General features: G+C 41.7%; 3 protein-coding genes across 4 annotated transcripts; 1 reads left to right on the forward strand and 2 right to left on the reverse strand.

The window, feature by feature from the left end:
• Positions 1-20,795: 20,795 nt before the first annotated feature.
• kcnk6 (potassium channel, subfamily K, member 6) lies at positions 20,796-39,479 on the forward strand. The gene is made up of 3 exons (XM_080731350.1): positions 20,796-21,204; positions 30,471-30,863; positions 37,754-39,479. Exons 1-3 carry the CDS (start codon positions 20,889-20,891, stop codon positions 38,008-38,010), a joined length of 966 nt encoding a protein of 321 aa, XP_080587476.1. The 5' UTR covers positions 20,796-20,888; the 3' UTR covers positions 38,011-39,479.
• A 662-nt stretch (positions 39,480-40,141) lies between these two features.
• On the reverse strand, positions 40,142-45,141 carry sertad3 (SERTA domain containing 3). Of its 2 annotated transcripts, none has more exons than XM_080731220.1 (2): positions 45,010-45,141; positions 40,142-43,106 (listed from the first exon to the last, which is right to left on the reverse strand). In XM_080731220.1, exon 2 carries the CDS (start codon positions 43,097-43,099, stop codon positions 41,921-41,923), a length of 1,179 nt encoding a protein of 392 aa, XP_080587346.1. In that variant the 5' UTR covers positions 43,100-43,106; positions 45,010-45,141; the 3' UTR covers positions 40,142-41,920. The 2 variants fall into 2 exon arrangements, with proteins under 2 accessions (XP_080587346.1, XP_080587347.1); XM_080731221.1 differs by lacking the exon at positions 45,010-45,141 and adding an exon at positions 44,162-44,203.
• A 499-nt stretch (positions 45,142-45,640) lies between these two features.
• blvrb (biliverdin reductase B) lies at positions 45,641-50,159 on the reverse strand. The gene is made up of 5 exons (XM_080731498.1): positions 49,950-50,159; positions 48,227-48,388; positions 47,424-47,513; positions 46,876-47,007; positions 45,641-46,166 (listed from the first exon to the last, which is right to left on the reverse strand). Exons 1-5 carry the CDS (start codon positions 50,032-50,034, stop codon positions 46,012-46,014), a joined length of 624 nt encoding a protein of 207 aa, XP_080587624.1. The 5' UTR covers positions 50,035-50,159; the 3' UTR covers positions 45,641-46,011.
• Positions 50,160-72,089: the final 21,930 nt, after the last annotated feature.

Genomic DNA, 72,089 nt, shown 5'->3' on the forward strand with positions numbered 1-72,089 from the left:
AGGGTTGTCAGGGTAGTGTGTACCTCTTTTTTCAGTGAGACGCACATTCATTTATTTATCTGATTGGAATTATCTGATGGCCTTCTAAGAAAATAGATACATGATTGAGTTGTTTCGTGTGACCCTGACAGTTAAATTTACTTTGATTTGATTTATTGATGTAATACACAAGTAATATTACATACATTGTCACACCATTATCAACAGGACATAGACCAGGGGTCTTCATCAGGGGGTCTGGGACCACTAGGGGGTCCTCAGAGTTACTACAGGGGGGCCACCATTGAAATCCTTGTGTGATAGGATAATTATTTTCAATTAAAAACTTTGAACCCTCAAATCCCTATTCTGAGGAGAACTTTAGCCCAAAATGGCAGATCTACAAGCTAGCTTGTAGAACGTCTATTTTCAGCAAAGAGGTTTGGTGTAGAGTTCAAAAAGAGCATACCAAGTACAGAGTGAAAGGTCAAGTTTACTACGTATCGATGATTGAAGTGACTAAATGTCTGAAAAAACATTAACCTGAATCCAACATAGACGGTGCTGTCAAACTAGTCGATGAAAATCTGCATAACTCTTAAGACGTATGTAGTGGGGGTCCCTGCTTCATCTCTCTCTCGGTTAAGGGGTCCTTGGCCTGAAAACGTTGAAGACCCCTGCTATTGACACAAAAAAGCCAGTGGCTAATTTCCATTGCGGCCCTTTCAGTCCACTTGAAATATGAAACAAACAAACACAACCTAGTTTCAATTATACATCCCAGAATCCTTGAATGATTTAAAATGCTGGCAAGGACCCACCAAATCATACTTTTCTATTATAAGGCTCTGATTGCCTCCTTTGTTTTCCTTCTCTCTAGGTTGTTTTTTTGTCTGCGTTCACTCCAACAAACCATTGTGAGAAGAGCATAGCTTACAGAGGCTGTGAGGCTGCGATGAAGCTGCGGGGAGCGGAGTGTTGACAACGCTGTCAGCCGGAATCAGTCGGCGAGAAACCCAAACCACTCATTATCTTCTTCATCATCAACTCTGACAGCTCCGACGGTTTACCGGGGCCGTCTCCCTTTGCCGGGGGCCAGTGGAAGTTAAGCAGTAATTAGGAGTCTCAAACTCAAGTCTGACTCAGTGTCAGACAAAAAAGGAATGCATTTCTCTCCTCATTTAATGATGTTTTTGTCCTCCCCATCGGAATGAGCTCTCAATCCTTTGTTTAATAAGGGATTATTGATGGTAGGGAAGCTCTCTCCATCACGACGGCACAGTCATTTCTTTTCCAATTTGTATTGAAATGAGCTGTTACATATCAATGAGAGATACTCGATAGAGGGGTGGGGGAGGCACTTTCTCATGAATGAGACTTCATTTCAGTGGCATGACCAGTATTTGAAAAGGCAAAAAAAAAAAGCAAGGATTGACCATACAAACCAACAAGCGCTATGCTCCAACAAAATAACAACAACAACTACCCCTGTCTGAACGTGTCCGCCTCCACCAAGGAGATGCTCCAGAAATGCCCCAAAGGCCCTCTGTTTTTCCCCAGCCGATTGGACCTTGGCTTTGGGGACCTGCCTCTAGTCAGGGGCCTCAGAGCTTGGGCCCTCTTCTCTAAGAACCGACGAAAGGCGGGTGGACTGGTGGGAGGAATACAGGCTCCTGCAGTTCCACCCGCAGCAAGCCACGGTAATTCACCCTCCTGCCCCGGGCCCGCGGATGTGTACGAGGAGTGGGGACGGATGGGATATGGGCTTCCCTTGGGTGTAAATGTCAGGCAGGCTGGTATTGGGGCTCTGGTAACGGTCGCTACCCTGAAAACCTCAGAGGGTGGCGGGAAGACGCAGACCCAATGCCTCCTCCTCCGGACTGAGAAAGGCAGCTGCCTGTATTCACAGACAAAGCCAGGGGCTTGTTCTTTGGGCATGTCAACTAGCATGGCCCACACAGGCCCCTCGACGCTGGTGGGAGGTTGGCTGAGAGGGAAGGTGGGGGGAGGAGGGAGCAGAGAGCCTCCAGCGGGGAGGAGGGACAGTGGGCCGACTCCTCCAGTTTGCATAAACCGCGTTAGAGTGCGTTCCGGCCGGAGATGGAGGAAGTCCTGCGGCACAGCAGTGGCAGGCGGCGGACAGGAGAGAACAGGCCTCAAAAGAGAGAAGCGGGCCAGGGAGGAAGAGGAGGAGGGTGCTGGAGGAGTAATTCCACAAGAAAAGCAGGAAGAGAGAGACAAAGGAGGCTTTCCTGGTGACAGCGTGAGCAGTGAACACACTCCCTGTTCCCCGCAGGACGGCAGGGGTCCTAAGCCAGACAGCCAAGGAGCAAACAGGAGCCCCAGACATTGCGACGATACTTTGGATAAGACCTGCGTTCCATGCCCAAGGAGAGGAACGGGAGGAGAGCCGGGGGGCCGGGATGGAGATGAAAGAGCAACGGGAGATGTGCGCACACTGGACCGACTTGGCGATGAAGTGGAGGAGATGAAAAAGGCACAGGAAGAGGAAGACATGATGGAGAAGAGGGAAGGTCTTACGAGGTTAAAGTCTCATGACTCCTCTGTGTCACCCTCCAGCCTGGAGTTGAGCCCCTCTGACCCAGAATCCCAGCGGAATGAAGTAGCCGGGGAGACCAGGGAGACATGGGCAGATCTGCAGACACAAACCTCCCAATGCGAGGATTTCTATTTAGAGCGAGGGGACGAGGTTGCCTCCCAGATAGGAGAGAGCGATATTGCCAAAGGGGATGTGAGAAGAATGCATATAGAAAACTGTGACAGCATTAATGACGACCCTGATATAAGCAGCGATCTCGCCCCGAGACACAACGGAGACGGTAATGACACAGTAATGATGACTCCTAAACACCTTCAGGAGACGGTGAACACCGGGATGGGATCTATTGACCCGGAGCGAGGCAATGAGGCTGAACATGACTCAGCAAAGTCAGAATGTCTAGAGGACGCGGGGAAGAGTACGATGTCCCGCTGCTCTGAGGAAGACACTTTACCTCTCTCGTCCCACTGTCCTTCCCACCGCCCTGTACCTCACTCCCCTTTCAAAACCACAGAGCCATCCAGCCCTGTGGAGGGCAGCACCTCCACTGTAGAGCTGGAGTCCGGTACAGGTTGGGTAGCCCAGGAGAACAACACAACAGACAACAAACAGTGCAGTAACAGTAGGGAGCCCATAGGGGAAAGCAACTCTGGGGTTTTGGATGCAGCAGAGTTGGATCCAAAACCTGTTGCAGAATTGGATAACACGTCTCTTCTGCAAGCACTGAACTCTGGCAATGACACATGTTATGTGATAAAAGTGGCCTGCCCTGTGACTGATGGTTTCAATGAACCAGGGTCTGAATTGAATGAAGACCCCCTGTCGATATGGGAAAAGGACAGAGGCCCCAGTACGAATTCTTCGGAGAACCCTTGTGGAAACAGTAAGGACAGGCAGGTGCAGGAAGAGACCAACAGGACTCCTCCACATCAAATAAAGGTACATGGACAAGGAGAAGCCTCTGTGTTTGAGACAGCTGTGGGGATCTCGAGAGCCACTGAAGAGCAGGACAAAAAGGCAATAGAACAGGGAGAACGTAGTGGAACAGAGGGAAATAATGTGACAGATAATGAAAAGGGAGATGAGGCGACAAGAGAATACAGAGGAGAGGAGAAAGGCAAGTTACAGTCGGGAGAGAATTTAGCGCGGAGGCAGAAAACAGTTGAGAGCAACAAAGAGGAGATTTGGAGGAAAGAGAGCAATGAAGGACTACAAGATGTTATTAAAGCATATGTTAAACATGAGCGTGACACAGGTGAGCAGCTGAATGAGTTTACCAGTGAGTGTGTTAGACAGGAGTCGGCAGATGTGTGGAGAACAGAACGGTTTCCAGAGGACACTGGGAAAGCGGTGGAGTGGGAACAGGCAAAGAATAGAGGGGCTATTGCCTGTTCTCTGGTGAACTCAGTGCCCTGTAGTTCTACCAGCAACACTGCCGCAAACATCTCTTGTGCTGTTGTCAATGGAGAGACCTCCGGAACACTTTCGCGAAGCCCCTCGTCCACCGCCGCTACTGCTAACTCGGCTCGCCTTGATCCCTCTACCTCACACGCACCCTCCCCGGCTAATCCTGCCCCCCCTCTGCCCCCCATGGGAGCCATGGCAACAGGCCTGCCCTGTCTGGAGGTAGGGGTGGCCACAGTGACAGAGAGAAAGTTGGAAGGAGGGAGCGAGAGGGGGAATGAAGGGGACAGCGCTGCGCTAGCGAGCGGAGAGAGGGAACGGGGTCGGGACGGAGACCGGGGCAAGGCGTGGAGCAACACAGTGGCCACCGAGCCGGCTGAGCAGGACAGGGGGAGGCAGGAGCACACTGAGGAGGAGGAGGAGGAAGATGAATTTGGAGTGTTCATGCAGGCAGAGGGAGACCCGGCATGGTGCAAGGGATTTGCCATGTCTGCCCCAGTGCCTTGTGGGAAAAGGGGTAGTGTAGGTAAGTGTTGATGGTTGGTTGCTACACCGTGTCTCTGTGTGTGTGACTCTCCCCTCTGCGTCTGTTTGTCTGGCCAAGCGCTCTCTTTGTGTCTGTCTGCCTCTCCCTTTCTCTTTGTTACCATGTCTCTATCTGTTGCACTCTCCATCTCTTTTGTCTTTGTCTAGTTTTCATCTCTCTCTCTCTCTCTCTCCGGACTCTGCAGGTCTCCTCTGCTGTGTCTCTCTCTTTGTCCGTCTCTCTGCCTTTCTCCCCCTACTTTCATAAAGCATTAGTAGGGTTGTCTTGTTGTCAGATCAGTGGTTATGGCTGACTGAGCTGACATTAAAAGCATAGTGAAGTAGAAGGGTGTTTTCAGACCTCCAGTAGTCTGCCTTCCTGTCTCGGTGCCACAAAACACAGGATTAGAACCTATTAGAACACATGGTTAGGGTCAGGGGGTGACCCGATAGCCAAGTGTTTAGGGCGCATACCACATGGGCGTAAAATGCCATGATCAATGAGTCCCTGGTTCAATTCCTGGCCGTTCAGTCGTGCTATGTTCGTCATCCCCATACTCCCTCCGCATTTCCTTTCTCCACCATCGCTTGTCTGCCCCCCAAAATAACAACAACAACAAAAAACTCAACAACGCATGGTTAGGATCAAGCATAGAAAGAGACAGTGAGAGAGCACGAAGAGACTCGCAACAAAAATGTTAAAGGTTTTAGTTGCCCAGACTCTGTATCTCGTAATGGGTAACCATAAAACATGAAAACTGTTTCTATCTATATAGATATTATATTATTAGAATATTATTACATTTCCCCACACAATACTATACTATTCACAAATTCATATACTAATAATGAAGAAATTGTGTGTAGCTGTAAGTGTATCTGTTCTCTACAATAGCCAGTGTTACTCAAGTCTTGTTGTTATTGCAGCATACAACCTCTGGTAATCACCTAAGCCTCATTTCCACTACAGCTCCTAACATGGCAGCGCTACAAGGCCTGGGCTGGCTATTTCTTACCTAATTATGTCACTGCTTTAATCCCTGTAACATAACACGACAATTTCCTATGATTATACTTACACCTTGTTTTCAAAAGCACTTCTGATTTGCATTATGATTTAACACTAAGAGGAACTTACTGTACAATAAGTGACCATTACTCAGTCAGGACACTTAAATCATGGCTGTTGATGGATTGTTTCAGGGATCGAACCTGTGATATTCTGGTTACGTCCTGCGTAACCATGTAGTGCTGGGCCCTGATGTGGTTATCACCTAGCCCACTGTAAAAAAGAAATCACACCCAATGTGAAGTGAGCGGTGGTCGTGCTTGCATAACGTCTTCAGACTAGGATTCGAGTCTAGGATGTACAGGCTATGCTACACACACACGTTTTGCTATGGCAAAACGCTGAGGAAAAAGGCTACAGACACACGTACAGCCACTCTATGGAGCTCTATGCTACCCACACTTGTTTTACTATGGCAAAACGCTGAGGAAAAAGGCACACGCACAGCCACTCTATGGAACGGTTTACCACTGCTCAAAAATATGAAAAAGACAAGAAAGAAAAAGAAACATTCCAAAGTCTCTTCTGACCTGGATTCCTAGATTCATAACAAAGCATTCTCCTTCTCTCTCACTTTTTCATGTTATGTTTTTCATCTCCTTCTCATTCTACCCCTTCTCTCTCTCTCTCTCTCTCTCTCTCTCTCTCTCTCTCTCTCTGGAGTAGATATTAATCATTCATTGAGCTGGGCTAAGGGGAGATGAAGCGAGGGAGGTACCAGTGCAGAGAACTTGGGACTGTAAGCTCCTATTAGCCTCAGGTTATGGGGCAGCGCTTTAAAGGGACATTCCCACCAACAAACACAGGGCTATACTTAAATCTCTCAGTAGACCAGGCAGTTTTATGTCTGGAAAATGGATGACGAAACCTCCCAGCAACATGACAAGATCATGTTTGCTTTGATCACTTAAAACCAACAATACTACTTCTTCAACTGCTGCTGCTACTACTACTATACTACTACTGCTAATAATAATACTACTACATTACTTAGGGGTTTTAACCTTACCTATCAGCATTGCCCTGGCTAGAAACCCATTCAGAGGAGATACAGAGGGTGAGGGGGTAGCCTACATACCAGCATTTAGAGACATTTACTTTACTTTCTTACAACTAAAACATCTGACACACATATTTGAATTTGTGAATTGAATTATTTATTTAACACCAAGTAATGTCACAAGACTGTAGACTTTGAATGAATCTCTGAAATATTCGTCTCAAAATAGAAATTATTCTATGTGCTGGTCTACATATTATACTGATGTTCATGCTAATACATAAAACAAATATTCTGGAAGAATCAATTCAGTGGCTGAACCCTAATTTGAACAGGGATGAGACCATTTACATTTTAAATATTCAGCTGGTGCTATTATACAGGACTTTTTCATTTTACTTACAGTAGAATAACACAAAGCTTCCTGTAAACATTGCAATTATTCATAGCATCATAAAATATCTGCTCTGCACACACAACTACTACAACAGTATTTGATTTATGGAATATCATATTGCAATATTGCATATTGCAAATTGTGTGTGTGTGTGTGTGTGTGTGTGTGTGTGTGTGTGTGTGTGTGTGTGTGTGTGTGTGTGTGTGTGTGTGTGTGTGTGTGTTGATGTGCCAGCACTTGGGAAACATGTCATTACAGATGAACCTACTCATTGGACGTCAGGCTGGTTTGACGGATCATCACACCAATCAGAAGACACCTGGACAGCCTTTCCTCAGGACTCATTGGGTGGGGGCCAGGACCCAACGGGCCAGTGGTGGCCAGTCAGTGCTGTGGAAGAGAGAGACTCGCCGTCGACCAATCACAATCTGGTACGCTCTTGTTTTCATGTTCTTTCATAGTTTCGTTTGATGGCTGGCTTAAGACCTATGGTCTTTTGAGATATTTTAACCCACACCCAGGCAGGGGCCGCATACTGGGGTTTGCCTAGGGCCTCCTGACCCCTAAAGGCTTTATCATATAGTCCGAGGTGAAGGGTGATCACCTCAACTTTTAGGTGATAAGTTATCACCTAAAAATTAGATGACAAGTGGAGGCCATCGTTGTCATGGTGAAGTCTTATCACCGTGACCCGGCTCCCTCTGGTCAATGGTGGAAAAAGTACTCAAACTTTTTTACTTACGGTAGGTAAAAGTATCAGTACTGCAATGCAGAAATACTCTGTTATAACTCTGTTACCGGAATTCAAAATGTACTTGAGTGGCGAATGACGTAATGTTGTAGTGTTCTGACTTTAAAAGACTACACCGCGGTGATGGCTTATCACCCCAGACTGTACTATGATAGGGCCTTAAGCACGCCACTGGGCACAGTGGTAAAGTTTCATCACTTCCCCACCACAAGAGACCCCTTAAAAGTTGTGTAGCTCTGACAGTGTACAAATGGAACCAAATGGACCCGTAAGGTCCCTCAGAGTTATGGGGGTCCTTGAAATAAAAGGTTTGAGAACCACTGTGCTACATGAAATGGAACAGAGCCTTCATTAGTATCACTGGTAACACCTTTGAAGGAATGAGAAGAGACCCAACTTCTCTCCAATTTGGCTGCTGTCTGCTAGCCTATTATAGTGGGTTGGCTTAACAAAATTATCGAAATGAAGCGGATAAAAGCACCAAACTTTTTTTGAGGCTTCCTAAGGACCTAACAATGGATTTCAGCCTTGGGTACCAAACTTTATTTTGAAAATTACCCATAGAATTATCCATATCAAGTTGGGCTCCCATCGACTTTCTATAAAGGAGGAAAATACCCAGAAAACAAAATCTGCTTTAAGTAGGATGTGAGGGGTCTAACTAGGGGTTTGTCATGATTCTGAATCCATTGCAAGCATTTGTTTTGCACAAAAAACTTTCCTTGGGCTAGAAATGGCCAAACAAAACGATGATTTAGTGATGAGTCATCACTTTTCACAGTTTTGTGGGTGTTTTTGGGGGTGCAATGCATTATTGTTAATTGTGGCACGTTTACTAACATGCTAAGTTTAGCTGCACTTGAAAAACCATTCCAGGCTGCCATATCCAGCCCAAGAAACCGTAGAAACCGGTGTAAAAACTGACAAGTCTTTTTTTTTTTTTTCAGACATTGTGAAAATAGCCGATCTACATGCTCACAACGCCTCGCAGCACAAGGCGTTGTGAGCATGTAGATCTGCTATTTTCACAATAGAACCGTGTTATCCAAAATGTAATGCCTATTTTCCATGAGGACTCCCATCTTTGCCATACCTTAGCTTTTGCTGAACTGACGCCACTGCTGAAAATTATCGCTTTTTCCCTGCCGTTTGGTGCCCTGCGCTGCAGCACCTAAAGCCCTTGCATTAAGCCTGCACTGGTATTGGTAACCATGTCACAGTCTTAGTTTAATTTCAAAACCAAACATGGAAAACTAAATGTAGGTAATTTCAATTTGTGTCCCCACTCCCCAATCATCCCTTACCAAAATGAATTTGTCCTAATTTGTTATCCAAGGTATGCTTATATTCCAAGTAGGCAGCATGAGATCCAATTTTGTGAAAGATGTACATGAACAATAGTCTTGCCTGCAATTACATTTTGAGTCTCTAAGTAGCTTGCTTCTGGGATAATTGAAAGTTGGATATGTTTTCCACCTGCACAAGAAGCATTCATGCCATACAAACAGTTGGGACACATGTCAGTGTGGTTGAAGTATATTATGGGTAAAGTGTCCCTCTAATTACTCAGTTTGACTGTACATTTGTGTGCCCACGTAATGATATCCAGGTTAAATTTCATGTCTCTGTTGTCCCACAAAAACATGCAGACCAAGGTAAATAGAAACATACAGGCCACATCAAATGGATAATGTTAAAAAAAATCTTGTCTCTTGTTTAGAGTGCTGTGTTTGCTGAGGCCTTCCCTTCCCTGCCTGTACCACACTCCTGTGACCCAGAGGTTGATGTCCCCACACTGACTCAGCTCCTCAGGGGTGAACCAGACAGTACCAGGGCCACCCAGGACCAAGGGTACGTATTTTATCAGGAAGATATTCGTAAGACATTTCACATTTGGGACACTCTCTCGATGGCATCAATCTACTAGACTGGAGAAAATTGCATCATGTAAACACAGTTTTATCATAATTTTTTTTAATGACCATGGGATATCCAGCACCTGGTAGAAAATAGTTGCAAGAAATGGCTTCAGTTACAGTATATGTCAAAATCACAAGATTTTCTCACATTCATTAGGGAGAACATTTAATGATGCATGTCTGTCAAAGTCTAAGCCATTGCCATGGTTTTAGGAGCAGTTATAAACAGTAAGACCACTATCTAGTGGTTGATATTTGGAACTGCAAGGGGGAGCTACAAAGCATCCCTTGTGCTAGTGTGTGTGTGTGTGTGTGTGTGTGTGTGTGCGTGCGTGCGTGCGTGCGTGCGTGCGTGCGTGCGTGCGTGCGTGCGTGCCCGCGGGGGGCTACTGTTTGGCCCACACCAACCCCAGTAATAATGGTGGTATAAGAGCAGCAACAACACTAGTATATCGTCGTTGTCGGGTGGAAATCTCTCACACAACGCCTCGCGGTGCGAGGCGTTGTGTGCTTGTAGATCGGCTGTTTTCACTAGTTAAAATAATTTTCAAAATGATAAATGCAAAACGAACTGTTTTGGACATCCAAGATTTTCACCCGACAACGACGATATATGAACTGTCGCTGGAGTAGCGGGAACGCCACCGTCGCCCCCTGCAATGTTGTGGCCCTCGGCTTGGTACCCTAGACATAATTCGGCCCTTGAGGAAAACTAATTGTGGAACCCTGATCTACTCTTTATCTATTCATCCATTCATTCTCATGTTGTGTTTAACCTTGCAGGCTTTTAGACAGCTTCCATGACTTGAACAAAATGATTGACCAGAGATACAAGAGAGCCAGTGGGGTGTCTCGTGACCTCCTGCTGCAATGTCTTCATCTGGGCAACAGTTACACCGTGAGTAAAACATTATTGTGTCTCCGTAAAGGAGTGGTTCACCCACAAAATGACATTTCTTCTATTGATTAGTCATGCCATGGAGACTTATTATGACGGGAACAAAATGTATTTGTCGATTTCCTCAGACAAAAAAATAAATGATTAAAATAAAGTAAATTTACCTCCACAAATAAGGCCCTGGATGGGGACCCAAATGCATTTGGGTCAGAATCAATGGGGTAAATTTAGGGTTACCCCCATTGATTCTCACCCAAATGCATTTGTGTCCCCATTCAGGGCCTTGTATTTGGGTCCCCATCCAGGCCCATGCATTTGGGTCCCCATTCAGAATCAATGGGGTTAAATTTACTATAATATTTTTTTTTGTCTTAGGAATGCGACAAATACACAAAAATATTATTGAACTCAAGTCTTCATGGCCTGACTAATCAATAGAAAAAAAGTCATTTTGGGGGTGAACTACTCCTTTAACAAAACCGTTACTTAAAGCACTCACCACTCAACGTTACTGAGTAATCACTTAGATCTTTGGTTCTCAAATCGGGGTTCCAGCGGGTCCCCTGCAAAAGCAGTTAATATAGTATCACAATCATTTTAACCATTTACATGTTGGCTATTCAAAAACAGCAGATCTACAAGCTCACAGTGCGTCACTTCATGCGTGCTGCGAGCTTGTACATTTATTTAATCTCGAAAGTGTTATTCAATGTTGAATAATTTTGAACAGAAGTCAGAAGACTTTTGTTCTGGGGTCCCTGGCACAAAACGTTTTCAGATGGGATCCGCGGCCAAATACATAATCAATTTGGGGGTCCTTGACATGAAAAGGTTTGAGAACTAGTGACTTAAGGCCCCTTTCCACTGAAAGGTGGAAAGGAACCTTTTTTAGGTCCTACTCTTGATGTAGTACTAAACTTGAGTTCTGGGAACCTATGGGCGGGGCCAGCAGCGCTGCTGGTCTTTTAAGGGACCTTCCCGGTTAGGTCTGGTTATATGGAAACGTAAGTCCCGGAACTTCACAGGTTCTCGAAAGTTCTCGGTTCTGAAAAGTTCTGGTTCTAGTTCTGGGTCGGCCCTACAGTGGAAATGGGGCTTTAGATACAGTAACATAGATGTCAGAGTAGTAATCTGCCATTTGTTTTCTGTTGACATATACCTGCATTTTGTTTCTTTTGCCCTCCCAGGAAGATAAGACTAGTCCTTTGAAAGCCAATCATCGCCTCTCCCCTGGCCTCCCTTCAGCCAATCAGCATGCTCCGACCACTGCTGCTAAGCGCCGGCTGTCATATGATTGCAACAGAAACGTCATGGAGTAACTGAGGAATGCCCTCCAGCTGGACCACTGCTTGTTGTTTCCACAATCAGAGGATGGATGAATGCAGTCTTTTTTCAACCAGAAGGACAGAATGACAGCAAAAGCCTGATTTATACTTACAGTAGCTGTGCGTCAGTGTTGCGCACCAACAATAGCAGATCTTAAGTATGACTTAAAGTTTGACTCCTCCACTGATAAGGACATAATAACCCCTGAAAAGGCTTGGGGTAACTCTTGCTAAGTAATATGCCAACTTGCCAAGCTGTCTCTCAACTTCGACTACTTTTGGCATATCATGGTGAAATGCTTGTGCTTTCACATGTGCAACATTGTTCACATTTTCTTGCTTTTAATTTCTCCACTCCCTTCCCTTAATAGATAATATTCTGTAGGAAGAGAGGCAGAGTAAGGCTTTTTGCCCTGTCTCTCTCTTTTTCCCCCCTGGATGTGTGGTCAATCTAGGAAATACTTTACTTCACCTTTTTTTTTTTTTTTTTCAATGGCATTCTACCCATTATATTCACATACTTGAAAAGTATTTTAAGCACACAAAATATCAAAGGGTCAATAAATAATTCTTAATGCCTAATTTACAGTGCAAAATTATTTGAAAGATTAAGACAAATGTAATTGCCGGTAATTGCATTGTGCATCAACATGTGTTCTTACAATATTTTTCCATGAAGTATTACATTGAAGTATTATGTCAATCCAGTCCATTCTGGCAAAATGTAGTATTAGGCTATATAGCCCCAAAATTAGAATGATCAGACCCCCTTCTTTAAAGAACATAATTGGAGAACATAAGATGTCACTTTAAGTCAGCGTTTAAGCATAACACTATATTGATTGTGGTTATGACATTGACTTTATATGGATCCCCTTTGGTCTTATTCTGGCCTAGGACCTGATTAATGTCATCGTTTCCGCTACTGTACCCGAGAAGGATCCAGTTTGATTGGTATATGAGGGTGTTTTATCTTGAAGTGTATGTTTACACCAAAGGAGAGCCCAACCCATTCCAGATTTTTAGATGATGTTGGAGAGTCTAGACTTAGACCACGATTACTGATGTTTTCGACGATATTTGATCAAACCAGTAAAGGTAAAACACACACATAAGCTGAACTTTATTTTATTTAAAGGATAACTTTGAAAAGAAAAGATGAGTGTTAAAATGTTTTCATTTACTGCTTTCTATTGTTTTAGCGATTTTAGTATTTTGATTTCAGACAGTGGGTGGGGGCATGTGTACAGTACAAGTGGCCAAAGATGTCTTTTTAGACACAATAAGCCGTGAATTTCTTTATTACTATTTACACCAGCCCCCATAAGTCACATCTGCCCATGAAGGATTGTGGTGCATCTTCAGAATGAGCTTATTGTGTCTAAAAATATATAATTAGCCACTTGCATGCAAATCAAAATCGTTGAAATCACTAAAATGATAGAAAGAAGTAAATGAAAACATGACAATCTAGTAGAGAAAGATATCTGCAACAGAGCAGAAAGCCTGCAACACTCCAAATTAGATAAAGTCTTTTTGGTGCACGGCTCAAAATAACATGAGACAGGGAAGAAGTTTCCAGAACTCAAGGAATCTCCTTTTCACACGATTGTATTTAGCTCACTGGAAAGGAGCAACGTACGCGTTTCGACCTTGTTGGTCTTCGTCAGTGTTGTCAAGACCAACAACGCTGACAATCTAAAATATGAGCCCTTGTTAACCCCTTAAGCCCCATTCAAAAATACATTTTTAATATTTGAAACTTTTCAAAATAGGTATGTGAAACGAAAGTGGTTAACAATTGGGACACATTGGCTGCATAAAGGCCGATATATATATATATATACATTTGGCTCTATACCAAAGGGGGTTTCCAAACTTTCCATGCAATATCAGTCTTGTTGTAGAGAGTCGAGACCCAGTTCTAGTCTTAACTCTGATTCCATAAATGTGGATTACTTTATCACTGGGTTAGGCCATTCCCACAGATACTGTCCTCACAACAGACCACAGCGCCCTGTTTATGTTTCCCCCAGTAGAATATTTATGAATGGTGGCAAAGCATCACGAATGAACCTACAGAATCTGTTTTCTTCAAACGCAGAACGTTTGTCTTCCAATGGATGCCAATAGGAACGCCAATAAAAGTGCCAATGTTTACATGCCTGTGTACTGTCAGTCAGTGACACAGACAGGCAGGGACGTGCTGGGCCCCTGATTCAGCCAGGGAAAAAGAGTTGGAGAGGCCCTCATTGCGCGCTATAGAGAGAGATCTCTCTCTCTATAGTGCTGCTGCTACTCAAATATTTGCCATTTCAGATCATGACAAGTGACAAGCCAGTGGGACAATTACATGAGTTATATTTCATTGTTGTCGGGTGGAAATCTTGTATGTCCAAAACCATTTTAAAAATGATTTAAACTAGTGAAAACAGCCGATCTACAAGCACACAACGCCTCGAATCGCGAGACGTTGTGTGCTTGTAGATCTACTGTTTTCACTACTTTTGTGCCACATCCTTGTATGGTGAAGCAGGGCTTTGCTTTGCGAAAAATAAAAAAAATAAAAACTTGGAGATACAAGGTTTCTGCCCGACAGTGACGATTGACTTTGTTGGCAGCCCTCAAAATGGAACGAAGGGCGACATTTTATTTATATTTTTTTCCTAATGGCCGGCCTGTACCGGCCGGGAATGAACCGGCCGTTCGGGAGTTGTCCCGCTTTTCCCAATGGCCAGCACGTCCCTGCATTCTTGAGAAAATGTTTTGCTTTTGTTTCTCTCTCTCTCTCTCTCTCTCTCTCTCTCTCTCTCTCTCTCTCTCTCAATCTCTCAAACAAAACACTCTTTCTTTCCCTTTCCTTCTAATTTCTGTGATTCTGTCTGTCTGTCTGTCTGTCTGTCTGTCTGTCCGTCCGTCTATTGCCTGTACTCACTCTAAATACGCTGATTTAAATGTAACACCTTCCACTTTGTTGAGTCCAGCCGATGGCCAAAACTGTAATCTAGCTGTTGATCAGAACAATATTTTTGTGAGATCAATTCAGTTATCATTTCAGAGATAGCACTGTCATTGCACTGTATACTTGTTGGCTTCAGCCCACATTTGTATTATTGGCTGAAAATGTTTGTTTTTCTCCCCTTTGTTTCTTTTTTCCAGGCAATCATTTGTGATGAAATTGGAAAACAAGTATCTGCCATTTGTACAAACTACAGTTTCCTGCAGAAAAAAATAATATTTTCGGATCTGTTCAAACAAGGAAAAGGCATCATTTACTTGTTAATTGACATAATAAAATGTGACAGCTGCCAAACATTAAGCGTATAGGAACAATTATGATCATATACATTTAAACTCCAGGGTTTGGTTATCAATTTAACTGAGTAGCAGTATATATTAAGCACTGTGCAGAAGATGGTTGACCAGTAGTCTCCCGGAAATGTGTTGTAGTCTTTTTGTTTATGTGTTTGTCATTTACAAAATCATGGACATACACATTGAGGCAGAGACAGAAATAAGTGCATATAACTAAACAAAAAGGTTTGTGGTTGTTCACAGACCAGATCAAATTACAGTGTTTCTCCATAACAGTGAAATCTTTATGAAAATTAACAGAGGAATTTGGGAGCTTGTAGCAACAGTAATCATATCATACAAAGTGTAACAATAACATTTTACTTTGCATATCCTTCAGTGACAAATGTAGTTCATGTCCATATTTCACCATGCAGGTTTGAGGAATATTCTAATGGTGATTATAGAGGAATCCCATCAGCGCCATCAGAGCTGTGACAGCAAGGGGATATAAACCAGCAAAGCTCATAAAATCATTATTTATTTAAAACTACAGTAAATGGCAGAATTAAAGGTTATTCTGTATGGAAGTCAGTAAAGTCAGTGATATGCAGTAGTAAGTGCATGTGTGAACAGTATTGTGTGGTGCAATATGATCATGTCTCAAAAGACTCAAAACCCAAACCAAACAGAGTCTGTTTGGAGGCCAGAGATACATTACATGTACAGTGTGTGTGCGTGCACGTGCGTGTGTGTGTGCGTGCACGCGCGTGTGTTCGCGCGCGCGCGTGAGTGTGTGTGTGTGTGTGTGTGTGTGTGTGTGTGTGTGTGTGCTGTGTGCATGCACAGCAGTGTTACAATGTACATTCGGTTTTATGCAAACAGGTTTATGTGGTGCAGTGAGTGCATATCCTCCTCTGTGATTTGCATGGAGATGGTACGACTTAAGTGAAAAGTATACTGACAAAATACAGCACTGTATCGCATTGGGACATTAGTGAAACAGTTCAGCAGTCCCGGCTACAGCCAATAGATTTGCTGAGTCAGAGCGCTGCCTGTGTGCTGCACCATGATAACGGAGCTTTGTACTGCACCTAAAAAAATAGACACAGCCAGCTTGGTCTGACCTCACACAGCACACCAGTCAGACAGCATTTTTCATAAACACATCAAAGGTCACTGCCCTTGCCAAGTTTTTTAATTGTAAATTCCATGTAGGCTTGTAGCCCATTTTCCAAGGACCCAAAAACACCTTTGCTTGGATGCCAGCAGATCATTTGAGAATTCAAGCATCAGAATCCTGCCTGATTATTATTATTTTCAAAATTGATATTACAGTAGACTCAAATTTAGCTCATTTGTCTGGTACAATACATGAACTTGGTGGGTTGGTGTAAACATGACATAATGCAGCCATTAACCAACATGCAACATGATATCAAAAAACGTGAATGGGATTAATGCAATGAAGAGAAATGATCAGCCTACAAACATGGCATTGAAGCAGGCTTTTGAGTCCATAAACTGTATTCCATCCACAAAAAGTATTTTTTATTTTCATTGCTAAATATTACAGCTGTCTTTCTAGCATATAGATTTCTGGTCCACATTACACTGATAAAACTAGATGTGTGCGCAGGGTCCGTACCAAAATTAGCCAATGAAACCAGCGCTCCCCAAAACAACAGGTTTGGGGATTGGACGGAATTGATTATAGCCGGGGAGCCACAGGCCCAAAAGCTCAAAGAAGAAGGTTTTACCTGTGACGTCATGACATACTTTAATTTTTTGTTTTTTCTATTCATTTGGTCATTAAGGTACACAGAATGAGAGGCCTGCTCTGCCGGAAACTCTGCGAAAAAAAGTTATGGCCATTTGTATATTCACTCCATCGACTTCAATATACAGGAAAGAAACACACCAAAATAAATATGCTTTAAGTAGCATGTGAGGGGTCAAACTAGGGGTTCTTGATGATTCTGAATCCATTGCAAGCATTTGTTTTGCATGAAAAACATTCCTTGGGCTAGAAAACGGACCAAAATAACGGTGAAAAGTGATGACTCATCTCTTTTCACAGGTTTGAGAGGCTGAAATGTGTAGCAGCCAGCCACACAAGTGTCTGGAGGCCCTTTGATCCCCTTTCAAATATATTCAGCAGGTTGACAAATTTAAGGATACAAATGACGTTGGCTCAGAATGTGCTCTTTCCTTTTTCCCCCAAAAAATACATAAGGCACCGATGATAAAATACAATCAGTGTTTACAGACATTTTAGGTTTAAAACTAAAACATGGACAATGGGCCTGTTTTCTCTTTTTTCATTTTAGGTTTAAAGGTAAAACATGGAAATTTGGCCCATTTTCACAGTTTTTCCTCACTTTTAATTTGAAGAAAAAACAACAGGTCAGGATTTCTGTGCCAGTCCTTTATAGAGCACAGGCTTATATTTTGATATTAAGAAAATAGGAAGTAGATATTTCAGTGTGTTCTGTGCACGGAAGTGTCTTTGTGAGGAGAGTATTGAAAGCAGGCTGGCAAGTTGAAGTGTTTACATGTTCGTATGAATGAATTATTTTTGCATTGTGTTTATGTTTTTAGCACCCGGGTGATAAGAGCACAAGCTCTTATGATGTGTTTGAAGTGGATGATGAAGATGGAAAAGGTGGAACCTTTCTGACTGTTTTGTTTCTTTGTACTATGAAAGGGTCTTTTACTTTACTTTTACTTTACTTTTAACATTTTAACACCAGATACTTTTCTTATAATTAATTGAGCTACCCAAGAGATTTTCTTATGGGTGATTTACTCACCAAATATTACATTTACCTGCGAGTTCTTGTGGCAGTGTCTTTACTGCTAATGCAATACTGGTAGGTGTCAATTTGGGACCCTGAATGTGTCACTTCGGTTAAAGGTTATGGAAAAAACCTTCAAAATGGTCATCCTGTACAACCAACCAACCAACCAACCATCTAATAAACATATTTTACTTCATTTTAGATTGTGTGCATGTTCCAGGGGCCACAGGAAAGCTCAGCTGGGGCTTTGGCCTGTGTGCCACCAGTTGAATATCATGTTGACTTATCCCTGGATAAATAGGGGCCAAACAAAAATAAAACATGCACTGAAATGTGTAAGCTGTAACCAGAGATTAAAGGACTCAGATTTTGGACTTGAATAAAAGTAGCAATACCACAATGTAAAAATCAAAGTACAAAAGTCAAAGTAGAAAAGTATAGCATCAATACTAAATGTATACAGCAAAAGAATGCTCATTATGAAGAATACCCATTTCAGAATCATATATCATGTTAATTATTTGATCATTAGCCACCACAATTTTATACTTTGACTATTTGAACATAGCCAATCTTCAAGCTCTCAAAGCATTCCATTGAAACGCCTTGAGAGCTTGTAGATCAGACTTTTTTCAAAAGAGTTAGAAGATTTTGTATTAGTAACTAGAAACTAAAGCGGTCAAATAAATGTAGTGGCGTAAAACGTTCAATATTTGTCTCTGAGATACTCAAGTAATGAAAAATTACCTTGTACAGTACTTGTGTAAATGTATTTACTTTACAGTACTGGCTATAATGCTCCCATAAAATGTCTTTGTTCAAAGGTTCTCTCTTCTGCAGCTCGAAAAGTGACGAGGTAACAAAGCTCAGACAAGTCAAATCTCAGTTATATCATGTGATTCTATCCCCCTTGTGATCATATTGTGTTGTTATGTGCCCAATCTGCCCATACATACAGTCAGATGTTCTCTGCCCTCTGTGTGCTAAAGGGGAAGATAAATGTTCCTTTTCCCTTTTCAGTTTCACACCGGAGAACTGTCATGTGTGTTAATTTATTAGAGAACCACAACAATGCAGATATGCCAACCATTGATATGATGTTGGGTTGACAAGAGTCAAAAGAGCCAATGGACATTCTAGTGGAAAATAGACTTGAGAAATTTGCTTTCTTGTGGGACAAAAAAGGATGTGAGTGTATAAACCCAATTTAATATTTAGTCACAAAAGTGTGGTACGCCAAAAATAACCAGCCTACAGCTCACAACCATGACAGACAAGGAGGAACAATATAAAATATGACTACATAAGAGCAGATTCTCAAACTGTTTTGGCTCAAGTACCCCCTTTCATTGATTTGAAAATCCAAGTACATCCCCTTTACCGACTACATTTTCCTCAGAGAACTGCAAGAGAAAATCATAGCTAGTATGATGCTACAAAAGAATGACAGCCCACCGTTTGAATAATAATAAAATAATAAGACATTTTGTGAAAGAGTTGCGATTATTTCTTTCTGAGCAGATTTATTGTTAACAGTGGCCATACAATTCCAGTTAAAAGGGAGAACCACCCATTTTCAACATTGATATAATATTTTTTTCCATTTTCCTCTTTTTCTATTTTACCATCCCTGTAGTACCTCTGCAAACCCCAAGGAATAGATGCACCCCCATTTGAGAAAGATGAGTGCAGGATAACCCTAGGTTATAAAGTTTGGGGAAAAGGCAAGAAGGCAAGGTTGAGATCAGATGGTTGAATTGGACATGTGTGCCAGGAAAGATGAGAAAGGGAAGGCAAAGAGAAAGTTTATGGATGCGGTGTGGGCGGACATGCAGGTGGCTGGAAATGACTGAGGAAGACACAGAGAACCAGATGGACACAAAGGTCAGCAGCTATGGTGACCCAGACCCCTAATGGGAAGTCGGACTCTTTTCGGTCTTTTCTGGTGTGGTTTTGAGGTTATAGGTTTAGGCATAGTTTCTGTGAGGTTAGGGTTAAGGTTAGGGGTTAGGCTTGGTGTCTCCCTTTGAGGTTAACAGAATCATTAGGGTTTAGGTTAGCCTGGTTCCAGCCCATAGACCCGTCCACACTGTCAGCTGAGTCTGAAATCAGGCTAGGTTTAGGGGCCACCCCTAAACCCTGTTGGGGTGCTAAAGTGTGTTGTGGTCTTGTAGATCTATATTGTACAAAAGGATAATGGCTCATTCCAGCTAAGATAGATAATAACTTTTACATTTGGTAAAGTAGGCCAATACTGTATATCTGTAAAAACGTTTTTATTTTATTATTATTATTATTATTATTTTAATACAGTCCCTTACCTTAATTGTAACAGAGTAGGGCGCTCTACATACGGACAGCGGTTGCCGCCGGGGCTCCCGCTTGGATCTGCGAGGACCGCGCCGCGGTGATACACAAACACACTCGCTCTTTGAGTAAACGCGGCGCGGTATTTCACAAAGATGAACACAATCCATCTCTCACCGCCCGCGTACGCATGCACAAACGAGCACGCTCGCGGGGATTTTCACGGGACTGCGCCCGCTCGCCTCGCCGCCTCTAAACTTCGCTGTGCGGACGAAATAGCCGCCCGCCTCTCATTGAAAATGAATTACTAGCAGGCGGTGACCGCGTACCGTCTGGAATCCCCTTAGGCCTATTTCTACATTGTGACATACTTTTGCTCGAGTAAAACACAACATCCTACTGAGCTACTGCTTCATCCATCCACCAGAGGTAGGCTATAAATTGTCCAGCAGCAGAACACACCCCTTTTGGCTATAGGAGGAGGAGGAGGAGGAGGAGGATGGAAGGGGACAGACAGACACAGTTCCACTTCTGCCCAAAAAAAGTTCACACAGAGAACGGGAGTGGTAGAGGAGGACGCGGAGGTAGTTGTAGCAACAACAAAGGGGCTCAGTTGTTGTGCGCCTCCTGATGTTTTTTCGCGCACGAAACTCGGAGCTATGTCTTCCCTGAGCAAGTCGTGGCTTTTGCTTACGGGTTTCGTGCTTTTCTACGTAATCTACTTGCTGCTGGGAGCGCTGGTTTTCTCCAGCATCGAGCGGCCGGTGGAAGACCAGCTGAGGAACGACTTGCAAGCCCTCAAGCAGGAGTTCCTCAACCAGAGCTGCGTCAACGAGACGCAGCTGGAACTGTTTCTGATCAAAGCGCTGACAGCCAACAAGTATGGAGTGTCGGTCCTCTGGAACCACTCGGTCCACTCCAACTGGGATCTGGCATCTTCCATGTTCTTCGCCAACACTCTGGTCACCACCGTCGGTGAGTTGTTGGAACAATAGAGTTCATGTTTTTCTCCCCTAGAAGTCCAACGGTGTTTCCGTGTTTTTATTATAGCTGGATTTGGATTACATTATCAGTGATGGGGAAAAAGTGCTCGAATATGTTTTACTTATCAAATGCTGCATTATAGAAATACTCTTTTACAAGTAAAAGTCTGGAATTCAAACTGTACTTGAGTAAAAGTATTGTCATAAAAAATATACTTAAAGTACCAAAGTAAAAGTACAACAAAATGTTTGAAAATGGCAGATCTACAAGCTCACACGGGTTGTGAGCTTGTAGTTGGGACTGTTGGGCTATTTTTTAAATAACAGGGCTGAAAGGATTAATATATGTTTTATCATCATTTCTATCTGCAAACTACGTTTTCAAATACTTGTTGTAGTGGAGTAAAAGTACAATATTTGGATCCGAGATGTATTGTAGTAGAAGTAAAAGTGCTGGAACTATAAAAGTAAAGTACAAATACCTCAACATTGTGGAGATGCCCTGCGTTGTTTACATCCAGGTATTTTCCGTTGAATTTGCCACGTGTCAAAGGCAGTTGAGTTTAGCATACAAGTGATGACAATGCAGCTGTGTGTGGTATTTCCCCTTTTAATTAGCCGCAAATTGCAACACTAGATTTTTTTTATAATCGGTTGAATCTAGGGTTGCAATACCTCCCATAGGGATCCAATGCATAAAAACAGTTTTTTGCTATCTGATTGTATTAAACGACTTCAAACTCACCAATATTGTGGCTCTATGGAAAGCTTGGAATTAACTCAGAAAAGTCCACAGTAGACATGTTAGGAGCTACTTTCTATCCAAGAAATTTTGTTCAGGTGATAATTTTTTCTAAGTCCTGGAGTTTGGAAGCGCTCGTGGAAAATCCCTCAACGGTCCTGTGACCACCTGGTTCTACATGTCACATTATGCAGGAGGCAGCGGGACATGGCGTTATAGAAGACGAGCGCTTCCGAAGTTCAACACTTAGAAAATAAACCATGTCTGCTCGGATTTCTTGACAGAAAATAAATCATAACAATTCTACGGTGGATTTTTCAGAAACAAACACTTTGCAGATAGCAAGAGTTAATTCCAAGCTTTCCATAGAGCCGCAATATTGGTGAGTTTGAAGTCGTTTAATACAATCAGATAGCAAAAAAATGTTTTTATGCATTGGATCCCTATGGGAGGTATTGCAACCCTAGATTCATCCGATTATAAAAAAAAATCTAGTGTTGCAATTTGCGGCTACCTTTTAATGTGGGTTGGCTGCTGTGGGTTAAAAGATCAGACAGATACATGTTTTCTTTAGGCCTCGGGTGATCTTTGAGGAAGGAGGTTGATTGGGCTGGGCTGACCTGTTTGGGCATGCATAAGGTCAAATGACATGATATGAAAATGCCATCTCAAATGTATTATTCCATGCTGGAGAAGAAAAGAGTAAAGTTCATGATTTCCTAATTGACAGTGTCAGTAATTATTACAGTCAACCTGTGAAATGGGCAACACAAGGAGATGGGATGGGGGGAACCAAATCCTTTGTTTAGTAAAAAATGTCAACGTTTTAAAACAAATATTTTTGGAGTTACACACACTTCTAAAATGCTGGCCACACAGGTCAGATCAACTGTCTGGACCAGTGGGTTTGTCATGCTCATCAACTCCCTTTATAAGTTCATAACACAGTGCACCACTTTTAGAAAGATTTGTAGGTCAAGTACAAATTCACTCACTACCAATGTATATATATATTGGAATCTCATTGTTTTGTTTTGCCAATATTGGCAGCTTAGTAAAGGAATGCTAGACTTAACCTTCATTCACCATTTAGCTCCAAGTGTTCAACGATGCAGTGTGCCGGCATACAGTTAGAAACATTACAGCCATTTATGACCCACATGTCACTGTTTCATATAGGCAAATTGTTTCCACACACACACACACACACACACACACACACACACACACACACACACACACACACACACACACACACACACACACACACACACACACACCTTGAGACATGTAAAGTCTGACTGTTGTTGCTAGGGCTGTCACGATTATGACATTTTACATGACGATTAATTTTCTCAAATAATTGCGATTAACGATTTAATTGTGTTTTTGTTGTTGACAATTACATTTCTGTTTGGCTTTTAGGCTTTGAAGTTGCACATGGTAGATATGACACATAAGCGGGGACTGCCCATAAGTCCGAAGGTTCATTAGTCTGAAGGTTCATTAGTCCGAATTTAGTTAGAGGTTAAGGTTAGGGTTAAATTCGGACTAATGAACCTTCGGACCAATGCCATGGCACTACATAAGCTAAATATACAAAGAAATTACTGACATGTTTGACAACTTTATACTTAAAAAAGAACATTGATAGTGGAAATATCCAATCTACAAGCTCACAACGTGTCGCATCGCGGCGCGTTGTGAGCTTGTAGATCTGCTATTTCCACTATTTTTGACATGGAAACGATTATGACGATTATGAAAAATAATCACGATTATGTCAAATAATCACGATTAGACGATTATGTAATAATTGTGACAGCCCTATTGCCATATAAGAGGCTATTGTTTCTCATTGAGGTTATGTTTTCCTTATCAGCCACTAAGCCAGGCAGCTATACACAATTCATTTTCTTAAAACTACTATTTGTCTGGAGGAGAATAGTCACAGCATTTTCTTTTGACAGATTTTTGTCATCTACTGTTTTGTCTGTGTGACCATGGAGAAACATGAACCGCAGATCCTGATGGTTTCACCAACTCTTATATTTAGATTTTTCATAGATACAACGAAGAAACAGAACAGAATTTAAGCCTCACTCACTGGTTTTGTAGAGACTTTTGGCCCAGTGCATTCTGTATGTTTTTTTACTTGAAACGTGTCAAAATGTTTTTAGAACTTTGGACCTTGGGGTCGTTGAGGGGCTTGTTTGCAACAGCACATGTTGTCTTGACTCTCTCCTTTAAAGGTATATGATTACCTAGATATTGAGGATTCGTTCCTAGTGACATTGAGACATGTGTCTAATACTTTGTATCTTGCATACAGTATACTGAGAATAATACATTTTTGAAACAGTTGAAAATGCACTGCTACTTTATGATATACGGTCGGTAACTGGAATGCTGAAACATTCAATGTTCCACAAAAGATAACTTCAACTCTAAAGATTGATTATGATTCTAAAATGATCTAAACATAACCATAACCTGTGTGGAGAAGACCTAATAACAACCATAGCCTATAGTCTACTACCCCAAATGATACGCTGCACTAAAAAGAATGATCTAATCTGATTTGGATTTTATAGTGTGTGTGTGTGTGTGTGTGTGTGTGTGTGTGTATGTGTGTGTGTGTGTCTTTGTGGTGGTGAGATCATGCACGCATACAAAACGCGCACACACACACTCTCACTGTGTATGTGTACAGTATGTATGTTTGTATTGTATGTACAGTACAGTATGACACACATTTCTGAGAGTGCACATGACACTGCACAAATGTTTTCAGTAAACATCTGACTGGCTTTCTGTTGTAAGCCAGGTTACTTTTCACTTGTGGAACATGACCTTTTTCCTGTGGATTTCAGTTACTACAGACACTACTACAGACACTACAGCTAGTGTTTCACAAGTAACTCTTGTCATTTTAGTTTGGATATCAAGAGCCAGTCTGTGTGTGTGTTTCAGTTTATGCCATAACATCTGTGAAACGTGATCTCACCACCACAAACAACAACAATCGGATGCCTATTATTACTTAAGGCCACAACTATTTGTGCATGGATGTTATGTGGACATATTGGTTATAAAGTTATGTATAAGTATTATTTATTTTCCCCCAGGAGGGCTCAGCAGGGTTTTGACTAGATTCACATTTTCTTTGTTTACATTACCTTGCAAATCCCAGTGTCAAAGAACTGTCTGGCACCAACATTTTATGTATCCTAATCAAACACAATCAATTACTCTTTCATTTTCTTTACTAGTGTACCCCCACTCAAATATTATTTAATCTGAGTACTCCTGAGTCCCTTCTCCAACACAAAACGACCTGATAATGATTAACGGTGCTGAAAGTGATATTCAAATGGTCTACTAAAGAGCTGGAGAGATGAGGGGGACTTCTGTTGCTGAATAAACACTATAACAACAATTAGATTATGATAATAGAGGTTTAGGGATGCTAGAAACGGATAAGTCTAATTTGAACATTCTACAAAAATCACACCTGTGTGTGTGTGTGTGTGTGTGTGTGTGTGTGTGTGTGTGTGTGTGTGTGTGTGTGTGTGTGTGTGTGTGTGTGTGTGTGTGTGTGTGTGTGTGTGTGTGTGTGTGTGTGTGTGTGTGTGTGTGTGTGTGTGTGTGTGTGTGTGTGTGTGTGTGTGTGTGTGTGTGGATCATGTGTACCGATTTTTGTGACATTTGAAGAAAATATGTAGGAAAAGGAGCAAAAAGTGTGTTTTGGAGAAAATTCAAGATGGCGGAAAATCTATCATGGCGCAAATGGGCGTGGCCTATATGGGGAGATGCGTCATGACCCAAGGAATCCAGGGAAAAATATTTTTAATTTTCCGACCTACGGTTCAAGGCGCCACCATGCGGCCAAATGACACAATTATTTTTTATTTAATCCTTGAAATCATTATGAACCTCCTCTCCAAGTCTTGAAACTCTAGCCCCTATGGTTTGCGAGAGACAAATAATTGAATGTGAGTTTTTGCGATTCCCATTATAAGTCAATGGGGAAAATTAATTCACTAATAAATTAATATCAATTAAACTATAGAACCTTTCTCTTAGAAAAGTAATAGCCCATGATTCCCGAGTAAGCCGGTCGATTTGACATATGGCGCGAGTGTGTGGTGGCAAAACTGTGGGACTAGTGGCGTGCCGAAGTTTAGGAAGTTCAGGCTACATACACACAGACACACAGACACACAGACCCACAGACCCACACGGCCACGTATAGGGAGCCTGTGCTTCACACAGCTCCAAAAAAAAATCTGATCTTCTACATGAGGTTAACCAAGCATTATAAATATTTGACAGGGACTGCAAGCAATATTCTTCTACAAGTGTATATACCATATAGGAATCAAGTGGTTAGATATCCTTCTAGGCTTGTAAAATAAGCTGTCTCTACACACTCCTCCAGTCTAAATAAAATGAACAAAACAAGCGAGAACAAAGTAACTATTGTTGACTGAATAAACTTGTCCTGTTTCCTTATTAACTTTGGATTTCATGGAATTACCCATGTAAACACTAAAAGGTAGCTAGTATTTTCTTTACTGTGCCAAGTCACACTTGGAACTTATTTAGGTGTCACATTCCAACTCAATTATTATGAATGAATGTTTCAGAAGGTTATCTATTTTGCATACTGAGAAACATTTATTTTAAAGAATGAGGTCTTTAATAGAAACATGGCTGTGAATGCTGGACCCTGAAGCCAACCCTGCAGAAGTCTCTGGATGGGTGCTACACTAGATTGTTGCGTGCAGTACTTAACATCAGCAAGAGTGCACATGTTACAAACAACATCCTGTATGAGGGAATACCAAGGGTGAGTGAGAAAATTGCAACTAGGAGAATGAGACTCCCCGGTCACTGCCAAAGGATCAGGAGCCGCCAGCCAGCAAATTGGTGCTTTGGGAACCAACACATGGGCACCGGTCACGAGGACGCCCCACAATAACATACGTGGATGTACTCAAGAAAGATGCAGGAGCGCAAAGCACCAAAGAGCTGACAGGATGTATGGAGAACCGGGTCCGGGATGACTGGAAGCGACGATGGAGGGCTCGTCTGAGGACGACATAGAGAGAGAGAATGTTTAACCCATTTAGACCTGAGGCAGTTTTCAGAAAAACATCTATTTTATGTTTGTTATATACATAAATTACACATTGAGTTAGAGATTGTGACTGATACAGGAGTTATTTTGAGAAGTGACAGGCACAGGAGTTATTTTTGAGTGTTAGTGAGGTTTGAGTTTGTTATGTGTGTGACGGAAGCTGTATTCAGTTAATCAAATTATAAATTAACCTCTTTCCTCCCAATCTGGTTTACCATCGTCAAAGAAAAGTTCCTCTTCCTTTCTCACGTAGCATTGAGTAACTCTGTTCCTGAGAGACTGATTTCCTCCTGATAATTTGTATGATGAGTCACGCTCACGAATAGCTTTGTTCTGCTCTTGGGCTGGCCTGGCACAAAACCACCCAGCAGTGTGGCACTTCCTTTTCTAGGTAATCTGAACCTTCTCTTCACAGTAGCTTCATTTTATCAGAATATTTTTATTTGGCAAAGAAATTGCTGTATCCCGTACAAAATGGATTGGGTACAGAATAATGTACACCGTGTCATCATTCAAATAGGCCTACTGTTTGACTAGGATTGATCTGTCCATTGGCTTAGTTTGCTCATAACATATTGGGGACGCTGGGGTCCCCAAAGATGTGTTGGAATGGAAACCAGTGCCCAAGACAGTAGCAGTAGTTTCAATAGAAGATTGGAGGTTGGAGTTCTGTCTTATATGGTTTGACCGATAAAGTCCAAGGCCCCTGATAAACGTATTGGATTGATTGTGCGCGGCGTAATATTATGATTGTTGTATTACAAAGTGCTGCTAAATATTGGCTTGGTATTTGCTGTTATTTTCTGCATTTCCAACTGCTTACAAAATCAATGTGTTGTTGTGAATATGTTGAATCCAAGCCCAAAGTATGCATAATACACTGAACAATACGCATTTTCATTCTATCTTTTATGATTAAAACCCATTTAGAACGGGTACACATTATTGTGTATAATTATTTTATGCTTTAACTATTGAAAAATAGCAGATATACAAGCTTGTAGATCTGCTATTTTTGAAAAATCGCGAAAATTTAAATTTGGACCCGATTCTATAAGTATCTTTTGGATCCTTCTAAGATTTTTTTAAAAACCTATGTTTCTATGTTTCTATGTCAGCAATCTGGCCAGCCATCGTCAAAGAAAAGGTCCTTTTCACTTAAATGGAGCTCAGTTGGTCTGTTCTTGAGAGACTACTATGTCAGTGGTTCTCAAACCTTTTCCTGTGAAGGACCCCCAAAATGATATTTATTTGGCCACAGACCCCCATTCAACATATTTAGTTCCAGGGACCACCCAGAAGCAACATTTGAGTTACAAACGTTCGCTTTGAAAATACATTCAAAGATTTGCTCAAATTTTCACAACTTTTCAAAAATGGCAGATCTACAAGCTCACAGTGTGGCATTCGGTGCCGCGCTGTGAGCTTGTATATCTGCTATTTTTCAATAGTTTAAAGCAATCATTCAATAATTCTAGGCCTAAAAGGGTTAAAAAAAGATGTATCTGCTTATATCCTGATTATTTTCCATTTGCAATCTCCCATGTTCAGCGAGCCCAAATAAATAATGTCCAATGTACACAGTGTAGTCCTGTTGCAATCAGACAGCGCAGACAATGGCAAGCAACAGTAAAAATACTGATTATCATCTGGATTGGTGTGATATGATCTGAACATTGCAATCCTGCATGCTAGAAAGAACCAACTGCCTCAGTCAGTAGAAATGCCGTTTCTTTGTTACTACTTCTTATGTCAGAGTAGCCTAATTAAAGTGATATTTCATTTTCAAAAAGACTTTTGGTCATTTTATCGTCTAATCAGGCTTTTGTGAACACCCTGGACAGATTATAATTTGCTTGATTCAGTATTTAGATATTTAATATTCATTTTATCAAACACGCCCCCTTCCTATACAAACCCATTGTAACTTCAAACTCTATTTTAACCATGATAGATTAATGGAGAACACCCGTTCTTTTAGCGATTTTAATGATTTCAATTTCAGTGGGTGGGAGCATGCGTACAAGTGTCTAAATATGTATTTTTTAGACACAATAAGCCCATTACCCAAGATGCACCGCAATCTTTCATGGGCAGATGTGACTTATGGGGGCTAGTAGTGTTAAGGGCCATTTATAGTTACGTATGGTTGATTTTGTGTACGTTTTGGGTGAGAAACTACGTACGGTAATCGCGTCGCCATGCATAGTAGACATGCATGTTATTTATGTTCCGACCCGCTCTCCGCTCCAATTCTGCTCCCGTTTTGGCCGCGCGCCACATGAAGGTGGTTCTCACACGTGTAGAAACCTTAGCATTTAGCCAAAATATGTAGAACCACAGATTTCTGAGCCGCCGTGATGTTTGGTATAAATACGTGGTAACAGTCTGGAGTCTGGACTGGTTCTGCTGTCTGTCAGCACTCAGCAACGTTATCGCGTTAAATGCAACTCCGCGAGAGTACAAATTTAACCACATGGATGCGGACCCGGAGTAATTATAACAAAACACACGTAGGCCTACACACCCGCTCATATATTGAACATAATTCCCAAGTAATAAATGAGCCGCATCATCATCTCTTCTTGTGCCTCGCGCTGTGTGTGTGTGTGTGTGTGTGTGTGTGTGTGTGTGTGTGTGTGTGTGTGTGTGTGTGTGTGTGTGTGTGTGTGTGTGTGTGTGTGTGTGTGTGTGTGTGTGTGTGTGTGTGTGTGTGTGTGTGTGTGTGTGTGTGTGTGTGTGTGTGTGTGTGTGTGTGTGTGTGTGTGTGGAGGCGTCCTCTTCAAGTGGTTGTGCGACCTTTTCCGTTTCTTGATAAAATATATTTATTATTGGGACACACAGTTTGAGAGCCGCTGTTAGAGCAGAGTTAATTTCATCACTACTGCGCCTATGTTTTATAACGGTGTGGGTACTTCTTCTACAGATACATCTTGTACGTTCAGTCCGTCCAGTTGGGAGCTGTCCGTATACGGAGATAAATCATCCGGAGTACGGAGGCTTGGGAGACAGACCGGACAAACCGGACGAAATTTATCTCACCCTCCGTTGCTTATGTATTCCTGCGGTTCTTATGTACTACTATGCATGGTACTTTACTGTAAATGGTAAAAAAAAAATCTCCAGCTTATTGTGACATATTTAGCCACTTGCATGCCCCCACCCACTGAAATCAAAATGGCTAAACGCACTAAAACAATAGAAAGCAGTAAATGAAAACATTTTAACACATCTTTTCTTTTCTCTAATTACAATCTAAAATATGAACCCTTGTTGTAAAAAAAAAAAGTTGTCCTTGACACTGACTTATTTTTGTGTGTTAGTTTGCTTCCTTCTTTCTCTAACTCGCCGTCTCCTCCTCCTGCTCCTTCAGGCTATGGCCACACCACTCCTCTGTCTGATGCGGGGAAGGCCTTCTCCATTCTCTACGCCCTGATTGGAGTTCCCTTCACCATGTTGGTGCTGACCGCCTGCGTCCAGAGGCTCATGTACCCGCTGGTCTACGCTCCAATAGGACTGTTGCAGCACGCGGGCCTGGAGCTCAGGAAGGCCACCGCGGTCCACTTTGCGTTGCTGGTGACGCTGGTCGTACTTGGGTTTTTCGTGGCACCGGCAGCCGTGTTCAGCAGCATCGAGGTGTCCTGGTCATTCCTGGATGCCATCTACTTCTGTTTCATCTCGCTGTTCACCGTTGGACTGGGAGACTATGTGCCAGGAGAAGAATCAAACCAGAGGCATAAGGCCCTCTACAAGGTCTGCATTATGGGTGAGTTTGTAGTATAGAAGAACATGAACATGCCATGATGAAAACACACTTTTGAGCCATAAATGGGAGCTGTACTTTTATATTTGATTAACCTATTTAGACCTGAGGACCCGATTTCTATATAAGTCTCCTAAATCCTAACAGTTTTCTGAAAAACCTATGTTTATATATTGGTGGTTCTCAAACATTTTCATGTTAAGGACCCCCAAAATTATATGTATTTGGCTGCGGACTCCCATGTCAAAATATTTAGTTCTAGCCTTCTAGGGACCCCCAGAAGCAATAATTTTAGTTGAGTTGAGCTTTAAAAATGTATATATTTAAAGATTTGTGCAACCTTTCAAGATTTTTCAAAAATTGCAGATGTACAAGCGTGTAACCTATGAGCTTGTACTGTACATGTTCCATTTAGCTAAAGTATAAAACCAGTAAGACTCCCTAATCGGGAGATTTTAGGGCAAAATGTGTAGGAGCAGTAGGCCTGGGGCAGTATCGACATTTTGTTACCGCGATTACCGTCTTCCCATTTAAGTGAACAAGTGAAGTAGTGGGTTAAATCATACCGGCAGTATGGCAGTATGACAAGTATAGCCAATTGACCATGAGTCGTGTTCTACTTGAGATGACTGCCAATGCATACCATAAACTATAGTTTGATTAATTTGAAATTAAAAAGTATTCTAATGTCTTATGTTTAACCACACAATAACTTTTTAACCATTCAGTACGAATTTAGGCCAACTTTAATGCTCTCGTTTAGAATGCATTGGGTTTCCTGACATGCCCTGGCCTGTACTTGGTGTGTTGCTGTACATTTTTGGGTTGTGGTGGTGACGTCATGATGATTTGGTCTTTAGCAAACAGTCCACTTTACACATCCTGTTTGTTGGATCAGTCATAAAGAAGAGTGTTTGATAAGAGGGTGTGTTTCATAATGCTACCAGATACAGCAGCAGTATGACACAGTGACACGTCCACACGGCATTGGTAATCTGCATATTTATGCTTCAAGGCATGCCTGGTGGCTACTAAAAGGAACTGGTCACAGTCGGACACTCCCAGTTGTTCTGTTTATCCAGTTGTTCTGTTTATGCAGTAGAACTGGTTCAAGATGTCACTAACATGTGTCATTGCCATGGTAGAAAAATAAGGAAATAAAGGAATACATTGAACTCTGCTGTACTAGTACGATATGATATGATGTTGATGCTCAAGACTGAGACGGTCATGTCATGTTGAAATATTTTTTACCATCAGAAAGGTGTCCAGGCTGTTTTAAAGAAGTGTAAAGTGAAGATGTACTGATGATACTCAAGGTCCTTAATCCAAAGCACCAGGTCTCAATCAACATTCATCCAGATTCATACGTGATGCAGCCAAAATCATTACACCATGCATAATAACCCATGCAACTAAACGTTTAAACTAGGATACTTTCCCCAAAGAATTCTAATCAGAAAGCGTAACCCCTTATCTTTTTTATTCAAAAAGGGAAGCAAAATAAAACCAGGCAATTACCGTCTCCATTCTGTGAGCAGTATCCATATCCAAGGTTATAGAAAAGGTTATATACAAACAAATGGATCATTATGCCATCCCACAATCTGCTGTTTGGATTTCAAATTGGCTTCATAAAATCTCATTCCACAGATACCGGTCTGCTCTGTTTATCTTTAGCTGATCACTCTAAGAAGGAAGTAGATCTGGGAAAGTACTGGTCATGCTTGATCTCCAGGCAGAAATCTTTTGATACCGTAAACCAAAACCACTATAATCTTCTGAGCAAGCTCAGGGCCTTGGATTTTACAGTGAGCGAGGTCTTACCTGGTGGAAGAGAACAAGTGGTGGTTGTTCCTAATCCGTTAAAACCGGGAAAGCATCATTTTAGATTTTAGATATATGTGTCTAACTCTTAGGATTTAGAACAGTGGTTCTCAAAAATAAAGATCTACAAGCTCACAGTGTGTCACTTCGTGCTGCTCTGTGAGCTTGTCCATCTGCTATTTTTGAACGTTTTTGAAAATTCAAACCTGACCTCAAATATCAGTATTTGTATAGTATAGGTCAAATATCAATATTTGATACAATGGAAAAACACTTAGAAAAGGGCGTCAGGATAGGGGGTCAAATATCAGTATTTGATACAATGGAAAAACACTTGGAAAACGTACAACATCAGTATTTGATACCATGGGAAAAACACATGGTCATACACACAGTCACGTATTGGATCGGTTAACACCGCTCAAAAGATGTTGAATACTTTTTTAACACAAATCTTCTCTTCTGGGGTATCCTGGCCCAAAACATTTTGAGATGGCCAAATACATATCATTTTGGGGGTTCTTGGCCCGAAAATGTTTGAGAACGACTGTTTTAGAAGTCATATATCTCAACGACTCTCCTGTGGACAACTCGCCATGACAAATCAGAGGTAGAAAATAAACTCCACCTTCTCTCCACTTTGGCAAAACAGAGTTGAGACTACTGTATTTACTTGAGCCAAGTTGGCACCTCGACAGAGTGTAGACTATTTGGATCTAATGCCATAAAGAAATCTCCTGGATTCAGAGTGGTAGTAGTAGGTAACTCTGACATTACAGGACATACATTTACTTATATACTGTAGGCTGCACATTAGACCACAAACTGTCTGGAGACTATGGCACTGAAAGTTCATACAATTACACAAATCCTAAAATATTGACTTTTGTAGATGAACGTTGTAGTGTTAAATTGGCAGGGGCACCAGTTCATTCAAACTATGCCTGCATGTGTGCTTTCTCAGGATTGTCAACAATGAGGTACCCAATTACCTAGTTAATTACCTTACAGCTCAATAAACTTTGTACCTTGCTGATTTTAAAGCTGTTTATACTCTGCAGTCTGCAGTAGTCATTTGGAATGGGTTACCGAAAAGCCTTAAGTCTGTAGTCTCAATAGCTAACTTTAAATATTCAATAAGGGAGCAACTAAGAGGCTGAATAGTAGACACCGGACCTAATAATAATCTCGATCTTCTATTTGCAGTAGTATTCAGGCGTGTATTTTATTTGAACGCTTGCTTATGCAATTCTTTTTTGTTATGTATTGTGAAAACATCCAACCAAATGTCATTGATTAAAGCATTATTTACAGCTGATAGACAGTATGTAACTATGGGAGAGTGTTTTTTGCAGGTCTTTCAGTCCGAGTGTATCAAAAAAGCAACTGGGTTAAGTACCGTTGGTCCGACCAGTTTAACATTCACCTGGTTAGCATTCACCAGCGTCGGCAGGTTAGCATTTCACCAGGTTTGCATTCACCAGCGTTGGCAGGTTAGCATTCACCAGGTTAGCATTTACCAGCGTTAGTTTTACTGAGGTTAGGCTTAGGGTTAAGGTTAGGTTTAGGTGTATCTCCGTCCCCCAGACTTTCGTCACCTCTGCGCAGCCAATCACAAGCTTCCGCTGCCTTAACCCAGTTGCGTTTTTGATAAACTCAGACTGAACGACCTGCAAAAAACACTCTCCCATGTAACTATATCCTTTTCTTTTATTTCTATTGATTCTCCCCTAACCCCTGTCCTCTCGTCACAACCAAGGGACCGCAATGGAAATAAGCTTACTTGCTTATTTCCTGAACTCGAATGTGGGTACAATATTCCAATTAGTGCAGCTCTAAAAACAAAGATCACGAACGATACATCCACAGTGCATGGTGTGCCATTATTGTGTCAGTGCAACATAAACAGTAGGTGCCACATTCCAGGGGATCTGTGACATAAAGCTTGCCCCCTAGAATAACTTTAGGCAGTGTGTGTGATGTGCAGGTGAGAGATGCCCTCTCTGACACCATGTTGAATTTCTCCACTTCTCTCCTCCCTCTTCTCCTTGTTTCCTACTTTTCAAATTGGAATTCATAAGTTGGTTTGTTGGAGAGCTTTGTCATGTTAGGAAAAAAATATGCAGTCATTGGATCCTCTCCCCCTGGAGCCCTGTCAGATCTGACATGACAACTGATTGATTTGATAGGTTCACTTTGGCCAAAGTTTACCAGTCCATGCTTGAAGTATAAAATATTGACTTTAATTCATTTGGGATCCATCCTATTAATGAAACAAAATAATATCATCATATTGGGTTGGGTCCAAATGGACATGCTGAATATATCTGGACATCTCTGGATGTCTAGACTAATCTCAATCTCGTTTGGGTTCATGGAGTACATGGTCCGGCAGATTGTAACTTGTTTCCCTTCCCTTGAGATTGTATTATATAATAATTATATAGGTCATTCTGGGGGCAGATTAACTTCATTGAACCCCAGTCCAGTCCTCCAGTTTAATGTGGATTTGCGAGTGATCACTGGAAATCACTTGTTTTTCTCACAGCATAAAGGCACCAGATTTCTTAACCAGTTTATCAGCCAAATAATTTTGGTAATTAAAACCAGTAAGACTCCCTAATCGGGAGATAAGCGACCGTTGGTCGCTTATCTCCACAAATATCACAGCCTCCACCTCTCACGTCATACGGGCAGCCATAGTTACACCTGGAATGTTGAATCTCCATATATGGAGATAACCTACCCATCACACAAAGTCTGACCTCACCAGCCCATACCTGGGCATGGACGACTTATATCTCCATATACGGAGATGGCCATATATGGAGATACGATGACATCACAGAGTCCACAGCTGATGATGTGGCGTGATGTCATACAATACACAAACAAGCCCTATATAAAGGGGCAATTCTCACCAGGGAAGAGAGCATTCCCCACTAGCTGAGTATCTTAAGATGGTTGGATGTGATGATAAGCCACAAATAGGCCAAAAGTTTGTTTTACCAATTATCAAGACATACGGGCAGTTGACAGTTTGCCATTGTTACTCATTGAAGTTGAATCTCCATCTGAATCCCTTTTATGCCCATATATGGAGATCCCTGCTCTGAGTATCTGACATCACTAATCCCTTTTATGCCCATATATGGAGATCCCTGCTCTGAGTATCTGACATCACTAATCCCTTTTATGCCCATATACAGTATGGAGATCCCTAACAGAATCCATTTTATGCCCATATATGGAGATACCTGCTCTGAGTATCTGACATCACTGTGATGTCACCTGTTTATGCCTAAATATGGAGATCCCTGCTCTGAGTATCTGACATCACTGCGATCTCACCTGTGATGTCACAGTGACACATCACCTCAGTATCTGTGATGTCACAGTGACACATCACCTCAGTATCAGGCGTTACACGTATACATTGAGCAGGGCAAAGGTGTGACGTGTGTGACGGACGGACGGACGGACGGACGGCCGGTGGAGGTTTTCATACTAAACTGCGACCTTACGGTCGCAATAAATAAAGAGACAGAACGCCAAGTCAGTTTATATTTATGGCACTTTAACCAACCGGTTCAACACAAAGGGCTTTACAAAGCTCAAAATATATGTATATGAATTATGAGAGACCGAGCACATCACACATTTTAACATGATTCTATAACCTGAAGGAGCATCTTTCTGTATGTATATGCAGGTGGAATATTGTCTGCCTGCATGCAAGTACATCTAAAGACGTTTTTAATCCACCTTTCCTCAAATTCTCCAAGAACTGCTAAATGTCACTGTGATCATTACTTGAAGTTGAAATGGAGATGGGACTGTGATTCTGATCCACAGACACGTAGTCTACTGACCTAAATAATTACATAATTTTGTATTTATCTGGCACAGTGTTTGTTTTCTCCATCATTATGTTTTGTGCTTATTAAATTCAGTCCAGGTACATTTGGCTACATCCTGCTGAGTCCTGAGGCACTATATCACATTGATGCTGGCCCACTTTTCTAATGGTTGTTATTCTCCTATGAAAACGGAACCACGCCTTCTGAGTGTTCAATGGAAAACCAAAGGGTTACTCACTAGTGTTGTACCCTACATTAGAGGCCCCTGGGTTGCAGGTACTCTTATAGCACGCAGTACCTACTGCAATGGGGGGGGGGGGGGGTCTCCACAGAGGCCCCACCTCTCACTGTAATCCTAGACTGTTGTGAACAGTTCTGGCTACATGTGCATTGAGGTGCCATTGTGCATGACCAGATTTCCATGTTTATGTGGGACAGGGAAAAGTAGAACATGCATGTGACAATGAGCCCTTGAGGGGCAGCTCGCAAGCCGAGTGGTTCGGGCGCGCACATCATGGACTCAAATTCCTGGCGGCGAGTCCCTAGTTCTATTCTCGACTCGTCTGGTTGGATTATTTGCAGCTCGTCACTCCCCTATTCTTTCTCTCTCTGTCCTGTGTCTCAATTATCTCTTATTGCAACCGTAGTTCGCAAGTTTACTATGAAAACCGGCACATCTTGTCCACATATGTGTATCTCTGAAGTTCACTCCTGACACTGTGGTTCCCTGTGTGATATCACAGGTGACATCACCTATGTAAAAAGTCCATATATGGGTATTCCCCAGAATCCCTTTTATGCCCATATATGAAGATCCCTGATGTTATCGATATACATCACTGGCCAGATGGCCAAGACATGGCCCATATCTGTGTGGCTGGTTCAGCTAGGGATCTCCATGTATGTATGTTGTGTCATGGGAACCACTCTAACAAGAATCCCGTTTATGCCCATATACGGAGATCCCTGATGTCATCAATATTAAGCCCATATCTAACAGGACTTCATATGGGAATGCCCATATATGGAGGAAGACAGCCCATATCTTTGTGGCTGGTTCAGACTGGCACAGGGACTCAAAATGTAAGGTTGAAAGTGGTTAATCCTTCCAGTTTCCACCCTTTAATTATGTTCTATATATACTGTTCTTGTACAACAAACATAAACAACTATACACCCGTTTGACCCCCTCTCCCCTCTCCCCAGTCTACCTGTTTGTAGGGCTGATGATGATGTACCTCCTGCTACGCGCCTTCCACAAGATGGCTGACCAGCACGGCCTGACCACCTTACTTCATCTACCGCACTGCGATGAGACGGCCGAAGAGGACAGGGAAGGGATCGTGGATCAGGAGGAGACTCCTGACAGCCAGGATCCTCCCGCCTACCTGGCTGAGAAGGCTGCCAGCAAGCCTCTAGACCCTGGATCTCAAACCTCTTACAACACTATCAACAAGGGCTAAGCTTTGGGTGACGATGGCTCTACCTCTTGTGATCTCTCCTTGCTTTGGAGAGCAAGTACCACCGCCCCACACACTCACACGATCATGCACCCACAATAACACCCCCTCCCCACCCAAGAACTGGTGGGCTAAATCAGTGTTTCTCAAATTTCAAGGTCTCCCCTTAACTCTGTCAGTGTACAAATGGAACCAAATGGACCCGTTAGGGTTCATTTGGTTCCATTTGTACACTGTCAGAGTTACAGACTTGTATGGGACAATTTAGACCCACAAAGGAACCCACAGAGTCCCTGGAATCCACTTTGAGAACCACTGGGCTAAATCATAAAACGTAATTAATCCTGTCTATTGTCCTGATGTCTCCTTGTCTAAATGCACAGGAAGAGAATGTAAAAACACCATTGTAATACAAATTGTACTGTTTTGAAATGCAGACCATTTGAAAATGAGAACTATACTAGGTTGTTCTTCGAGACAGAAGTGAGTTGTACCACTTGGAAGAGGGACATTTTGATTAAATATACACTTTATACAAAGCAACCTCATTGTACGACTGTAGGGCTTAGAGTCCTGGTTGTTGTACTACATGGAGGTTTGTGATTGTGAGTAACGACTTGTATGTCTCATTGTGTATGCTTGTCTTAGTTTTGTGGCTTGAGTAAAGGCCATTCCATCCCAGGCTGGAGACATTATGTAAATATAGTGCTCTTAAAATCGTATCGAATCTGTGGTGGTGTATCCCATCATTATTGGTCCTGACTGATCATTTGAGAGTTTGTCATTTATTAGTGGGCCAGTCTCTCAACACAAGCTTAGTTCTGGACTATCAGTGGGTCTGTCTCAAGTACTATACCAAATGAATGACTTGGGCTGCCCTCCTTTTATGTTGCTGCCACCTAGTGTGCATTTGTCTGTACTACAGCAATGTTGGAGTGCAGTTTGTTTTCTCCTGAATAAATGATAGGGTTAAAGGGCTTGAATTATAGAAAGACTGAATGAAAACTAACTGCTAGAAAACTGTGGATTAATGTAATGTTTTCATTGTTGTAACTGAAGCCATTATACAGCTCAACAGGAATCTAAATGTGTCTGTGTGTATCGCTTATATTGATGTTTGACTGTTCTCTCTGTAAAGAAAACGGATGCCTTTGTCACCTGGAATTCCATGTATCATAAATTAGACCAAAGCCTAATTCATACTTCGACAAACGATGGTATCACTTGCTGTAAATTTATGCATTTTCAAGAGAGCACCGTTGAAGCATACATTAGGCCTTAAAATAACGCACTTTAAAGAATTTCACATTCTCTCGTCATCTGAATCATGACTCAGCAGCCTTTTATCCTGGTACTGTAATGTCTTTGTCAGACCACATTGGTATATATGTAGTTAAAGAGACAATTGAATATTAACGTATGTATTCACTTTCATGATTATATAATAAAGGAAAAACATGCTATTTTTGAAATTGCTTTTTATATCTCACTTATTCATTGAGCTGCGTCACACCCAAAAAAACGAGCAAACCTTTGGTCCATCCATACTATTTACTGGTAAAATAAAAGTTAACTCATTCCATATAAAACAAATAGGTTTTTGAAATATGCCTTCTTCAGAGTCCTATACTCTAGCAGATAGGACTCCCACATCCTCAATAAATAACCTTTCTGCACATTTTTTATTTCAAAATTCCCCCAATACACAAATTAATTTTGGTTATTTTTTTACCGTCAGATCACGTCACAATAGTATTTCTACAAACTCTAGTAATAGCTTGTGCAACTCCAGAGGCCACTCAGGCCAGAAAAAGAGGATCATTGTATAATTGTATGTTTGTATCTATATATATCTATTCGCTTTTTAAATTAGAAATGTCAACATTTCTGTTAAAACCTCCGTTATCAGTATCTTAGCCAAAACGCTGATATCGGTCAAGCTCTAGACTAGAGGAGCAGACAGATGGGCTGTCTCCAACTCTCCTTTAGAATAGTATGGTTTATACGTATGTTACAAATACATTTGTAAAAATGTAATACATTACTAATCTTTTAAACATTTTGATTGATACCAACTGTACTGTGTAATAGAGCAAGACAAACTTCTTAAATGGAAATATGGTTGAGGAAACAAACTACACATTTATTTTGTATTACAAACACCGGTTTAAGGTGGCAACTGCATGAAGCACCAATTTTCACAACTGAATATTCTTTACAGTCATTCAAATAAAATAACAGTTACACGTCATTGATATAACAATTAACACCACAACATGGACATTGACAAATTAAGTTACATCCTGTTAACAAATGGCGTTTATAAATAGCTTGCAACTTCAGCCCAGTTCTACATGGAGGATGTGCATAGAAAGCGACTTTAACCATGACAACATAAATATAAAAATCTCACAAATGTATCAGAAAACGCTTTCTCAAATCATTCACGACAGAGCGTCTTCCGATTTTGTTATACCTAATTTAGTTATACTGCAGGTTTTGTTTCTAGGAATTGTTTAGTCAACCATTGTGTTTAGGTCCAATGGGCAAAATTATATTTTTAATTTAACGTTTTCCTTGGAAGTCTTACCAATTTGTTACTGTGGCGAGACTGGTAAAACAACAGGAGATTTTCTGATATGCATACATAACTGGAAACCAAACCATGCATATTAACAAAAGTGCAATCATTCGGATGTTAACCAGACAAAGCTGGTTACCCACACACTGAAAACGGACTCATTTACAATACAGAACCTTTGAGGTGACAAACATATTCACAGTATGCCGTTGTCTGGTACATTTGACAGTGGCTGACAAGCTTGTCCACCAACCACATTGGGAGGTAACCTGTCATAAAATTATTGCAGTTACTGTACTCTTAAACGTATTAACTGTAACGAGGACAAAAAGATCTACTGATGGCATGATTAGAGAATCGATGATTCCAGGTCAGCTGTGTCATTAGAAAATGGCACACAGAGCCGACAGTGGTTTAGATATATATTCAGTAGTGGCTTAGTGTAATGGAAAATACTGTGTAAAGAATTGTGAACTAGGAAGTCAGTGGTGCAACTTTGATGCAAATACAATAGGTATAGATCAGCGCCAACATTGCCATATTTTAAGGGTTCCTTTTCTGGTTCAGGGGATAAAGCCCTGCCAATGTTTAGGAATATGTACAAACTACAAAGTATGTACCATGGTGGTAATTCAAGGCACTTTGGATTAGAGTCCAATCCACCAAAAGAAACGCATACATACTGTGTACCACTGTTACTTTACTACACTCCACTTATTAATCGCCTGTAAGTGTATTCATTAGCATTGTCAACATATTGCAAGGTCTGGGATATTTCAAAAGCGAGGCTTGGCAAAGTCTGGGATATTTCAAAAAGGAGATGGTCATAAAAGCTACATGACATGTAGCATCTATGCCTGACTGTAACACAATAGACTAGATAACCTCCTGGGAATCAAAGAAGGGCAATGTCCTAGAAGTTTTCCTGGCCCCTTATATTGTATAACAAGTAAATCTATTGTAGATTTTGCTCTATGGCACATTTAACTTCCTCTTACCAGGAATGTTGCACTGTCATGTTGAACATGACGTTGCCAGGTGCATTACTACCGTCTGTGCCTACTGGTACTGCCTATGGAGGTTTTTGTCTCTCAAACATTCTCAAAACCTATACACCCATTTATATTTATAATATAAACCTACTAAATACAATTGTATACAAAGTAATAAGCCTACAATGCGAGAAAATACAATATGTAGGGTGTTCTCAGCAGGTCAGACCTGCATCTGTATAAAAAATGTTGCTGTATTAAAAGATGAACACTGCCGTATTAAAACGTTATTCATTCCTTCAGACGGGGATTTTCTTTTCCTCGTGGCATCTCCAGACCATCAGGACTCCACCATCACCTCCATGGGGTGCTCCAACTCGTGCACTTCTCTACCGTGACTCTGACCGAAGAGGCCAGAGGAGGATGGAGGGGGGAGAGAACAAGAAGCAGAGGATGTCGGACTGAACGAGGAGAAGGAGGGCAGGCATTTCAGATTCTGGCTGAGAGAGAAGGAGGGGTGCGAGGAAAAGGGAGTGGAGCAGGAGGACGACGACGACGACGAGGACCATGAAAATGTGGAAGACAGGCTGGAGGCAGCGGTGGACAGAGGAGGCAGGTACCTCAGCAGCTCGTCTCCAGACAAGTGCCCTCCTCCGCTCCCTCTTACCCCCAGCGAGCCCATCTCTCTCTCCAGCAGGGACGTGTCTATATCCTGAAACAGATCGTCCACCGCCAGGTCGCCGAGGTAGCTGCACCTCATCACCTCTACGTTGTTCTCCATGACCCGGCACACCTCTTCCGGGTGCTCCCAGTCGCCCCAGTGGCCTCCTCGTACCCCATGTTTTGCCCCCAACGACGCCGCAACACCCTCAGGATCCCCTGCGGAGCCGGTCAGGTTCTCCAAGGACTTGAGAGCTGTTCGCTGAGCTATCTGAGGAGCGGAGTTGCAGCCGGGGGTTCCGTCGATGGTGGAATCGAGTGCGGTGAGGATGGAGGAGATGGCCGCCGAGAGGGAAAAGTCGTGGTCGGAGGACATCGACCCCCAGTCATCATCCACATCTCCTATGTGTGATGTAAGATTTGATGTAACTGAATGGGAGCTTGCTGGAGATCTAGTTGTACTACAACAATGTGACACACCGGACTGGTTTGATGTCGACAAATGGCATTTGGCTACAGTCGACTGGCTGTTAGCCAATGTTACCATTGGATAACGGTTTGGTGCTGCTATCCTAGGGGACATACCTTCCCCATCACTCTCTTGTAATGCGGATGCAGTACTGGAGGGCTGACACACTTCCACATTGGCACATTTGGCAGAAGGAGCCAGACTAGTTTGCGATGTGATATGTCGGAGTGTGTTTGCTATAAGGACAGATCGCCGTAGACTGGGTTCAGGCAACTCCTGACCTTGCTGGTACTTGTCCAGAGAAATGCAGAATACAGACTGTCGCTGCCTCTCCCAAACAGCACCGATGTCTTCTGGCTGATGCTTACGCTTCTGGCCCTTCATTATCATCTTTGACCTGTGGAGCAGAGCAGAACTCAGTATTACCCAATATGCAATGTAGCTGATTAAACTCAGAAACAAATTGTTGCCAGTATGTCAAACCTAGCACCAGGTAATGGGAGCGTGTCAATATTGCAAGTTTGCAACATAGCATCTGTATCGACAGTTCATTCTTTCGACACAGGTGAATGTTAACCTGGTGAAAAGCTAACCTGCTGACGTAGGTGAGTAGCTAACCTGCCGACGTGGGTGAATGTTAACTTCTATGCCTAAACCTAACCTCAGTAACCGTGACGAGTCAAAATAATGACTTGACAAAAGAGCGAGATTTCCCCCCATGTAATAACCAGTATATAAAACGTACAGGCAGTAAGAACTCAGGGACACTTTGTTACCTGTATGTAGAACCTACAGGCAAGGCAATATGAATTCAGATATGTAGAACTTTACAGGCAGTAATAATTTAATACTAAACAATTTAGGATTTTAGCAGACATTCTTGCCCAGAGAAACAAGTGTGAGATCAGAGTAAGCACAAGCAGAGTAAGCAAACAAATACTAGTTAAATAGTCGCAAAAGTACAGTGCAGAGAGAACAATGCACTGAATGCAGCGCCTCAAGGAAACTAGGATACCAGGTAAACAATGCACCAAGGAATCTGTCCTAACATGCAATCTAATTAGCATTCTTGCGTATCAACATTTGTAGTAAATAAAAAGGAAAGAATAAAGTAACAAAAACCCAAGCGACCAGTATTGGGGGTGGGGTGCAAAAATAACTATTTGCACAAAGACGCTGTTACCGTGTTACGACATAACCCTGGATTCAAACAGTTACATTTGTAGGCCAGTGGTTTTTAAACAGTGGTCCGGGGACCACCAGTGGCCCTCGATGGGATTCCAGGTGGTCCCCAGCTAAATGAACGAAATGGACCATTAACTTAATCTTTATCTAGATCTCATAAAATGGAGGCCCGTGTCTCAAATGCTGAAATAATGGTCCTTGATATGAAAAAGGTTGAAACCGCTACTGAGAGAGCAAAGACCATAGGCAAAGACGAATCAAACCAACCTGTGGATTTACTTCCCAACTCCTCTGACGATAGTTTTGCTGTTCGGTTCGTTGTTGTAGCCAAAGTATTTCCCAGAATCACGGCAACTATTTATTACTCAGAACAACAGCTTTACGTGACTCACTCCAAGTGTTTAACTGTAAAACGTCTAGTTTTTCGTCCTCTATTCAACGCATTCAGAGAATAGACTGAGACACTGAGTAGTGGGCGCTTCTCCCGCCCATGATTTTGAGTTTTACGCCAAAACTTTAAAGTTTACGTTGACAACGGGGGTGACTGTGACCAGCAGCATTATGGGTAATGGAGTTTTCCCCACAACATGACTTTGGTACTACGATTAAACGCCACTATTAAGGGAACTAAAACGTACTACTACTATGCACGAGAAATGCATCGTTAGAATGTATATTGATTATTAATATACTGTATTGCTAAAACGTCCAACGCCCCTTTGGCTCATTGTGGCCAGCATGCGTGTGTTATATAATTCATTTGGGTTACACGGATTCTTCCATGATTACATCACTGATAGAAAAATCCCTGAATGCACAAGTAAAACTGAAAGCATAGTGTGTGTCGAAAACAACCCCCAGCCAATTGTTATCGTATAAAGAACAAACCACCGTGAGGCGATCTTTACCGTACTTGAGTAATACGTTGTATTCGATTATGAAACAGTAAGGGTAATCAATCAATCAATCCCGCTTTAGTACCCCTTTGTAGGCTAATGATTGTGTCTCTGTAAAGTTGCTCTAGTAAACAATGCATAGGCACGAACACGTCCACAGGTTGGTTTTAACCAACAGTCTGCAAAATCATTATTTCAAATAGTATGCGAAACGTTTACCTGACTCCGCAGCAGCAGCAGCAGTCTTCACAGCAGAAATAAATCACTCAACAGACAAGTATTAGACAAGTATAAAATCAGAACTAAAAACAGTGAATTTGCTAAATTCCACGGATCGACTGGCGAATTCCTTCGACACATGAAATAACGAGTCTGACTACTTTGAAAAACAGTTTTAGCCCCTCCCCTGAATGTACATTGGTTGGCAGAGGAAGTTCCACAGATGATCCACAGGCGAACATACCATTCCAGTTTAAGCTCATATTAGAACGGTGTCGCTTCTAGTCATCTGCCAAGTGTTGTCAGCTTTTAGGTCCGCCAGTTAAATGTTTGATTTTGGTGAACTAATTGGAGTGGACCCTCACTGGTCTAATGTGTACCAAATTTGGTTCCATTTGTACACATTAGGCAGTTAAGACTGGAGTTACAGACAATGAGACAATACAGGTCATTCAGGAGTTATGGGGGTTGGAGGCTTATGCATAACAAAGCTGGGGTCCTTTAAAAAAAGTTTGTGTACGTAAAATGTGATGTGTTAAAAGAGATTTTTAACATCTTCTGAAACCGCCTCTATTGCATAATAGTAACAAGGTATATTGGTGTCATGAAATGCTCAAACCACACATTTGTACAATAACAACCTTTATTTTAAATGCTAGAAACTGAAAACATCACACACATTTTAACTTATGCAAATATAAAATTAGTATCAAAACTATATCCTGTTTAATTGTATATTTGTTAAGTGAAACAAGCCTGCAGAAGTAAAATGTTTAGACGCTGCTGATGACAAAAAATGTTTAGGTTTGGCACATCTTTATATATTCTCTACACACACCAGCATGATGGATTTTAAAATGATAACGCAAAGTTGCACATCCACAATCAAAGAGACCGAGACCTCCTAAGCAAGCACAATACTCATAATTCAGATAACACTTTCTCAGTAACAAAGCAAGGAATGACATTGCTGTGAATTCAAGTTTTGTGGTGTGTTCTGGATTAGCTGTATGTTCCATGCAGTCCAACAGCCTTTCCGTCCCACTGTGTGGTGGAAAGACACTTGACAAAGAAATGTCCCAGGTCATATTTAGATATGGCTCTCCCGTTCACTGCATTCTCAGTCACTTCATACTTCTCTGTCAGAGGCTTGTCACCTAAAAAGAAGGAGATGGGGTAATTGTGAGTAGTTTGAGAGTGAGAGATGAAGTTAAATACATCCAATCAAATGCTATCAATGATGTAGTTGGTGCTGTATAGCCCAGTAGTTAAGAGCATGGCACTAACAGTCAGTGTTGTTGGGTTCAATTCCCGGTAGCTTGGTGGGAATCACCACTAGGGCCATCCGTGTTTAAAAGTGTACCCTGTGAAGAGCATTAAATGAAACCCTTCACCGTTGCCCCTATCCATGCCAAACCTTTGTACAAACACTCCTTGGCTGGCAAGCCACAACCTCCACCCGATTTCTCTTCTAGCGCCACCATGACTTTACTTTTTGCATGCCACTTACAGGCCAATTTGTGTATACATCTCCCGATTAGGGAGTCTTACTGGTAATATAACATTTAAAGTTATTAAATATGTAAGTTATTTGACGTATCTTCCCTGTGCAACTTTTGTTTAGAAAGCCTGCCTGAAAGCCAAACACACATTTCATTTTATTCATAATGTTCTAATGTTCTATCGAGAGAAACACATTTAAATCATTAATCAAGATTATTTGAGCGATTTTTCTTGTTGAGATGTGTGGAAAAAGTTGAAAAAACAAATAAACATTGAGTCATATTATAAAATACAAAAAATGGAGTGATAACTAATCATGACGTAAAATGTCATAATCATGCATGAATTCTTCCCACTACTAACCAGCAATGTGTGGAGGCATGGTGGCCACGTAGTCCAAGTCAGCGTTTCTCAGAGCCATGAACATCCTCTCATGGTCCGCCGTCACTTCAGCCAAACGGGGTGGCATTCTGGCTCGGTCCCAGAGTAGGAAGGCTGGGGAGGAGGAAGAGATAGATGCCAGGGGAGGTCGATGGAGAGGCAGAGCGAGGACAGAAGGGGGAAGGAACAAAACACAAATTAAGGAGAAAGGAAGAGAGAGAGGACGGGGGGGAATAAATGAGTATTGATAAAGATAGGAGAAGTAATAGTAAGAAAATGAAAATGAAGAAAATAAGGAACGGAAATGAAAGATCAGAGAAAGAGAAATGAGATGGGGTAGGAGTGGAGATGAAAGGAAGGCAGGAAGTAGAGTAGAGAGAGAATGTTCAAATGGGTTTTACTTCTGGTCAGATCTTGGTCAAGTTAGTAGTTAATGTCTATTTACAATACAATAACTTACGCTAAGTCACCAAAGACTAAGGAATATGACATCCTAAAACAAATCAAATGGACAGTTTTTTCCTCCATACCTGACATGCAGCCGATGACTTTACGAATCCCTCGACCCTTCATGGCATCTATAATGTTCTGGGTCCCCTGAGACATCACAGTGGTGGGGCCTGTTGGTGGGTACAGACCAGTACAGGATGAATGCACACAAGCATTTACAATCATCTGAAATAAGTCACTTTTATACAAGTGCCATTGCTGTCCCCTGGTGGCAACACAGAATTATTACAGAATGCAAGCATCCCTATGGTATCCTGCCTGTGTGTGCGCCGTGTGTGTGTGTTTTATATATATATATATATTTTTTCATTTAACCTTTATTTAATCAGAAAGTCTCTTTTTCAAGTGCAAACTGGCCAAGAGGCAGAAATAAAATGATCTTTGCTAAACATACACTACAAAACAAACAACAAATAGGACATCCATGATACACTGGCCAAGAGGCAGAAGTAAAATGATCTTGGCTAAACATACACTACAAAACAAACAACAAATAGGACATCCATGATACACCAAAAATACCTAAAATATCTCCAAAGTGATAGATTTTATGGAGAAAAAAAAAGCCAATAGCCTTGTGTGTGTGTGCAAGCATACTTCAAAACAATATGTACTGTAGGCATTGGAAGTAACACAATCTGTAGGCCTATTGTCCCAATTCCAATATTGTGTTGTTTTCTAATTTCAACACATTTGTCTGTATGTAGTAGGCTGACTGCTCACTTTTGCCTGTGTGCACAGCATACAGCACATGTCTGCCTATGCATGAGTTTACCACTACATTTGTTTTGTAAGTCTCCTTAAACCTTGGAGATTGCCTTACTGAGGTCATTCCTCGTTCCCAGTATGATAATAACGGCATCCTGGCCCTCCAGGGTCTTCTTCACGTCGTCTTTGTTCAGAACATCTCCCACCACCACCCTGGAAGCCTTGTGATCAGCAGGGAGCCGGCCAGGGTCCCGCACCAACACGGTCACATTGTAACCTGTGAGGGGAGTGATGAGAGGGGATCAATGGCTACCCTCCAGACTTTGGTCCAATTAATAGTGTTTGTAAATAAATGCGTAGTACTTAAAAGTGATGTAAGTGATATTTTTGGCTTACAACAAACTTAATTGTTAAAAAATGCTCTGAATTATGATCATTAAGAGTGTTTGTCCATGAATTAAATATCAAGGACTTCCAACGTAAAAAAGACCGTAAAAGGTCTTACTTCGGATGGTCCTTTTAGGCAGGGTGTTTAACTGTACTTGTACTGTACAAAATTTCTATTGTATTGACTATACTTGTACTGTTCTCCATTTTTGTCTAATAGAATAATCAATCAACCAATTAATCAATCAATCAGTGTTCAATAACAGGGGTCTTCCAGTCCCTTTGGCTCTTTAGTAAGCTGTTTAACACTTATTTGAATGGCAACAACTGACACTGAAGGTGATCCATATGCAATAGTATAGTTTCCAATGTAAAACACCAGGCCAGTAAAATGCACACATCAACCAGGTAACAATACAGCCTTGTTTCAGGTTCAGCTTTGTGCTGTGTCGCTCTGGATTAAGAGTGTATAAATGCCTAAATTGTAAATTGTGCTGTGACTTTCTTTGAAATTTAAACTGAGAAGATAGCAGACAATTCTTGAAGTTCTCTAAAATCTAAGCGAGCCCACCCAACCTGCATTAGTGAGATAGCAGACACTGTTCCGCTATCAGCCCTCATGGTACCAGCACTGACCATTAGTCAGCACTGCAGGCCAGAACTTAACATAACATGACTCAACAATTTTGTCTGGCCTCATGGTGAGCAGAGGGAAAATAATTTTGCTGACATATCAAATGACAAATGAGTGTAGGCTACACATGATTTGTATACACTGTACAGTATATCTTTATCAATTATGTTAAAAGTAATTTCTGGAAGGAAAGAAATAGTAAAATGATGGGTTGGCTGTCAGAATAATGAAGTATAAATATTATAGAATCTTAAAATATAGTCCTGTTAAAATATTCAGAGGAAATTATTTTCAGGATATGCAGATTAACAGATTGATTGTCTGAATAATAATAATAAAAAAAGAACAGTAATTAGACGCAGGAGGGAGGAAAAGGTTTTCAGGACGTTTACAAATATAAATATATTTTAAATGGGTCTATGCACAATTATAAAATGGTTTATTCAGGAAATTGATAATTGTATTAATCTGTAGATATAGATCAGGAGATTCAGAATTTCAGGACCATTAGATTGATTAGACTTAGCGATTACTTGCCTTGTTCAAGTTATAACAGTTACATTAGCACTTTGTATAGGCTACTGAAGAAGCCTTAACAAATTGAAAACGTTAATATTTTATAATGAGCAGGTCCTAAGGCTATTTTTAAATAGAAGGGGATCTTGTGTGAGTCTGACAGTGAGCATGTCTATCACTCACTGCAGCCTATAACTTCTACTCATGTTCTGTTTTGAGATTTTCTATTACATGGTTACATTCTATTCAGTTCTACTCAATATTCTCGTGTAGCCCTGGTCTATTCATCATGGGTACTTACCTGCCGCTACAGCTTGTGGAAGTGTTGCCAACCCGGTCATGCCCGTGGCGCCAAATATTGCGACATTCTTTATGGAGTCTGACATGATTACTGGGTGCAGTCAGTCGGTGAACTCGTAGAGTAGACAAAGCATTAACACGCGAGCCGTCGCTAGCAGGTGACAAATGACACCGAGTGTTATGTGACAGTGTGAGCTGGAAAAGCTTTTCAATGAAAACATCCCGTTTGACATTTGAAGAAACGCCCCCTTTAGATAACCCAAAACACTTCCGGATAAGCGCCGATAAGCGCCGCCTTCCAGACAGTGAATTAAAGGAGCCGTGTACTAAATATTAGACCTATTGGATATTGATCACTTGGGCAGTGAGTGAGAAATTATTATTATTAATTATAAGCTAATCGTCCTGCAGCTCCTGATTTGTGTGTGTGTGTGTGTGTGTGTGTGTGTGTGTGTGTGTGTGTGTGTGTGTGTGTGTGTGTGTGTGTGTGTGTGTGTGTGTGTGTGTGTGTGTGAGAGAGAGAGAGAGTGAGTGAGTGAGTGAGTGAGTGAGTGAGTGAAATAAGGGGATCGGACCTATGTTCCCCAGGTTCTATGTGCCACACAAGGTCAAAAGTAGGCTACTACAATTGTTATTGATTCCTAATGTCATTGTGGGCTCGCCTATAAAGGCGAGCACACTTTAGATGTTGTCATTATTTATCTATCAGTCATATCATGCATACTGTAGACGGGAACTTCGGTTCCTTTCTACTCCTACATACTTAGTGAGAAAATGAAAATAAAAACATCAATGTGTTCAGTTTACAGTGGCGAAGTGCGCTATTATTTTTTATAGCAATCAGCCAAATGGTGGCGCTGTACGAAGCCTTCGAAAGTGCGAACTTTGAACAGGTATAGCTCATGCTGTGTTTTAGTTACAGCCATGAAACCTGTATACACTTATGCGCCTCCTCATGCCGAACAACTTTTACCCTCTAACTTTTGACCTCTGACCTTTAGGTCTCCCACAATTCGGAATTATATGAAAAACAGTAAAAATCTATCTCCTCCTGGTTTTTTTTCGATACGCGCACAAAACTTTTTTCACATGAACTTTGGACCAATACGGTCAAACTAATCTCGGCGGATTTCTTTTAAAGTGAAATATAATTTTTTAATAATTCTATCAATATTGCGGTTTTATGCAAATTATTCTTCGGCCTCTAAATCATACATGCAAAGTTACACGTTCATGGCATTTGGCAAAGATGTAGAGGGTTAGTCAAAGTATCACTGAAACCAATTTTATTCCAATCGGCCAAAGGGGGGCGCTATACGAAGCGTCTGAAAATTCAAACTTCAAACGGGCATAAGTCATGACTCGTTTTGTTTGAAGACATGCAACTTGTTACACGCGTGCTTTGACTCAAGCGGAAGACATCTGTGTCGTTGTTAAGTAAGCTCCGCCCTTCAAATATCCGCCATTTTGAGCAGTTTGTAAAACGCGTAAACCCGCTTTTATTCTGGAATTTTTGCATCACGTGCACAAAACTTTTTTTACGTGAACTTTGGACCGATATCTAAAGATCTGTCAGATCGGATTTCTTTAAAATTGAAACATGCTTTTTTAAATAAATTCAATGAATATTGCAGTTTTATGCAAATTATTCTTCTGCCTCTAAATCATACATGCAAAGTAACATGTTCATGGCATTTGGCAAAGATGTAGAGTGTTAGTCCAAATATCACTAAAACCAATCTTACCCCAATTGGCCAAAGGGGGGCGCTATATCATTTTGAGCAGTTTGTGAAACGCTTAAACCCGTTAGGATTTATTTTTGCAATTTGCATGAAACATTCTACACACAATCTAAGGACCTTTATCTAATATGCCTATGAAGTGCACACACAAAAAAAAATAAAAAATAATGAATATAGCTGCAAGCAGCGATAAAGTGGCCAAAGCCAAAAACACCTCAAATCATGAACACAGCCTGGGATGTGCGTGAAATCTTGCAAGCACATTCCCAATAGGTCAAGGAACAGATACCAACCTTCTCACATTGGCCTGTTATAGCGCCACCAGCGGGTCAACTTTTGCACAACACATTTTTGGAACAAAATGGACCAATCTTTGACGTCAGTAACGTCAAAGAGAGCACTGCCTGCGATCTTGACATTTTGTGCTTTTATAGCCATTGTTTTCCGGCTTGAAGCGAGCCCACTATTGTTTCGAAGGAACAATATTTTTCTAGTTTTATATTGTGTTTCCTGATTTAAGATTAGTATTGTTATTATGTCCCTAGTGCCCACAAACATGGTTTTAGTGCCCAGTTGTCGAAGCGCCCACCTCTTCAGGTGCCCACGTGTTCTTAGTGTCAAAATGTCCCACCATTTCCAGCATATGAGTTGGGAACAACATAGAAGCCTTTTCTGGTTGAGCGGGGAACATATTCCTTTTTTTGGAGGGTGCATAGAACCTTTTTTGGGGGGACGTGGGGAACATAGAACCTGGGGGACATAGGGAGGACAGATCTACAAGCTACCAATATGAGCTTGGTGAGATATTTGGTGTAGATCAAAAAGGATGCACCAAGTGCTCAAACTCAGTTCCGTTGTATTAAGTAGGCTATAGAGGGTCCCCGGCACCCCTGGACTTGTGTCACGCCACCCAAGGGTGCCACGGCACCCACCCTGCTATATAGTGTTTTTTTCAGTAATGGGGTCAGGGTGTCCCCATCCCCACCAGAAAATAAAATCAGGCCAAGAGTCCATTGGGCCCCTAAAACTGCCTCAAGGACCCCCGACCTGCACTGTATATTCTCTTGTTTCATCCCATTGAGTGAAAAAAGTAAGTACTATCAAAATATGAGAGTAGTTTCATAAGCCTGTGTGGTTTTCAAAACAGTCATCATCACACTGGGCCCTTTGGTTTGTATTTATTTGAAGAACTGATTGTTAGCCATTACATTACCAGTATTTTCATTTTTTTCGTTTTTTATATAGGCCTATAACAATATATATGAGGGCCGCTGTAATTAAAATTACCAGGCTGATTTTGCATTCCGCCCATGAGTGGGACTCAGTTGGCCAATCTTATTGACTATAGGGCCCCCTGACCTTTGGGCCCCTGGGCTGGGGTCCAGCATTCAGATCCAGCACAATCTCCAAACATTATTTATTTATGCATTTATTTTCAAGCGCTTTCTAACAGCTCAAACAGAATCTGACAGCCGTCACAACTTTTACTTATAGGCCCACACAGCCCACCCTACCCCCCTCCATTTTTGCTGGTTCCCAAACACTGCAGGGTCTGGACCCATGTGTGGGCCGCGGACACATTTTTATGCGTACCCTAATTTTTTGTTTCCTACATTTTGTTTTTAAATATTATTATTAAAAAAGAGCAAACCATTTTGTGAACTAAAAGAACAAATGCAATGATTTTTTCAGTAATTTCATGAATAAATAAAAGAAAAATCTAATAAATTCCATAAATTAGAAAACAAATCTTTAAGAAGTAGTGAAAATAGCCTATCTACAAGCTACACAAGCTGTGTATAGCCTATACACTATAGCATATTATGGCCAAGGAAATGTGTTCTGCTAAGACCCTATTGATGTCAAATGGAGTTCCATTCATTCACCCTTTCACTGTAAATCTGCAATTAGTTATATGGACAACTCTCTCTCTCTCTCTCTCTCTCTCTCTCTCTCTCTCTCTGTCTCTCTCTCTCTCTCTCTGTCTCTCTCTCTCCTAAGATAGTAGTAGGCTATAGGCCTACTGTAGTCGTGTATAAAGCTATTGTCAACTATCGACCCCTCACCCCCAGCCCCCCCTTCTCCCCATCCCCTCCTCCTCCGTCCTCGCCGCACTGATGCTGATTTCTCTCCAACGAAAGACTGGAGGAGGAGAGGGAGGAGGGATCGAGCGGCTGGGCTGGTTGTGTGTGTCAGGTGGACAGGACAGGAGTCTATATGGATGCATCCACCACCACCACCGGCTTGTGTGTTGTGTCATGAAACAGCATCTTCGGCCGGTTGCTGCAACAACACAACACGTTTAACGGCAGCGGCACTGCCTCCACGCTGTTGTGTTTATTATGATAAACGACCGCAACAATTTATCCATATTCTTTCCCGTAGCGTCTTCTTCGACAGCTAGTGAGGGACAAACCGAAGACAAACCGTTGCCGTTGGGCTCCTTGACTCAGCGATGGGAACGGAGGAATATTAGCGCCTGTCTTCTCTCTCTGCTCCACTGATGAAGAATACGGACCCTGCTTCATCGATTCAATCAAACAGACGTGTGTTTTTGGTGGACACAACGAAACAACAATTATTACTGAGGCTGAAGGTAAAAGGGGTTTCTCGTTTATTGTGCGGAGTTTTGATTGATGCAGCAGTTGAATGTGTATGCTTCTTTCGGAGGAGGTGCTGCTGTGTGTGTGTGTTTTTTCCTTTTTTTCGTGTGTGGGTTTCGTTTCGGGGACGCCGGTGCTCGGCCTCCTGCATTTGGGTGCAGGGTACCGCAATGATTCTGTGGGCCGTGTTTTAACGTTTTTTCTCTCTCTCTGCCTGCCTGGCATAACGTATAAAGGCTAGCCTATATGCTCTTGATTCTTGTGGGCTCGACTGCCAAGTGGACTGTGAAGTAGCCACGGTGTTGCAGCGAGCCTGCATGCCAAATAATAGCCTATAAGGCTGCAGGACAGAGAATCATAGAGGCCTGGAGTTCACATCACAGGGACCAGGCAGGAGGCTGGTTGCTTGCGTATGAAATCTGTTGTTTTTACGCAAATCTAATGAATCACAGGTTCTGACCGCCTATTAGCCTTTATCAAGCTCTGCGCTTGAAAACAACAGCACCACAACTTGCTTGAGCATAGCCATTTATTTCATGCACAGGCTGTGATTCACAGCTGCAGTAAAAAAAAAAAAAAAGTGACTACAGCTTTACCTTTACAGTAGGCTAGCTCTTGCCAAATGTTGACGTTGCACTATTGGAATAGCCTACAATGAACCGATTGAATGTAGTAGCCAGCCTACAAAATGCAGCTGTGGTGTTGTTTAGGTTATTCATCTCAAGGAGCCTAGTAGTAGCTAGTAGGTCTACTTTATTTATTGACTCTTCATATTGACTACAATATCACGCAGCGATATAGCAGGATGGGACATGGATAGATGATGCAGGGGTGTGATCATACGTGAGGACCACCTCAGAGGATAGCCTACGAGAAGGAACAGGGTCGTGTGTGTCATTTTAAGGTTAAAGGCTCAACTCTCGACAGGTGCAGGCATTGATAAAACACTGCTATCGTGCAACTAGCGTGCATGCAACTGCGTAACTGCGTCGACTTGTTGTGCAGGCTTGGCTATCATATAATATCACCTTGTCTTGCTCATCATGTCGGAACGATGGGACTCACTGTTGGGACATAATAGTATTTGGACAAGGGCTCTATGCTGCTGTGTTTATGGGACCATTAGTGTGCTGTCACTCACTGTCACTGGACCTAGGACTGGGCGTCGCCTGAGCTCGCTCACAGATGTTTAATGTTGTTGTTTCAGTTAATGGAAGTGATAGCTGCCTGGAAGTCAGCAGCAGTGTGTGTGCGTGCGTGCGTGCGTGCGTGTGTGTGTGTGTGTGTGCGTCCGTGCAGCGTGCGCCGTGACGTACCTTTTGCTCTGTCCATGGTACTGAAGGTTGTGTGGACGTCATCATGACGAGGTTTGAACAGCAAAGCTCCATAGCATAATGCATAATGTTAATATCATTCTCCTACCAGAGCTTTCCCCCCTTCTCTTTTTCCCCCTTTTTCTCCTTAATTTAGTCGTCATCATGGCAATTGATTCCTCCCCACACACATTACTGTGGTAAATGATAAATGTTGCATTTATATAGCGCCTTTATCCAAGGAGCTTTACATAGATTGTGCATTACATTCACCCATTCACACACACATTCACCATACACAGATGGTGGAGGAAACCATGCAAAGGTACCAACCTGCTCACTGGGAGCAACTAGGGGTTCAGAGTCTTGCTCAAGGACTCTTTGACACTAACTCAGGGGGAGCGCGGGATCGAACTGGGAACCCTTCGGGAACCCTCTGTGTTCTAATGATGGTTTCTCTACCCCTGAGTCACTGTCGCCAGTACATAATACAGCAGTGTTGTCACTGCTGTTGTATTGTACTACCATGGAGGAGCCTCCACCGGGAGGGCGTATACTCCGTCCTACTCCTCCTGCCCAACACTCCCTGCTGACAGGTGCCGCCCCAGCCCTTAGGATTACATGCAGTGACAATTATCACTCTCTCCGCCCGCCATCCCTCCCCTGAACATGGGCCAATTGTGTTTGTGTGTAGACGGTCGACTAAGCCGGATGCACCATGGTGGATTCAAACCCACAGCCTCCCCGGTGGTAGGCAGGAACTTTACCACCGAGCACCAGAGCATCTTTTTTTGAGCGGTGCAAACCGCTCCTATATTTCACTTTCGGTTTATCTAGTTAAAACATATTAGCACGGGACGATTCTTTCATTCTTCATCGATTGGCTAGTTGAATAACTAAACATTAGAATCGACCAATCAGAAACCGTTCTACTCATGACGACATGTGTTAGCCAAACAGAACAGACCAATCAAATGCTGTGTTGTTCATGTTAATTTAGATCTGTCTTGGCCATTACACTTGCACTTGAGACCGGTTTAAAGTTCATGAAAGGTCCAGGCGTAATGGCCAGGTTGTTTCATATCCTGGACCTCTCCTAAACCTTAAACTAATAGATTGAACACCACACAGGATTCGAAACAGCAACCACGCTACATTACCCTTGCAGGCTATGATTACTGTTTCGAATCCTGTGTATTGTTCAATCTGCCAGTTTAAAGTTTAGGAAAGGTCCAGGATATTGGGTTGGTCAGACTTTTCTCTCTAACTTTGACTGACGGACAATGCCAAGAAGTGCTGGGTTGCCCTCCTGTCTGTTTTCCCTCTGTCTTCTAATTGCTTTATAACCCTCAATAAGCTTTATTTGGCTCTATGCATACAAACTCATTCAAGACAGCGGCCACACTACATTACACTTGCAGATTATGGCCAGGCTGTTTGTCTGAACCTTAAACAGGCAGAGATCCGACACCAACCAGGATTTAAGACAGTTTGTATGAGGCATTTAGGAGTTTTCCTGCATCTGGGTTCCATATTCTCGGTAAAGCTTATTCTCATCAGTTTGTTGTGTGTAATGGCCAGGCTGTTTGTCTGAACGCTAAACAGGCACAGTTGTTTGTCTGACCTCCTGTCTGTTTTCCCTCTGTCTCCTAATTGCTTTATAACCCTCTCTTCAGTTGCACTTCTTCTATAATGTCTCTGTCTTGTAAGTGGAATAATATAACCTACATTTTCACATTTTATATACTGACCAGGGGATCTGGTCTGACGTAACATATAAACATGACTGGTTGCAATGAAGATCTGCGCATGCTGTTTTACAGCATCCCCCATTACAGTATTAATTAATGATCATACATATATGAAAATCTATATTTCTTTTTTCGTTACGCTATTAAGGCCTTTGCACCGCTCACTTCGCACAGGTGCGATTTTTTTGTTTAAGCGGTGAAAGCCGCTTCCAAGGTATGGCTTTGTGTGTCCTGTACCTGTCCCGTGCATCTCTGTGCTGTGATTGGTTAGTTTTGAGAAAGCAGAGAAAGCAGGCACTATCAGACAGTGTGTTGGGGTCTCCCAGAATAAATAAACAGGCTGGGATTGAATGGGATAGTCATGCCTGTTATCCTCTGCAGCCTCTCATGAATGTCCAGAATGAAGAATTGGGTATTGGCCAAGCTTCACATGACAATTTGGCTCTCCAGACAAAATCATTCATTCATTCAGAACTAGAACTAAAGCACATAGAAAGTATAGATCACAGAATGTATAGATCTAGAACACATAGAATACAAATTCACCGCTTCACTTCGAACCGAGGTTTGATTTTTTTCTTTTTTTTTTACTTAATTTGTATTTTGTCATATGCGCACATATTCACAGGGTCAAAATCTTACATAATTTCCATCATCATATTACAGTCCATTTCAATCCTCCGTGGTGTCATTCTTCCGGGTCGTGTATTCAGTCCATTTCTCCCATTTTTCAAGAAACAACTCTTCCTGTATGTATCCTGAGTCTATGTGTAAATCTCTCCATCACATACATTTCCTCCACAATGCACAGCCGCTGCTCACAAGTTGGGGAGTCACTTCTATACCACAATCTCATTATTGCTTTTTTGCTGGCTGCCAGGGGCGTCAATTGGGTATGGCAGGGGTATGCAGCTGCCATACCCTGAGTCCAGGGGGGGACATATAAGTTACTTTTAAATATAAATCCATGAATGTCTCTGTGTCTATCTGTTCTGGTTATTATATTGTTAAATTACAGTAAAATAACTACAAATGCTAAATTTAACAAAATGGTCACTTTAACAAGGCATTATAATTATATTCTCCAGACTTGTATTCTCCCCATCTTGACAAGATGGTATATTCCCAGGTTCCGCAGGTCAGCTGCACAGGTGCAATGCATTATTGTTAATTGTGGCACGTTTACTATAGAACGCCAAGTTTAGCTGCACTTGAACAACCGTTCCAGGCTGCCATATGCCATATTTTCTTTTCAGACTGCGAGGCGTTGTGAGCATGTAGATCGGCTATTTTCACAATAGAACCGTGTTATACAAAATGTAATTCCTCTTTTCCATGAGGACTCCCATCTTTGCCATACCCTAGCTTTTGCTGAACTGACGCCACTGCTGGCTGCTAGTAGCACCTTGACCAGATACATGTCGTCTCCATGTGTGTGTGTGTGTGTTCCTGTGTCAAGTTTCCTAATTATAATACCACACTTGTCTTTGGTATTTCATATTTCAATATCTCTTTTATTACTGACCACACTTCCTCCCAATATTTGTCCATTTTTGGACAGTTCTTATATATATAATATATGTTTGTGGCCAGCGTCCATGTTTCCACACAGTCTCCAGCATGTATCTAATAGCGTTCTTCCAGCGAAACTCCCTCCACACTCTAGAGCTTGGCACCAGAGCATCTTAACATGAGTTTTTGTTGTAATATTGTTGAACACCGAAGTCTAATTTACGCATCCTACCTGAGTAGCATTTTTTTCCCCCCTCTGAATTCCCATAGACTTTTTCTTATATATCGCAGAACTGTGTTCTAAAAATAAACAAATGATCCCGGCGGTTTGACTCATAGGGATATGAAGAATCAACTGATGGCGAGAAAACCCTAATATTACTGCTGCTGAATTAGTTAAAATTTCACCAGAAACAGACTGTATCAAATATGAGTGACCGACTATCATAAACGATACACCTCTCTGTCAACATCGCAGAGACAGTTTGTTTATTTTTGGACCACAATTTATTTTACAATTTGCTTATATGAGACGATTTTAAGATGACCCAATGTTATTCTCCAGTACTCTATTTATTGGTAAGAAAGTCAGAAATGCAAAGTATAGACCACATATTATATAGGTTATATACATTCACTGTGTATTAAACCAGCCTGGTAAAGATAGTGATTCGCCAGTAGTGTATCATCTTTCAAGAGAAATAATCAGATTGATCCAATCATTACAGATTATTGGAGAACAAATCTTACATTTCTGATTCAAAGATAACTTTACAACCCCTATACGGAAACTTGGCATTGATGACCCATTGATTTGACAATAACAGATCTGCTGCTGGACTTTTCCTCAACCCAGCCAATTAGACTGGCATGTTGTCTTGATAGTAGAGGTCAAAGTAAAAAGGTGTTGCCCTTAATGTGTTGATCCGTGGAGGATATCGATGAAAAGTGTGAACTGTGAATGTGTTGGCATGTGTACGTACATATGCGCTCTCTGTGTGTGTGTGTGTGTGTGTGTGTGTGTGTGTGTGTGTGTGTGTGCGTGCGTGCGTGCGTGCGTGTGTGTGTGTGTGTGAGCTGAGGGACTGGCCTCCATTAAGCCTGGAGGAGACACAGACACTGAGCTGCTGCTAGTGACTGTGATCCACACTGTCAGCTGTCTGTCTGCACGGAAGTGTCTCTCTCCCTCTCTCTCATTCTCATGCTGTGTGTGTCTGTCTGTCTCTATGTGTCTCTTATGCCCTGTCTGTCTGTCTGTCTGTCTCTACCAGAGTCCAGAAGAGAGACAGAGGCCTATTATCTCCTTGTCAGTCAGTGATCCATATGCTATTCTGGGAACACTCACTTTGATGTTAATCGTGGCTCGAGTGTCCTTTTGATTGCAGAGGTGAATTGATAGAGACATCCTTTTTAGGCATTATGTTCAAGATTCTAGATGTTATTGTGTGCATTTGTGTCACAAATATGAAACCATAGTTTCTCACTGCTCTCTAAGTCTCAAACCCATTAAGTGTTTTTTGCAGGTCTTTCAGTCCGAGTGTATCAAAAAAGCAACTAGGTTAAGGCAACGGAAGCTTGTGATTGGCTGCGCCAAGTGCCAAGAGTCAGGGGGACAGGGATACACCTAAACCTAACCTTAACCCTAACCCTAACCTCAATAAAACTAATGCAGGTGAATGCTAACCTGGTGAAATGCTAAACTGGTGAAATATTGCTAACCTGCCGACGCTGGTAAATGTTAACCTGGTGAATGTTAAACTGGTCGGACCAACACTGCTTAACCTTGTTGCTTTTTTGATACACTCGTACTGAAAGACCCGCAAAAACACTCCCTTAAGACCTGAGGCCGATTCTACAAATGCGTTCTAAATCAGTAGTTCTTCTACTTTCAAGATTCAAGATGTCTTAATGTAAAATAAATAAATGCAGATGTACAAGCACGATGCTGTGAGCTTACCGCAAAAAAAATCTAAAATGATACCGATGCTTTCTCGATTTAAATGTGTAATAAGATTAAGAAGGAAGTACTACATACTTAAGTGTGTTAACATTTGTGTGTTATAATCGTGATATTAGTAGGCTATATTTCAGCTTTTCATTAGAGACAGGCAGACAGCAGTACTTAAAGTACTTTTTTTGGCAGGCTTTTTTCTGAGACTTTTTCAACTGCAATGATAAATGACCTGTTCTGCTGAAGGCAGCACTGTTTAGAGATCTTTCAGTGAAGGCATTTTGTTTTCACATTTTCCACCATGTTTTCCCAGGCTAAATGTTTTCCCCCAGACTCAATTACCCACAATGTGCCTGACTGTAGTAAAAGCTTCACTGTGCCTTCATGAATGTTTCTTAGGGCAAAAGGATCACTCGACATATAAAGCCGGTTCCACTAGCTAATGCTGGAAAACCTGGTCTCTATAGTGCTCAGATCCGATCCGATATCGTGCCTATACTATTTCCAGTAATTTCCAAACACACATATACAGTACATGCAAACAGTAATACGGAAGCTGTTTCCGTATCCACTCTAGAACAAAACTGCAACCTGCAAAGCGGATCGCAATCTACTTTCTTTAGTCACTTCCGCTAGTCACTTACTTTAGCCGTCTGCTTTCTTCCTATTAGAAATAAACGGATCTATGGAGGATGGCAGTAGTGGTGCAGCAGTTTATCAGACTAATCGATTTAATGGATTATAAAAAATAACAAATAATGGATTATATATATATATATATATATATATATATATATATATATATATAATATATATATATTTTTTTTTAAAGAATATTTAAAACAAATACGCTACCACGATTATTCGATTAATTTAAAATGTAGTCGATAGCATACTCGCTAAGAAGATAATAGGTGTAAGGAGTAATGAGAGAATCCTTCTGTATTTTTGAATTGGATTTTCTTTAATGACTTCCGGTTTGTTTCTATGATGATCATGAATGAATGAGTGAGCAATGAAGGGAGGGGGTGGAGCCTCCTTTACACCTTCAGCGTAATGGTGATTTATGGTGGTAACCCATGGCGACAGTGTGTAGCCAAGGAGAGGAGGCAATAATAATGCTGAGTGGTTTAGAGGGGTAAGAATAATGGCATCCACACGCACGGTCGCAAACCACACTTATTTTACATGGATTCAGTCTGGTTCATACTGTATATTAGTGAAGGTTAAAAACTAGTAAGACGCCCTAAGGGAACATAGGCGCGTGCACGCATCCGCCTGGGTGACAGCACACTGCTGGGCGAGCGCTGGTGCTTTGGCATGGGATCAACTTTGACCAAAACAATTCACAGACCTGGTTGGTTGTTTAAGGTGGCCAAAATGTGGCCATATTTTCCCAAATATGGAGATGACTGACGTGAGACTGACACAATATGTCCATAAGGGCATTCCCATATATGGGCTTAATATTGATGACATCAGGGATCTCCATATATGGGCATAAAAGGGACAAGGACGGAATTAATTTGTAAGTGTGGCAACCACACTGGTTATCATGAGACTGACACAATATTATGTCCATATATGGGCATTCCCAGATATGGGCTTAATGTTGATGACATCAGAGATCTCCATATGGGCATCAACTTTGACCCAAAAAATGCACAATGAAAAATACTGTCTTGAAGGTAGAATCCTGGAGAGGTCTGCGTCCTGCCTGCTGTCAGATGTCCTGTGCTGTGAAGAGCTTTGGTTGACTGAAATATCCAGAGAATGCAGGTCTTTACTTGTGCCAGCCCAGCAGAGCACGCAAGTACTGCGTTCGGCTGCGTATGTATGTATGTATGTATGCAGGTATGTAGGTAGCTGTGTATGTTTAAGCCTGTAGCCCAATCAGGGACCAGCATTTCTGGCAACGTCATCATTAACAGCCAATGAGGGACCAGCATTCCTGGTGATGATGCCAGTGGTGATGCCAGTGGTGAGCGCACCTCATGGCGCGCTCTGCTGGCGCACAAGTAGGCCATACATGGCCTAGTTGGCACCTCGACAGAGAGCAGTTCTAGTTTTATATATTCCTGTCGAGCTGGTCGAGTCATCATTGTGATGTCAGAACATGTCAGCTATATCCATATCTGGAGTCTGTGATGTCAGATGTAGAGGTATTGGCCAGCTCTTTATATGGTGGAGATCTCCTGTAATTGATGATCCAGTCGTCATATTGTGTCAGTGTCGTGTCGTCAGATGTCAATTTGCAAGTGTCTCTTGGCCATATATGAAGCATGATCAGACACACATGAGCTGCAAGATCTGGAGTGGGACACAGTACATCTTTTCAGAAAACTGTCCTCTAAACCACATGTCCTCCAAACCCCTATAGTTGGCTTGTCTCAACGAAGAAAGCTTCAATGCAGACGGCTGTATCAAATAAACAGCACTTGAACTTGAACTTCATATTGGAAATTTCCATTTTGGGAGGAGAAAATCCAGGAGAAAAACACAAATGAATGCAATGAATCCACAAAAACATTTAGCCCATACTCTGCGTACGTGCATATTATAAATACATACATGCGTACGTGCATGTGTGTTTGCGTGTGTGTGTGTGTGTGTGTGTGTGTGTGTGTGTGTGTGTGTGTGTGTGTGTGTGTGTGTGTGTGTGTGTGTGTGTGTGTTAAGTGGAGTTAAGTGGTCAGGATGTGGGGACTAATGCAACATATGATAAAAGACTACTTTTGAGAGCTTTTGTTGTGTCTACCATGCATACAACTGAACTCGAAACGATCCCAGAGAAAGATGAGTGTGAGATTTCTCTGTATTTGTAAGGTTATCTCAGGATGCTCTCTGTCTCTGGTGGCAAGCAAGTCACTGCTGCTTCCATTACATACTGTATCGACAACAACACAGATGTGTGGTGTGCGTGTGTGTGTGTGTGTGCACGCACGCTGTGTGCATGCGGGGGAATATATCTATGTTTGTCAGCCCCCCATAGCTGGAGGACCATTGTTTCTTCAACAGCTGGGTCTTCTTCTCCGAAAAACAGAGATCACACACACACACACACACACACACACACACACACACACACACACACACACACACACACACACACACACACACACACACACACACACACGCGTTAGAGCGCTCACGCAGGCACACGTGCACACACACACACACACACACACACACACACACACACACAGTATAGTAAGTATACCAGTAAAGACTCCCTAATCGGGAGAAAAGCGACTGCCAGGTGGCATGTATACACAATAATGTCTGCAAAAAGCAACCTCATGGTGGCGCTAGAAGAGGGGCATGTGAGATATCAGAGGCGGAGGTTGTGGTTTGCCAGCCAAGGAGTGTGTGTGCAAAATTTGGCATGGATACCCAGCAAGCACGGTCAGGACCTGGACCAATCAGTGACGTCTCCATTGGGGCCAGATCAAGTCAAACCATGACTAATATCACCTGATTTCAACCAAGATCCTGCCCACGAAAACGGACGTCCTGGATTAATCAGAGAGGGTCCGATCGAGGCCAGATAAATATCATAATTAACTACCGGTAGTCAGATATGTCCCAGAATATAACCTTATATGCTCACATGTCAACTAACATTACAAACAATAGAAATAATCCTATAGTCCATGTGACGTCCAGGTAATGACGTCAAGATCATCCCCATACAGTATGGGCTGTGATCTGGCCTAGTTCTGAACGTCACCGGAGTCACCGGAGGACGTTATCATAACGTCATCATGACGTTGGGTAGGGGCAACGGTGCCTGAGATAAGAGTAGGGCCAAAAGTGTGATGTGACGTGACTTACAGACTGACAGCTGGTGGAGGTTTTCATAGTAACAGACTAGTGCGACCTGACGGTCGCAATCAGAGAGCTGTCCCACACACATACAATAGCTGCCGAGAGACTTCTGAGCAGTCTTGGGAGCTAGGAGTCTGGCTGAAAGATCAGTTTGCTTAGGTTAGGCTAGTTCACTGCAAGGAGGGTGGGTGTACTCACACGCACGCGCGCGCACACACACACACACACACACACACACACACACACACACACACACACACACACACACACTCACTCACTCACACAAGTGCAATTTATTATGTGATACTAAGATTTTATATAATGTTCTTCATTTGCGATTAACTAAAATATAAATTACTTCATTGGTCAATCTGTTGTTGACCCAGCAAAGACCACTAAATGCAGGTAAAAAACAACAACAAAACAGGTTTAGATCTGTCAGCACAGCAGTCAAAAATACTTGGCTTTCCTCTGTCCCTCTATGTACTATACCTTCTTGAACCCTATAGCCTTCCTATTCTGGCGCAAACATTAATCAAATCTACAAGCTCACAAGACATGGGGTGCCCGCTGGCCTACTGGTCCGGGCGCATACCACTTAGGCATTGCCACATGGCCATGGATGCCTGGCGGCATTTCCGGTTTGATTCCCGACCAGGATGACCTTTGCCGCATGTCTCTCCTCCTTTTCCACTCAGTCTACTGTCCTATCCATAAAAGCCCCAAAACAAATCTTAAAAAATACAAATAAAAAATAAACTCACAAGACATTGCATTGTGACGCGTTGTGAGCTTGTAGATCGGCTATTTTCAGTAACAATGTTTAGTGTAGAGCGAAAACAGGAGGGGCCCTAGTACAGAGCCATGGGCAGGGTTTAAGTGCATATAAACCTAAGCTGAAACAAGATTCACTCTGCATGAGCCGTTATGAAACACTTCATTTGTAGATACCAGCTTGTGCATTTAGTAAAGTCTACAGCAGGTTTGTGTGCAATCAGCTATAACCCACAGATTTCACGCATGGAAGGGAAATACCAGTGAAGCATTTTCATGCATAGAGGTGAGCATTAGGAAGCACAACGCATGCTTAGCCTTTTTCTTTTGTAACATCAGCAGGCTTACATTATAGCACTTTGACTTGGATAGGGGGTCCAAATCTTTGTGTGATTTCTTTACATTAAACACTTGAACCCTAGCATCCCAATTCTGAGGAGAACGAAAATAAATATAGCTATTTTCGGCAAAGAGATTTGGTGTGTGTGTGTGTGTGTGTGTGTGTGTGTGTGTGTGTGTGTGTGTGTGTGTGTGTGTGTGTGTGTGTGTGTGTGTGTGTGTGTGTGTGTGTGGGTGGTTGGGGCAGACCAAGGATAAATATTAACAGCATTGCAGAACCAATGCTAAGAGAAAGTCGGCCCTTCTGGGGCGGAATCAGGATTGTTTTTTGAAATATACCTACTGTATATTCAGTTGCGAAGACTGCATGCTCAGTTACTCTGCCTCGATTTGTTTCATCACTGGAGAGTCATTGTAATGTTGTGACTTCCCCCAGGGAGCATGGCTAAATATCCGTATGACTGCCCTTCTGTTCTGTCTTCCAGGACTTACTGACATTCATCCAGTACGACTACAATGTTTTTCAGTTTGCTGTTTGAACTTTTGTCTCTGAGGAAGAAGCAAAGAAAGACATATATAGAAACAGAGTGAGGGAGAGTGGGTGTGTGTTGTTTATGTTTGTAACAAACAGAGATGAGGATTGAGAAAGGTAATTTGACAAGGAGAAAGTGAGACAAGAGAGAGACAAAAGGAGAACAATCCCATACTGTAAATGAAACACATTAATCCCGGGGTGCCTACTGGTCCAGGCGCATAACACTTAGGCATTGCCACATAGGCATGGTTGCCTGGCGGCGGCGCCGGTTCGATTCCCGTTCTTCACCAATGTGTTCGTAAAGGTGTCTAGTATCTAACAAAGATTGAAATTCAACATCCCTAGGAAAATCTTTCTGGGTCTCATTCACTCACTATACACTATACTATAAGGGAAAAAGTACTCCCAAAAAAATGGACCCCGATACCACTGTGAAAAGTGATGACTCATCACTAAACCATCATTTTTATGGGCTGTTTTTAGCCCAATGAATGTTTTTTGTGCAAAACAAATGCTTGCAATGGATTCAGAATAATTAACACCTAGTTAGACCCCTCACATCCCACTTAAAGCATATTTTTTGGGAGTCATTTTTTCCCTTACAGTATAGTGTATAGTGAGTGAATGAGACCCAGAATTACCCTAGCTGTCAAAGATTTTCCTAGGGATGTTGAATTTCAATCTTTGTTAGATATGTTACTAGACACCTTTACGAACACATTGGTGAAGAAATCGTTTGGTAAGGAATTTATTCCCAGGTTTTTATTAATATTCCCTGACTACAGTCTACTGTCCTATCCAATAAAGGCATAAAAGCCCAAAAACAAAAAAAGAAACACATTAATCCCCATAAACCTGTCTCCGGTTTTTATTAATTGAAACTTCGATTTTCATTAAATATAACAATACTCTATAGCACAAACAACGCCAGTTAATACTCTTGATGTGCAATTTTAGCATCAGATTTAATTTTCTCTGTTTTTCATGTTTGTGTTGCTGTGTTTGAGAGAAAGCTCTCCATTCATCCATTCTGTCATTTTGGCCGTATGTTGTGAAAGAGAGAGGTGGGGGAGGGGAGGGACAACAGGAGGGGTGCAGGCGTTTTGAGGAGAGGGGAGAGGACATGGAGAAGGGGGAGGGACTGTGTTACCTTGTGAGCCTCAAGGACGGTCATTTAGATCAGTGGTCTTCAACCAGTAGTCCGGGGACCACCATTGGTCCTTGAGGGGGTTCCAGGTGGTCCCTAGCTAAATGATGGAGAGTTGGTAACCAAATGGACCCTTATATATCTTTAACTCTTGAGAGTGTAAAATTAATGAAGAGTTAAATTATTGTTTTACATTGCAGTACTTAGTTTACAAGAAGTCTACAATTAGAGAATGTGGAAACATTTTTATTTTGATCAATATTTGCCTGTTATCTCTCCTATGGTCCCACATCAATACAGCATGGAATTGTGGACACAATCTTATCCAAAGATAACGAAATAGTTTTAGGTCTGAGATGCTGAATCTCATCAAATGGTGGTCCGTGGCTCAAATGCCAAATAAATAATGGACCTTGATATGAAAAGGGTTGAAAACCACTGATGGTTACTGGAAAAAAGGCACCAACAATATGTATTTGATCCAAGCTTTAAAAAGGCTTTGTTATTTTCTACTTGATCTATTTCATGAAGCCCAGATTCTCTTGACACTGTGTTGAAAAGGCAGATTTGCAGGTTTCTTTCCCCTCCTTGAGTGCAGTGCACTTATCCAGAATATCTAAAATGAGCTGATAGCACAAACAAGTTCCTGACATGAACTCTGCATCAGCAACGCACACTTATAGTCATCAACTGTCTGCAAGAACAAATTGTGTACTGTGTACAACAGTGGTTGTCACCAGGAGTTCGCAGTTCAAATATGATTCAAATAGTTCAAATATGATTATTTTGGTTTATGATTATTTTGGGGGTTCACATCCTGAAAAGGTTGAGAACCACTGACTGGTGTTCTAGCCTAGTAAACCACCAACTTCCGTAATCCAGAAGGATTCCAGAAGATTCTGTGAAGCAAATGAGAATGCTTTCCGGAAGAGGGCGGTTTATGAGGCTACTGGTGTACAAGACTGAGTAGGCCACGTATGGCCTACTTGTGCACCAGCACTGGCCATCACCAGGAACAAATGCTGGTCCCTCATTGGCTGTTAATGATGACGTTGCCAGAAATGCTGGTCCCTGATTGGGCTACGGGCTTAAACAAGGAAGGACACCGACATACATACCCCGCCAATCGCAGTACTTGCGCGCTCTGCTGGTGCAAGTAATTATCAGCCTCTCACGCCTAGAGCCCACCAGTCAAATTTCACACAACCCAAATGTCTGCTTAAAGTTTTAAACTATATCTGCCTAAAGATTGGAAGCAGTGATACTGGAGGAGGGAATTCAATATCCTCTCCCTTGATGACCTTACTTGTTGTTGTGTCTGCATCTTGCAGTACAGTGACCTGACTGACTTGTCTTTGCGCACAGCATTTATGCTACTTTTAGAATAGAATGAATAGAATAGACTTTGTTGCTGTTGCACAAGTGCATACATGTAGGAATTCTTGGAGCACAGCTCCCAGAATCAGCATTTAAAAGACAGAAAAATACAGAAACGCTGGTCCCTGATCGGGCTACGGGCTTAAACGTGAGCTGGCCGTGTTTTTTCGATAACCTTTTATTTTTAATAGTGCTTTGGTATTTTTTATTTTTTATATACAATAATAAATTAGTAAAAATAAATGAAAAAGATTATCGAAAAAACATGGCCAGCTCACGTATTAGGAGGGTATTATGAGTCACCAGAAAAAATAATCAGAGTTTTTGATGAATCTATCATGGTTAAAATTGAGTTTGAAGTTACAATGAATGGGTGTGTATGGGCCGGGGAGGGGCCCTGGACAGGGAGGACCAGATAACATTTACATCAAATACGGTATCTAAATACTGAATTAAGCAAATTAGCCTTGCTTCTATATACAAGCTCACGATGCGATGCAACTTTCTAAAATTCTTGTTGTAAGCCTACAGGATCCACAATTTTCTTAGATTAATAACATCAAAGAAATTATTTTTAGAAAGAACAAGAGAGGACAGGAGATGACTGGGGTACAGTATGTAAATGATAACAGTATACTGTATGACAGTTGTCCTTATCACCAACAGTGATGGTGCTATATATAAGCTGGCTGGCTACACCCATGGTTGATTGTATTTCAGTTGTAAGGCAACTACATTTTGAGTTGGCCTGTCACAATTATTACATAATCGTCTAATCGCAATTATTTGACATAATCACTTGCACTTATTTTGACATAATCGTCATAATCGTTTCCATGTTGAAAAGTATTCATATATTTTCAAAAAAAAATCAAAAATAGTGGAAATAGCAGTAATATGTCAGTAGTTTGAGTTTCTTTGGGTATTTAGGTTATGTGTCATATCTGCCATGTGCAACTTAAAAGCCTACAAGCCAAACAGAAATGTAATTGTTAACGACAAAATTAAAATCATTAATGGCAATTATTTGAGTGACAATTAATTGTCATGTAAAATGTCATAATCGTGACATCCCTAATATTAGGACTACCTGCCATCTACAGAAACCAGGTTAAGCAATTTTCAACCTCCAGGCATTTGAGACGTACAGCTATATTTTCGTCCATGCCTTACCCCTTATCCCTAAACTTATTTTCCTTTTTTTTTCTTTACTATTTTGAAAAATATTTTTTAATAGTTTAAATAGCCTATCTACGTCGACATGTGAGCTTGTAGATCGGCTATTTGAAGTATTTTAAAATGTTTTTTAAAATAGTAAAAAAAAAGGCAAAGACGTTTAGGCATTAGGGAGCATTCGAAGCAAGTGAAGATAGAGCCCATGGATTATGCAAAAGTTGGCTCAGGGTAAGGGTGGTAGGCTACTAAGAAGTTGTATACATATACAGTACATAATTCTGAAAAACCATGTACATCATGTCATCATTTGACAGAATATATAATGTTTATTTATGTTTATTTCGGTTATGATGATTTAGCTCTTTGGTGTCCATTTGACATATTTTGCCTTCAGATAGGTCAGATGACATTTTAGAACAAAGTAGACATATCTCACGACACCATTTTCACCTTGACATCTTTACAACTTTTCACCTCACATCCTTTCCTGCGTGATTGTTAAATAAAAGGGGAAAACTTTTTTTTGCATGCTTTTTTCTGTCACTGTATGAGACTGATAGCAGAGTAAGTAAATTGCCAAAATGTTACACTCTACTTGAAAACACTCAATGACTCACTCTGAGATTCTATTATTAGATATTGTATTGTTCTGATGCCAAGCTAGGTTGGGTGGTACAGTACATGATTCATGAATGGGAAATGTGTTTTTAGTTGAAGGGTAGGGGGATGTTTTGTTGCTTTTTAATTGCAAGTGAAGCAGTGTGCAGGAGTCCATTTCTTCCATAACAGGACAATGACCAAATTAGATTATGCAAATACAGTGCTAAAACTCTGTATAGGTAAATATTGGAATGTCTATGATGAAGAGGCTATGGTGCCAACAACTATAGGGGTTTGAAATGAAAAGAGATGTGAGAACGAAAATGCAATACTCACTCCTATGCTTAATTTAAAAGAGACCCAGATTCACCGTTAGAACTTTAGAAATGAATGACAATGAGCTGGTATAAGTTCCTGACATGAGCTTTGCACCAGAGAGAGCACTTAAATACTAATCAATGTCAAGGACAGACAAAGTTTGTACTGTGATGTATTCTTCTTTCGCAAGTGTTGGTCCAATAAGTACGTGAATTATTAATTATTAGGGTGGATTGATCCTGTTACTATTTTTATTACGGATTAAAGGACAACTTTGTTTGTTTTTTACAACAAGGGTTCATATTTTAGATTGTAATTAGAGAAAAGAAAAGATCAGTGTTGAAATGTTTTCATTTACTGCTTTCTATCGTTTTAGCGATTTTAATGATTTTTATTTCAGTGGGTGGGGGCATGCGTATAAGTGGCTAAAGATGTCTGTTTGTACACAGTTGGAAATAAACTAATTAAGGCTCTGTTCCAATCTGGTCAAACTATTGTGTGCATGTTGGCCCAATTTCAATTTCTTTCCAATACAGCTTTAGAAAAACATCATTTGGGGGCGAAGTATTCCTTTAAGGCCCCTGAGACAAATATCTTTCAGGGCACCCACCCAGAACAGGCGGCACACTAACACACTACTCCAGCTGTAAGGCATGTGTGGTTCAAGAAAACAAACACCCCTAGACATTTTATCGTACAGCATTTACAGTTTATTACTAACAATATTTGCATATTTATCTGTAAAAGAAAGTGTGTTTTGAAGAAATGTGCAGTGTCTACCGTGGCCTCCTGGCAGGGTGCATGAACAATTGAGTTATGAACCTCAATGAGAGCCATTTAGATGTTTTACTGGATAAAGACTGAAGCCATGCATGCCATTTGTCACTGACAATATGTCTTGGATCCAGGCTGACCATAGTTGGGTCTGTGGTGCACTCAGTCTATTGAGTTTATGAATTAAGTATTTATATGCATGTTAGAGTTCTCAAATTCTGCCCGAGCCCGACCCGGCCCGAGCCCGACCCGGCCCGAGCCTAAAATAAATGCTAATTGGTCGGACCGGGCCGAGCCTCGGGCTCTGTCGTTCAGGCAACAGAGAACAGGCGCATATCCCTGTCTGTGTCTGATCTGGATATGTGTATGGTCTCTGTCAAGTGGGAACCTCATATATCCAA

The sequence above is a fragment of the Nannobrachium achirus genome, assembly GCF_963921795.1.
Source record: "Nannobrachium achirus genome assembly, chromosome: 8".
Lineage (NCBI taxonomy): Eukaryota > Metazoa > Chordata > Actinopteri > Myctophiformes > Myctophidae > Nannobrachium > Nannobrachium achirus.

Excerpts from the sequence above, each read along its gene's own strand:
- kcnk6 (XM_080731350.1), top strand. The coding sequence starts at position 20,889 with ATGTCTTCCCTGAGCAAGTCGTGGCTTTTGCTTACGGGTTTCGTGCTT. Across the intron at positions 21,205-30,470 it reads CACTCTGGTCACCACCGTCG|GCTATGGCCACACCACTCCT; the intron begins GTGAGTTGTTGG and ends CTGCTCCTTCAG. Across the intron at positions 30,864-37,753 it reads CTACAAGGTCTGCATTATGG|TCTACCTGTTTGTAGGGCTG; the intron begins GTGAGTTTGTAG and ends CCCTCTCCCCAG.
- sertad3 (XM_080731220.1), bottom strand. The coding sequence starts at position 43,099 with ATGATAATGAAGGGCCAGAAGCGTAAGCATCAGCCAGAAGACATCGGT.
- blvrb (XM_080731498.1), bottom strand. The coding sequence starts at position 50,034 with ATGTCAGACTCCATAAAGAATGTCGCAATATTTGGCGCCACGGGCATG. Across the intron at positions 48,389-49,949 it reads TCCACAAGCTGTAGCGGCAG|GTTACAATGTGACCGTGTTG; the intron begins GTAAGTACCCAT and ends CTCCCCTCACAG. Across the intron at positions 47,514-48,226 it reads GGGAACGAGGAATGACCTCA|GCCCCACCACTGTGATGTCT; the intron begins GTAAGGCAATCT and ends ACCCACCAACAG.